Here is a 72,089-nt window from a genome sequence, read left to right as displayed (position 1 = left end):
CCAGTCTCTGTCCACCGATCAACCCCCTTCTCCGGGCCCGCACGCCACACAAAACATGGGTGGTAATACTCGAGTATACCGTTTGGTCGAGGAGATAACACTCCACTCGCCATTACTAGTTATCCAGGGTTTGTTATCTAATCGACCAGACCCTTGCCGGCTCGACTCGACTAACTAGCCACAGGGTTTCTGGAATTCAAGGCAGGATATAACTCATGTACATGTATAGCAAGTCAAGTGTAATCAATTACAAGAATAAGTCATATTAGGGCAAGTGCGGTAAAGTACACCCTTGCCCTATCATTCATTCACCATGTAATCGTGTAAGTCAAGTAAGAAACATATGTATCAAGTGCAATCGGATATTCGGAAGCACTCACCAAAATGTAAGGCTTGAAGTATTCACGTTCATTTATACTCCAGGTTTGGAGTCCAGATCTGCGGTAAAAATTCAGTTTGAGAACTTTGAAACATGTCTAAGATTCGAAACTTAAACGTTTCGTTCAACAGGAATCAACTAATTGAAATTCATTTGGGAGACGTTCATGAACCACTTGCTCGCTTTTCAAACCGTAAGTTTTGTAGCAATTATACTTGGAATAACATGTGAGTCGAAAGTGCAAGGAAAACGAGTTTACATCGGTCATGATGTCTTTTCCTCAAGGGTACAAGTTTGGCTAGATTTTTAACGTATAACCCTCGAACCAAGATAGCCAAAGTCCTAGATGGCTCAAGTGATATTCATATCAACTCTACCCAAGTCGCAAGTGTATTTCTATAGTCTTTGAGCGTAAATTTGGGCAGCATGTCCTTTGCATTTTCCTAATTTCCAGCCATTTAGGCTTCATTTTCTTACTCAATCCAACCCAAAGTTATTCATAACTCAAAGTCAGTTCAATAGCCATTCCATAGGCTTAAAACAATACAAGAACAAAAATTAAGCTAATATCAAGTGCGGAAACAAAGCTTATAGAAGACAGATTTGATTGGTTTTTACGGAACAGGCACATCCAAGGCTACGCTTATCGGATTGAAGTGCAACTTATACCAATTCGAAGCTAAGACGACGGCCTACAATTTTCATGAAGAGCACTTAGTCTAATTTTCAGTGTAACCTAATCCAATTCCCAATTCATATAACCTAGTTCCAACTATTCGGCTAATCAACTGTACTGCATTCAAATGACCATATCTCAGTCTACCGAGGTCCGTTTAAGACGTTCTTTATGGCGTTGAAAAGCTAAGATAGGGTGCTAAAAATTTCATGTTTTGGAAAATGGCTAAATCCAAACGGATTATAGTGAATAATGTAAGAATCGAAGACAACCTAAGAGGGGGGGTGAATTAGGTTTTAAAAACTAGCTGAGATATAGGCCACCTTTTTCACACAGTTTACCTCTCTTTTTCTCAAAGACCGTCCACTGACCCAGGTAACAAGAGAACACAGAAATTTGTAAGATGAAGTGAATAACAGTTTATGTATAAAAGCAGTAAATGAAAGCAGGAAAAACCAAACCAGGGTTCAAACACAACTGAGGTTTGAACAACACTTTTATAAACCAAGTTACTTCAAGTTGAACAAACTAGCAACCAATGTGTAGATATCACTTCCTTCTTGCCCAAAACCGCACTTGGTCAAGCAAGGAAGTTTTACAAATACTCGAATAACCCTCACTGATCTACACTATTGAAGAAGCTGTATCACACTTGAATAACTACCAGAAAATTGCACAATCTAAGAGTACACGTGTTCTTTTTGAGTATTCTAACCCTTGAATCACTCACTATCTGATGCAGACTTGATGTGCAAAGTTGTCCTGAGATGGTTGACTTTGTTCATTTTATAGGAGACAAGAAAATTCTTCAATTAATGCTGTCAACGGGTAGAAGGCAACTGAAGAGTCAACTAGCCGTTGGTGCTGTCGGACGTCCGATGCTTAGTTTTCATGCGTCCGAACGAGATTAATGAGTTCTGGAAATTTTCTTGAATCCCTTAGGACGTCCGATCGTGCGTCCGAGGGTAGAATGTAAACTGAGACTTTCTTCTTCAATTCCTTCGGACGGCCGATGCGTTCAGAATGTTGCGTCCGAAAACCAGCAACACTTGTCGGACGTCCGATACTCAGGTGTTGAGCGTCCGATCAGGATCAGTTAATCATAAAAGCCCTGGCTTGTCTTCTTCGGACGTCCGAGTCTGAGTTCTTCACACGTCCGAAGATGCTCAAAGGATGTCGGACGTCCGATACTCTCTTTTTGTGCGTCCGACATCATCCTCACTACTCTTCATCCTTTTTGACCTTCTTTATCTGCTTTGAATCCACAGACCTGTTTGGTGTCATTTCTGAAAAGTATCTCTACAGAAAGTATTAGTAACATCCAAATGTTTTGTAATCATCAAAAGATACGAATTGAGATAAACAATCTCCCCCTTTTTGATGATGACAAAACATTTGGATAGAGAAACAAATATAACAGCTCCCCCTACCAAAGTGCATGAGTAGCTCCTCCTAACAAATTTCAGGAAGAAACGTATCAACATCAAATGTGTTTAATCCAACTCAGCTCCCCCTGAAACTGACTCCCCCTGACTAGTTTTCCTACACCATCAGTCCAAATCCATTTCTCCCCCTTTTTGTCATCTCAAACATTCATTTGCAGTGTACATCACAGTCTAGAACCAATCATTTAGCAAATATCAACCAGAAACATTCATTCATTGGGCAGATATCAAAAACACATAATCAATCTAAACACCCATTCAAAAGCATTCATAACACACACTTAATTATAACATGGTAAACAGTAGAAAATATCCAGTTGAACAGACCAGTAGTACAAAAGTTCAATGCAAAAGATGAAATATAATCCTAGATTAAGGTGCAGTGACCTAGTAGTGCCTAGATAGTTATTTTAGATGATCCGGGTCTTCTCCTGGCCAGACGATACTGTGCAGGATCCTCTTCTTCCTCGGTTTCTTCATCACCCTCTTCATCTGATTCCTCAGTAGCTGGAGCCTTGCCTTTATCCTTGGGCTGAGAACTGGAAGCTGGTGTTGTCTCAGTGCCAGTGGTTGGTCTTGTGGGCACAGATCTTGGCTCATTTATATTGCTCTCAGGTACTGGGGGAACAAGAAGGTTTCTTTTTTCAACAAAAGAGGATTTTTGGTCAGAGGTCATGGTCATCATGAGACCTTCTTCAATAAGCAAGACATGCTGTTTGAGGTCTTCGAGCAAGGAAATGACTTCAGAATTTGATGCAAAGGACTTGCTAGCAGACTTTCTAGGATGAATGGTGAAAGGAGAGACAAAGTCTGATTGATCACAAGGAGCCCTAGGAGTAACAGGTGTTTCATGAAAATTTTTCCTTCTAGACTCAGCCACAGTCTCCTTATAACACCAATGGCCTTCAAAAAATTTTAAGTTCTTTCGTTCAAAATAAGGTTTTGAGAAAACAGATGAGGCACTGTCTTTGGGAGATTTTCCAGAGAAAGGAATTTCAAAATGGGCAAAGATAGGGGTTAAAAATCTGCCATAGGAAAGCTTCCTACGAGTATCAGTGCCAATTTTGAGCAGAAACTTGCACATTATAAATCCAAAGTCAATGCGGATTTTTTCAACAAAGCAATAGAACAGATAGAGTTCCATTTTATTTGCATCTGTTCTGTGGCCATCAGTTGGCACCAACAGGTTTGAAATGATGGTGAAAATAATCAGATTCTGAGGACTAAGGTCATCTAGTCTTGCCTCAGCAGGAGTATTGAATGTGGTTTGAAAATATGTCATGAGTTTAGCATTGTGAAAATGATGATAGGCAGAAGGAAATTCCTCATACGAAAAGAAATTTGCAATTTTTCCTTTGAAACTAGTTTCTATACTAGTTTTTAGAATAGAATTCACAATGTCAGGAGTTAACATGATGTCTACAGAGTTGACCCTAGAGATGAGTTCAGTGTGTGATTTACCCTTTCTAAGATTAGCAAAAAATTGATAAAGCATGTCAGGGTAAAAGACATTAGGAATGGTCAGAAGATGAGTCCATTTCTGGAATTCAAACAGTTTGATGACAGGTTCAAGATCAAGCTTACGAAATTCAAATGGAATGATGAGCCTTTGGGTGATGAACCCTTTTTGAGAGATTAACTCAAATCTGTCTCTGGCTTCATCATCGATAAACTTTGGAAGAGGAGTGGGTTCTTCTACTGGTTGAGACACAGGATCCTTTCCAGAACGTTTCCTGTTTGAAGTTTGTGTTGCAGATGCCTCTACATTTTGAACTTCAGTTCTTGTCCTTGGAGACTTCCTGGTAGAAGGTTCAGGAGTTTTCTGACTTCCAGTAATGTTTCCCTCATTCTGTGAATCATCAGAGGGATCAGCAGACTGCTTTCTCTTGGATTGGGGAGTGCTCTTCCTCTTTGCAGTCCTCTTTCGTTTAGCAGAGGACCTGGTGACATCTTTATCACCCTGGATAGCCTGATCTAGTTCCTCATCTCTACCAACAATGTTCTCTTCAGAGTTTTGCCCTTCCAACTGCTCATCAGATGATTCAGCAGTTGGAATGTCCAGTTTTCTTTGGGCAGTTTCCTTTATCTTACCACTCCGAGTTACAGTCTTCTTTTTGGGTGCCACAGGAGGTGGTTCCACAATCTCAATATCTTCATCCCTAATCCTAAAGGAGCGTCCGACACTAGTAGATCCTCCCCTGATTCTTACCATGATGCAATGTGGTTGTGATTTTTGATACGGAAACTGGTGTGCAGAAGAAGAATAAAGTAAGATCTAACTAGGATGTACTTGAGAAGCCGCAAGGAGGGATTTAAGTGGGGTTAGGGTTTTGTAATTGAATTGGGAGTTTTGGGGTAGTTGGGGGTTAGGAGTGATTTTTATGAGTGATTAAAGGGCAGTAGAGGTGTAATTGAGTTGGTTGGTTCAATTTCTCGGAACTTGGTATGAGGAGAGATGTATTTGAATTTCAAATATTGGAGGAAACTGAAAGGTTGCGTCCGAGACGTTTGGAAAAAATGAACTGAGAAGAATGAGTAACTGTCTTATAGGACTCAGTTTTTGAGTGTCAGACGTCCGAACGAAGTGAGGTGTCTGACACATCCGTCCGAACCAGGGTTTTTCTGAAACTTGAATGAAGAACACTGTCGGACGTCCTTTCCAATTCATCGGACGTCCGATAAAGATTGACTAAGAATAAAACTTAGTATATTTTTTCTGAAACACCCAATTTTGTTCTCAAGAATACAAATTGATCTAACGGAAGAGCTTTTGTGAGGATATCAGCAATTTGATCTTTAGAATAAACGAACTCAACACAAATTATCCCCTTGGAGACAAGATCGCGAATGAAATGATGCTTTATATCAATGTGCTTAGTCCTAGAGTGTTGAATGAGATTTTTTGTCAGATTAATTGCACTAGTGTTGTCACAGTACATAGGTACACATTCATATACTAAACCAAAATCATTCAATGTGTTTTTCATCCATAACAATTGTGCACAACAGGCACCAGCAGCAACATATTCAGCTTCAGTAGTGGACAATGAAATAGCATTCTGTTTCTTACTGAACCAAGATACTAAACAATTTCCAAGAAAATTGCATATACCAGTAGTACTTTTCCTATCTATTTTACAGCCACCAAAATCAGCATCAGAGAATCCATATAAAGGAAGTTCATGACATTTTGGATACCATAAACCAAAGTTTAAGGTTCCTTTAAGATATCTAAGGATTCTTTTTACTGCATTGAAGTGTGATTCTTTTGGACAGGATTGAAATCGAGCACATAAACATACAGCAAACATGATGTCAGGCCTACTGGCAGTTAAATAAAGTAAACTTCCAATCATACCTCTGTACTTCTTTTCCTCAACTTTTGTACCTTCCTCATCCTTGTCAAGTTTGGTAGAGGTGCACATAGGTGTTCCAACAGGTTTTGAATCCTCCATTCCAAATCTTTTCAGCAGCTCCTTGGTGTATTTTGTTTGATTAATAAATGTTCCATCTTGGGTTTGAACCACTTGGAGTCCAAGGAAGAAGTTCAGTTCTCCCATCATGCTCATTTCAAATTCTTTTTGCATGATGATGGAAAAGTCCTTGCACAAGCTCTCATTAGTAGCACCAAATATGATATCATCCACATATATTTGCACAATTAAAAGATCTTGTGAGCTTTATTTTGTGAAAAGTGTAGTGTCTACAATTCCCCTTTTAAAGCCATTTTCAATCAGAAATCCACTCAGACGTTCATACCATGCTCTAGGAGCTTGCTTTAATCCGTATAAAGCTTTTGAGAGTTTATAAACATGATCTGGATAAGATTTATTTTCGAAACCAGGAGGTTGGTCAACATAGACTTCTTAATCAATGAAACCATTTAAGAAAGCACTCTTAACATCCATTTGAAATAATTTAAAATTTTTGAAGCAAGCAAATGCTAAAAACATTCTTATGGACTCCAGCCTGGCTACAGGTGCAAAAGACTCATCAAAGTCTATTCCCTCTTCTTGAGTGTATCCCTTAGCTACCAGCCTGGCCTTATTTCTAACAACCTCCCCTTTATCATTCATTTTGTTTCTAAAAACCCACTTTGTGCCAATGATAGGATGGTCTTGTGGTCTAGCAACCAGGGTACACACCTTGTTTCTTTCAAATTGATTTAACTCTTCATCCATAGCTAAGATCCAGTGCTCATCATTTAGTGCATCACAAACATTTTTAGGTTCAATGTATGATACTAAAGCAAGGTTGTCCATTAATTGCCTAGAAGAACGAGTTCTGACCTTTTCAGATGGATCACCAATTATAAGCTCCCTAGGATGGTTATGAACGAATTTCCAGGTTCTTGGAAGATCATTAGGAGTAGTGGTATTTCTGTCATCCTCTTCTCCGGCTGGATTATCCTGAGCATCAGCATCCTTTAAGTCAGTTTCTGGTGAAGCAGAGTCACGATCATTGATTGCTAACTTCTTTAGTTCTTCATGGACACCTGTATCATCATCTTCACCACAGCTCATAGAAATGTTATCATTAGATTCATCAAACGTAATGTGTATTGCCTCCTCTATAACCAGTGTTCTACGATTATAAACTCTGAAGCCTCTTTTGTTCTCACAATATCCCAAGAAGATTCCCTCATCAGATTTCTTGTCAAACTTCCCAAGATGTTCCTTGATATTTAAGATGAAACATTTACAACCAAATACTTTGAAGTAACCAACAACAGGCTTTTTGTCAAACATGAGCTCATAGGAGGTTTTGTTCAAAATTGGTCTTAGGAGAACTCTGTTCATGGTATAACAGGCTGTGTTTATGGCTTCAGCCCAAAAATATTTTGGTAAATTGCACTCACTAAGCATGGTTCTAGCAGCCTCTTGGAGAGTTCTATTTTTTCTTTCTACAACTCCATTTTGTTGGGGAACTCTAGCAATAGAGAATTCATGAGTAATGCCATTATGATCACAAAATTCTGGAAAACCACAGAACTTGAATTCTGTCCCATTATCACTTCTAATCCTGACGATTTTCAAGCCAAGCAGATTTTGTACTTTAGCAAATAATGAAGTAAAGTTCTTAAAAGCATCATCTTTATGAGCAAGGAACATTACCCAAGTATATCTAGAATAATCATCAACAATCACAAAACAGTATCTCTTACCACCAAGGCTTGTAGTTTGCGTAGGACCAAACAGGTCAAGATGTAAAAGTTCAAGTGGTTTTGAAGTAGAAACACATTTTTTAGATTTAAAAGATGTTTTAACTTGTTTTCCAAATTGGCAAGCATCACAAATCCGGTCCTTTTCAAATCTGATTTTTGGGAGACCTCTCACAAGTTCCCTTTTTGAAATTTCTTTTAGCAAATCCATATTGAAGTGACACAACCTTCTATGCCATAACCATGGGTCCTCATTTGCTACTTTAAGACATTTGATAAAGGAGGAATCAATTTTATCAAGAACAACAACATAAACATCATTTACTCTTTTTCCTTTAAAAACAATGTTGAATTTAGAGTCAAATATGAGACATTCAAGCTTTTTGAACAATACAAATAAATTCCTATCACACAATTGGCTAACACTTAACAAATTATAACCCAAATTATCAACGAGAAGAACATTGTGGATGAAGGTTTGACCATTCTTACCAACATTACCAATGCCAACAGTTTTGGCTTTGTTATCATCTCCAAATGTTATCTTTCCACTTGCTTTTTGCTTGAGTTTAATGAATTGAGATGCATCACCAGTCATATGTCTTGAGCATCCACTATCAATGAACCATTTTGATTCTTTAGTAATGTTATCCTGATTCACCTACACACAAACCCACAAGATAACATTTGGTACCCTTTACATGTTGGGTCCTTGAGAGTTAGTCTTATGTCTGACTACCCACATGCATCTCATGCCACTCCTCATGTTTTCTTAACATAACAGTTGCTATTCATGTGACCATATTGACAACAAAAGTTGCATACAGATATTGGATCAATCAAATGAACAGGTTTAATCAATCTGACTTGCCTTCTCCTGTGAATAGCAAACTCATTTGCGCTCTGATTCAGCCTTATATGATGAGTATTAACATAAGGTACAGTGTCATTCTTTTGAAGGCAGTTCTGTTTCAAATGGTGTAGCAGTTTACATAAATCATCCATCCTCCTTTTTAGACTGCATTGCTCACTTTTGAGTATGTTACAGAGTTTTTCCCTTTTGTTAAGGTCAGTAAGCACCTCAGTTTCAATCATTTTCAGATTCTCATTTTCATGCTTAAGACACTTGTTTTGTTGAAAGAGGTTTGCATTGTCTTGTATTAGAAAGGTAATTTTCTACTTTAGTTCCTTGTTTTTAACATAGGATTCTTTCAAGCTATTATGCATTTTTTCTAGAAAAGAATTAACATCAGTATCAGATTCACTATCACTATCAGTTTGAGAGTTGCATTGTATTACCTCTTCATCTCCAATGGCCATGAAAGCTATTTGAGCAGATTCTTCTTCTTCTTCAACTTCGCCTTCTGAGTTGCAATCATTCCAGGTAATCTGGAAATTGTTGAACTTTGGTTTCCGTTCAACCTTATTCTCCTTCTTTTTCTTCAATGGACACTCATTTGCATAGTGTCCTGATTGGCCACATTCGAAACATTTATCAGTCAGCTTCTTGTTGAACTCCAGTTTTCCTCTGTTTCTGAAGTCATTAGACTGATTTGGGAAGGAATTGCTGGATCCGCCTTTCCTGAATCTTCTCTTGTTGAGAAACCTTTTGAAGCCTCTTGTGATGAGTGCAATATCACTCTCATCACCTTCCAAATCATTTTCATCCTGTAAGGCAGTTTCATCTTCATCTTGTGAAGCTTTTAGAGCAATGCTCTTTCTCACCTTGGTGTCTTCTTCATCCTGCATCTTAGATTTAAGTTTCAGTTCGTAAGAAGTCAGAGAGTTAATCAGAGATTCAATGGATAAAGTATTTAGATCCTTGACTTCCTCTATAGCAGTCACTTTGCTTTCCCAGTCCTTTGATAGAGCATTCAGAATTTTTCTGTTCTTTTCACCTAGAGAGTACTCCTTTTCAAGCACCTCTAAATCCTTGATCAGATCATTGAATCTGCAATACATTTTGTCAATGTTTTCATGAGGCTCCATCTTAAAAGATTCATACTTAGTGACCAGAATGGATTTCTTTTGCTCTCTCACATTCTCGCTTCCCTCATGGATCTCTCTAAGTTTATCCCAAATTTCTTTAGCAGATCTGCAGCCTTTAACTCTAATAGACTCATTTGAATCTAATGCACTGTAGAGAACATTCATAGCCTTAGCATTTAGAGTGAGATAAGTTCTGTCTTCAGCAGTTAGCTCACTTCTAGTTTTTTGTCTCGGCCTATGAGTAACATCATCAACAGTAGTTGCGTCAAATGGACCTTCACTGACAATAAACCATAATTCAATATCAATAGATTGCAGGAATATAATAATCCTTTCCTTCCAACTCACATAGTTTGATCCATTGAACATAGGGGGTCTAGTGACAGATTGTCCCTCAAAGAACATGGCATTGTTGGTTGTCATTTTAACTCCCAAGCCGATTGAGCTTAATCTCTAAGAGACCAAGCTCTGATACCAATTGTAAGGATCGAAGACAACCTAAGAGGGGGGTGAATTAGGTTTTAAAAACTAGCTGAGATATAGGCCACCTTTTTCACACAGTTTACCTCTCTTTTTCTCAAAGACCGTCCACTGACCCAGGTAACAAGAGAACACAGAAATTTGTAAGATGAAGTGAATAACAGTTTATGTATAAAAGCAGTAAATGAAAGCAGGAAAAACCAAACCAGGGTTCAAACACAACTGAGGTTTGAACAACACTTTTATAAACCAAGTTACTTCAAGTTGAACAAGCTAGCAACCAATGTCTTGTGTATAAGAAAGGGATCACTTCCTTCTTGCCCCAAACCGCACTTGGTCAAGTAAGGAAGTTTTACAAACACTCGAATAACCCTCACTGATCTACACTATTGAAGAAGCTGTATCACACTTGAATAACTACCAGAAAATTGCACAATCTAAGAGTACACGTGTTCTTTTTGAGTATTCTAACCCTTGAATCACTCACTATCTGATGCAGACTTGATGTGCAAAGTTGTCCTGAGATGGTTGACTTTGTTCATTTTATAGGAGACAAGAAAATTCTTCAATTAATGCTGTCAACGGGTAGAAGGCAACTGAAGAGTCAACTAGCCGTTGGTGCTGTCGGACGTCCGATGCTTAGTTTTCATGCGTCCGAACGAGATTAATGAGTTCTGGAAATTTTCATGAATCCCTTAGGACGTCCGATCGTGCATCCGAGGGTAGAATGTAAACTGAGACTTTTTTCTTCAATTCCTTCGGACGGCCGATGCGTTCAAAATATTGCGTCCGAAAACCAGCAACACTTGTCGGACGTCCGATACTCAGGTGTTGAGCGTCCGATCAGGATCAGTTAATCATAGAAGCCCTGGCTTGTCTTCTTCGGACGTCCGAGTCTGAGTTCTTCACACGTCCGAAGATGCTCAAAGGATGTCGGACGTCCGATACTCTCTTTTTGTGCGTCCGACATCATCCTCACTACTCTTCATCCTTTTTGACCTTCTTTATCTGCTTTGAATCCACAGACCTGTTTGGTGTCATTTCTGAAAAGTATCTCTACAGAAAGTATTAGTAACATCCAAATGTTTTGTAATCATCAAAAGATACGAATTGAGATAAACAAATAAACACAACCAAAAAGACTAAACTGTCCAAACGGAACTCTGCAATGTAACCTAGAATAGCGAGGGTATTTTGGTCTCTTCACTGGCTACGTTACTCCGATTGAGCTGAACTTTTGTAGGCAACTATAAAATACCATTCTCTACAACTTTCATGTTTTAACCTAAGGCTAATTCGGCCTCTAACATGATGCAATAAAACCGGACAGAAAGAGGGGAAATTTTTCCTGAAATCTGGAATTTTTGTTTTCAATGCAACCTTTCTTGATTTCTTGCTCTAATCATCACTAAAACCACTTATATAAGCTTAGATACCACATATCTCATCCATATAGCAAGTATAGGCAGCAAGTACCTCAACCCTAACTCACATATATCACCTTTAAATCATCATAACAACTTGTTTCACTACTAATCCAACCACAATCATGCATGATGCAACAGCTTAAACCACAATAAAAGAACCAAAGCCATGGTTTAGCCTTATACCTCAACAATTGAAGCTTGCAAGAGTAATACTTCACCTCCTCTTGGAATTCTTGTTTCCCCTAACTTCTCAAGCCCACAACTAACACTTTAATCGGTTTAGAAGTTTAATTCCTCACTTGGATGGCTAAAATCAAGAAGAAGGAAGTTGTTTCTTGCTCTCTCTTTCTCTCCTCTCTTGTTCAGCCAAGCAGCAGAAATAATGAAGGAAAAGGAGTAAAAATTGGGGATAAGAAGGAAGACCATCTCTTGGTCAAGAAACCCTTAGGTGGCGACAAGTGTCGCCACCACCACCTTTCATTTTTCTCTTTCTTTTCCTTGCTATTTTTAACCCTAAGTTTCGGTCAAACTAGCTGGCAAATGAGAAGATATTTTGCTCAAGTATTAATGAGCTTGTATGGTAAGAAAGTGGTGGTCAAGTGGTGCGTTCAATCGGTAGTGCACGGTACCCGTCGGTTTGCACCCTTTTTCTTAAAAACACATGTACTAGGGTTTTTTCTTCCTATTCACTAACCTTATATCATTGCCCCTAATCACATATTATTTCTCACCTAAAAGTCACTTTTAATCACCAAATTTGATCCTTGCTCCATACTGAAAATTCATCCGGCGAAAAATCGCGATAACCCTAATTTTGCTCCAATCTTGAAAACGAAGAGTGAAACCCTACTTTCTAGGTTTATCCGCACTTATTGTGGAACGATGGGGTAGTAGGGCTTAATAAATAATACTTTCCAAATAAAAGGCATTTTTGAGAGAAAAAAAATATAAGAAATTTGCGAGTCCTCACACTCTCTCCCCCTTAAAAGAATTTCGACCTCGAAAATCATACCTTTCGTCTTGAACAGGTCGGAATATCTTTCTTGCATGTCCTTTTCTAGCTCCCAAGTTACTTCTTCCATTTCATGATGCTTCCATAGAACCTTTACTAAAGGAATCTGCTTGTTTCTCAGGTCCTTCACTTTCCGATCCAATATTTGAATAGGTCGTTCTTCATAGGTTAAGGACTCGTCGAGTTCAATTTCTTCGGGTGGCAAAATGTGAGTCGGATCCGGATGGTATTTCTTAAGCAAAGAAACATGGAAAACGTTATGGATTCTAGACAAACTAGCTGGTAGCTCAAGTCGATTGAAAGGTCCTATATATCGTGGTTGCAACTTTTTCCCTTTTCCAGCTCTAATATTTCCCTTCAATGGGGTAATCCGAAGAAACACTTTATCCCCTATCTCAAACTCCAAATCCTTCCTCCGATGGTCGGCATAACTTTTCTATCGGCTTTGGGTTGTTTGAAGTCTCTGGCGGATCACCTTTACCCTTTCATAGGCTTCCTCAACCCATGGTATTATGGTCGGATTTATAATTTTTCTCTCTCCTACTTCATCCCAATGGATTGGGGATCGACATCGTCGTCCATACAAGACTTCATATGGGGCCATTTGAATAGAGGAATGATAATTATTGTTATATGCAAATTCAACTAAGGTCAAATATTGACTCCAACCTCCTCCAAAGTCCACAATACAGGCTCTCAGCATATCCTTAAGAGTTTGAATAGTTCTCTCAGATTGTCCATCCGTTTTTGGGTGATACGCTGTGCTATAACTCAATTTAGTTCCTAGAGCCTCTTGCAATTTCTGCCAGAATCGGGATACAAATCTAGGGTCTCTATCAGATACAATGCTCACTGATACCCCGTGTAGCCTCACCACTTCATCCATATAAAGTTTAGCAAGTTTTTCCAATGAATATTTCATATTTACGGGTAGGAAATGTGCAGTCTTAGTTAATCGATCTACTATTACCCAAATTACATCATGCCCCTTTTGTGTTCGTGGCAACCCTGATACAAAATCCATCGTTATGTGCTCCCATTTCCATTCAGGGATCTCTTAAGGCTGTAACAGACCTGACGGCTTTTGATGCTCAGCTTTTACTTGTTGGCACGTAAGACACTTTTGCACAAACTGGGCAATCTCCGCCTTCATATTCTCCCACCAATACAGACTTTTAAGATCTCGGTACATCTTATTATTCCCTGGGTGCACCGTATACCTAGAGCGGTGTGATTCCTCCAAAATCTCCCTCTTTAACTTCTCATCCCTAGGTACAACGACACGATTTCGGAACTTCAAGATTCCCTCAGGGCCTAAGTTAAAGTTAGGTAACTCTCTTTTTTTCACCTTTTCCATCCACTTTTACACTATTGGATCCTTCACTTGGCCCTCTTTGATCCGTTCCATCAATGCCGACTTCACCTCAATATTTCCAAAAATCACCTTCTTTGGTTCCAAACGAGATCTCCACTCACATACCTCTTCTAACAGGCTCCACTCTCTCACCATAGAACTTGCTAGTTGAGCCTTTCGGCTTAAAGCATCTGCTACAACGTTGGCTTTTCCAGGATGGTAGTTAATTGTACAGTCATAATCCTCTAAGAACTCTACCCACCGACGTTGTTTTAGATTTAACTCCTTCTGAGAAAACAGATACTTAAGACTCTTATGATCCGTATAAACCTCGAAAGTTACACCATAGAGATAATGTCGCCATTTTTTCAAAGCGAACACTACAGCTGCAAGCTCCAAGTCATGGGTCGGATAATTCTGCTAATGAGATTTTAACTTCCGATATGCGTAGGCAATCACATTCCTATTTTGCATCAACACGCACCCTAACCCCTCTCTTGAAGCATCGGTATAAACCGTATAGCTATCGTGCCCACTGGGCAAAGCTAAAACTGGAGCCATAGTCAATTGTTTCTTAAGCTCTTGGAAACTACTCTCGCACTTAATATCCCAAATATACTTTCCTTGTTTCTTGGTCAAGTTAGTCAAGGGTCCCGCAATTCTCGAGAAATTCTTTATAAATCGGCGGTAGTATCCTGCTAGACCTAGAAAATTTCGCACCTCTGTGGGATTTTCTGGCCGCTTCCATTTGGCCACAGCTTCCACTTTCGCCGGGTCTACAGTAAGGCCATCTTTTGAAATTACGTGACCTATAAATGCCACTTTTTCCAACCAAAATTCACACTTACTGAACTTAGCGAACAATTGATGCTCTCTTAGGGTTTGCAGCACTGTCCGCAAATATTGTTCATGCTCCTCCCTTGACTTCGAATACACTAAGATATCATCAATAAACACCACTACAAATCTATCCAAGTAAGGTTTGAACACTCGATGCATCAGATCCATGAATGCCGCTGGGGCATTAGTTAAACCAAAAGGCATTACCGCGAACTCAAAATGCCCATATCGAGTGTTAAATGCCGTTTTTGGCACATCCTCCTTTCTAATTTTCAACTGATAGTACCCTTGTCGCAGGTCCAACTTAGAAAACACTACAGCCCCTTGTAACTGATCAAACAACTCATCGATGTGGGGCAAAGGATATTTATTCTTAATAGTTACTGCATTCAGCCCTCGATAGTCAATGCATAACCTTAAACTTCCGTCCTTCTTTTTAACAAATAACACTGGAGCTTCCCACGGCGACTCGCTCTCATGTATGAACCCCCGTTCTAGCAAGTCTTGCAATTGCACCTTTAACTCCTTAAGGTCAGCAGGTGCCATACGATAAGGGGTTTTCGAAATAGGAGTAGTTCCGGGTACTAGGTCAACTTTAAATTCAATCTCCCTTTCAGGTGGCAGAGACTCCAACTCCTCCGGAAATACGTCCGGATATTCACTGATTACTGGCATGTCTTCTAACTTAATCTTTTCTCCCGGAGTGTTAATCAGGAAAGCTAAGTAGCCGCGTGCCCCACGACTAAGCAATTTCCTAGCCCTTATTCCCGAAATAAGCGCAGAAGAGGCTATCATACCCCTCACGTCTAACTTTAGAGTTGCCTCCCCCGGTATACAAAATTCAACCACTTTCATCCTACAGTCTACTCGAGCATGATAATGAGCTAGCCAATCCATACCTAGAATAACATCGTACCCCTTAATGGCTAGACTAATGAGGTCAACTACCAATTTCCGCTCACCAACCCAAATGTCACAATTCCTATACATCTCATTCGCAAGTAAAATTTGATTATCCGTAGGTGTTCTTACCTCTAAATCATAAGGTAACCTTTCAACTTTCAAGTCAATTCCAAACATAAATGCAGGATTAACAAAAGAGTGAGTAGCACCAGGGTCGATCAAAATTCTGGCTAACCAGTGAAAAACAGGGATTGTGCCTTCTATCACCTTCGTTGGTTCAGGCACGGTTGGTTGATCCAGCGAATATACTCTGGCCGGTACCCTCGACCTGGCCCCTCCAGCGGTGGTCGGTTTTGGATTTGACCTGGCAGTCGACTGGGTGTCACTGATCAGCGGACAGTTGACTATCTGGTGATCCACACCTCCGTACCTCAGGCACTTTCGAGCCTTTCTCCAGCACTCATTTTTAGTGTGGTTCGGTTTCCCACAATACCCACACGTTACCCGGGGAGTGGAGATTTGGCCTCCCTGGGGAAAACCTCTACCTTGGCCCCTACCACTTTGGCCTCCCCTCTGGGCACTTCCTCTTGGAGCACTTCCCCTAGATGTGCTCGAAAACCGTCCACCTCCAGCCCCACGACCGGATTTAGTAGGTGGCATGCTCTGATCACCTCGTACTGACCCTTAGGCTCCAATAGATGCCCCTCTCCGCTTAGCATGGAAATTTCTCACTTGCGCCCTAGCAGTCTCTATCCTTAGGGCCTTCTCCAGAACCTCCGTGAATGTATTAATGTGGGTCGCCGCTAAGGCTTCTTCTAACTCCACATTTAGCCCTTGCACAAACCTCCGTACTTTTCTTTGCTCCGTAGCTATCAAATTTGGACAACTTTGTAAACTGAGTCTCATACTCAGTTACACTCAACATTCCCTGACGGAGTTTAATGAAATCATCCTCTCGCTTCTCCTGAACGATGGGTGGAAGGTATTTTTCGTTAAACTCCCGTACGAAGTTTAACCAGGTCCATGCAGTCGCCTTTCTCTCCCACTTGGCCCTCACTACGTTCCACCAAGCCCTAGCTGGCCCCTCAAACTGGAAAACAGCGAATTGGACTTGCCTCTCCTCTGTGTAATTTAGGGCAGTAAAAATATTAACCATGGCCTCCAGCCATTTCTCGGCCCCATCCGGGTCTGGTCCTCCTAAGAACTTGGGTGGAGAGAACTTATGGAATCTCTCTAAGGCCCTATCTTGCCCATTATCAGGGTCCCTAGGTTGATTTACAGGGGTTTGCCCCTGTTGTTCCACTAAACGAGCCAGAATGTTAGCCATCTGATGGATGGCAGTTGCCACTTGATCTCCCCCTGCAGCCTGGGATTCAGGTTGTGGCTCAACCATTGCCTCCCTTTCCTCTCTCGGTTCTGGCACCGGTTCCTGTGCTTGTTCACCCCCACGGCCTCGACTAGGACCGCGTTCTCGGTTAGCTCTCCGGGTTTGACTTCTTCTATCCTCCATGTTTTGAGAGTTGAACAACTATAAACATATAAACAGGGTAAGGTATGGCTCATATATCACGTAGTAAACGGATAAATAGAGGCAAATAAACACGTAATAAACAAACACTTTATATACATAGCAAACGAGTCATATATATACATGCCAACCTAGGCAAGTCAGAGGCTATACTAGCCCAGGAACATAGAACAAAAGAAGCCTTATTTACATCCACCATGACACGTCAAAGTCAAAAACAAAAGGGAACGTGTCGTCCTACTATGTTCCTAACTATCCCACAAAAGAAACCCTCTCAACTCTAACAGGTCGTTCGGCTAGACGCCGACCCAACAGACTCTGAGGATGCACTCGGCTCCTCCTCCGGGTCCTCCTCAGGATCCTCCCCAGGAGCACCAGGAACTACAGGCGCTTGGCCTCCTCTGGCCAAGTCCTGGAGCACATCGTCCACTAGGGCCTCGCACTCGGTCAGGATGTGTCCAGTCCGGTCTCTAATATCTGCAACCACTCGCACAAGGCGTCCAGAAGTCGCCTGAGCCTGCTCGCGGAAAGCATCCGTCCGCTGCTGCTCCTCCAATACCGAGGCCTCCAGCTCTCGGATCCTAGCCCCCTGATCTCGGAGAGTAGCCCGGAGACGCTCAATCTCCGTCTGGCACCTACGATTAGCGCTAGCCAATCGTTTCCGCTCGTCGTCCACAGCGAGCACTACCCGATCGGGGTAGGAGTAGGTCTTCCAGCAGTCGCAGCGCCGGATCTTGCGCGCTGGGGACCATCACTGCACTGGCCCACCGGGGCCCTCCTGGTATGTAATCACGCGGCAAACAGGCCCCTCCAAATGTGGCTCGTCGATAGGAGCATCCGTAGGCGTGTCAGTAGGTACCTCAATCGGTGCGTCAATAGGCACAGGCTGAGACGGCCCAGCACTCCCAGAGGCGTCAGTACCCGCCATAACCTAGGTTTACAAGTAACATGGCAAAAGTAAGTACACATCACGTAGAAAACAAGGCTAAAGGCTAAGCTCAAGAATAAAACCCTAGCCTATCATATCAAGCACTCAATCTGCCTAGATCAATTTACAACCTAGGCTCTGATACCACCTGTGACGACCCCACCTCCTTCTAAGGTGTACCAAAGGGTTCGGCGGACCGCCTGCCCAGCTCTCGCCAGGACTCACTCACTCGCTCACTCGAATCACGTACACACATCCATGAATCATAAATAACATCCACAATTCAAGCTTATAATTTACATTGATAGAAGTCAAGGTACAGAGTCTCAAAATACCCAAACTAGTTCAAATCGTATACAATCCAAATACAAAATATTCTGTTCGAGGAATAGCGCGAGTACAAGACAAAAAGTCAAAGTCAAACAACTAGACTACGCTAGTCTTTACACGTCTCACGCCTCGCTCGTACCCCTGTAAGGAAAACAAAACTAACGGGGTGAGCCAAAACTCAGTGAAGTTCTAAATATCAAATTGGCCAACAACCAAGTGATAGCAGAGTAATAGTGAAATAGCGAGCAAACAAGTCATATCCGAGAAATAGCATTTTAGCTAGTCTAGCAACTTCAAGTTCACATTCACATGTAAGGATACAGCAAATCAGGTCTTGGCTCCGTTCCAGCTCGATTGATTGGTAGTTGACACTCCGTCAACTTTCAAGTAATAGCCAGTCCAAATAAAACCCCACTACACGCCAGTCTCCGTCCACCGATCAACCCCCTTCTCCGGGCCCGCACGCCACACGAAACACGGGTGGTAATACTCGAGTATACCGTTTGGTCGAGGAGATAACACTCCACTCGCCATTACTAGTTACCCAGGGTTTGTTATCTAATCGACCAGACCCTTGCCGGCTCGACTCGACTAACTAGCCACAGGGTTTCTGGAATTCCAGGCAGGATATAACTCATGTACATGTATAGCAAGTCAAGTGTAATCAATTACAAGAACAAGTCATATTAGGGCAAGTACGGTAAAGTACACCTTTGCCCTATCATTCATTCACCATGTAATCATGTAAGTCAAGTAAGAAACACATGTATCAAGTGCAATCGGATATTCGGAAGCACTCACCAAAATATAAGGCTTCAAGTATTCACGTTCAGTTATACTCCAGGTTTGGAGTCCAGATCTGCGGTAAAAATTCAGTTTGAAAACTTTGAAACATGTCTAAGATTCGAAACTTAAACGTTTCGTTCAACAAGAATCAACTAATTGAAATTCATTTGGGAGACGTTCATGAACCACTTGCTCGCTTTTCAAACCGTAAGTTTTGTAGCAATTATACTTGGAATAACATGTGAGTCGAAAGTGCAAGGAAAACGAGTTTACATCGGTCATTATGTCTTTTCCTCAAGGGTACAAGTTCGGCTAGGTTTTTAACGTATAACCCTTGAACCAAGATAGCCAAAGTCCTAGATGGCTCAAGTGATATTCATATCAACTCTACCCAAGTCGCAAGTGTATTTCTATAGTCCTTGAGCGTAAATTTGGGCAACATGCCCTTTGCATTTTCCTAATTTCCAGCCATTTAGGCTTCATTTTCTTACTCAATCCAACCCAAAGTTATTCATAACTCAAAGTCAGTTCAATAGCCATTCCATAGGCTTAAAACAATACAAGAACAAAAATTAAGCTAATATCAAGTGCGGAAACAAAGCTTATAGAAGACAGATTTGACGGGTTTTTACGGAATAGGCACATCTAAGGCTACGCTTATCAGATTGAAGTGAAACTTATACCAATTCGAAGCTAAGACGAAGGCCTACAATTTTCATGAAGAGCACTTAGTCTAATTGTCAGTGTAACCTAATCAAATTCCCAATTCATATAACCTAGTTCCAACTATTCGGCTAATCAACCGTACTGCATTCAAATGACCATATCTCAGTCTACCGAGGTTCGTTTAAGACGTTCTTTGTGGCGTTGAAAAGCTAAAACAGGGTACTAAAATTTTCATGTTTTGGAAAATGGCTAAATCCAAACGGATTATAGTGAATAAACACAACCAAAAAGACTAAACTGTCCACGTGGAACTCTGGAATGTAACCTAGAATAGCGAGGGTATTTTGGTCTTTTCACAGGTTACATTCCTCCGATTGAGTTGAAATTTTGTAGACAACTATAAAATACCATTCTCTACAACTTTTATGTTTTAACCTAAGGCTAATTCGGCCTCTAACATGATGCAATAAAACCGGACAGAAAGAGGGGAAATTTTTCCAGAAATCTGGAATTTTTGTTTTCAATGCAACCTTTCTTGATTTCTTGCTCTAATCATCACTAAAACCACTTATATAAGCTTAGATACCACATATCTCATCCATATAGCAAGTATAGGCAGCAAGTACCTCAACCCTAACTCACATATATCACCTTTAAATCATCATAACAACTTGTTTCACTACTAATCCAACCACAATCATGCATGATGCAACAACTTAAACCACAATAAAAGAACCAAAGCCATGGTTTAGCCTTATACCTCAACAATTGAAGCTTGCAAGAGTAATATTTCACCTCCTCTTGGAATTCTTGTTTCCCCTAGCTTCTCAAGCCCACAACTAACACTTTAATCGGTTTAGAAGTTTAATTCCTCACTTGGATGGCTAAAATCAAGAAGAAGGAAGTTGTTTCTTGCTCTCTCTTTCTCTCCTCTCTTGTTCAGCCAAGCAGCAGAAATAATGAAGGAAAAGGACCAAAAATTGGGATAAGAAGGAAGACCATCTCTTGGTCAAGAAACCCTTAGGTGGCGACAAGTGTCGCCACCACCACCTTTCATTTTTCTCTTTCTTTTCCTTGCTATTTTTAACCCTAAGTTTCGGTCAAACTAGCTGGCAAATGAGAAGATATTTTGCTCAAGTATTAATGAGCTTGTATGGTAAGAAAGTGGTGGTCAAGTGGTGCGTTCAATCGGTAGTGCACGGTACCCGTCGGTTCGCACCATTTTTCTTAAAAACACATGTACTAGGGTTTTTTCTTCCTATTCACTAACCTTATATCATTGCCCCTAATCACATATTATTTCTCACCTAAAAGTCACTTTTAATCACCAAATTTGATCCTTGCTCCATACTGAAAATTCATCCGGCGAAAAATCGCGAAAACCCTAATTTTGCTCCAATCTTGAAAACGAAGAGTGAAACCCTACTTTCTAGGTTTATCCGCACTTATTGTGGAACGATGGGGTAGTAAGGCTTAATAAATAATACTTTCCAAATAAAAGGCATTTTTGAGAGAAAAAAAATATAAGAAATTTGCGAGTCCTCACATATAATCTTGTATAGGAAGTTGAAGTAGTGGTTCAAGCTAGAAATGTGAAGTTTACACCTTGAATGCATTAAATTCCATATTTAAGGATTTCAAATGCTCTGTTCTGACTAGTTCTATTCGTGCATGATGGAGGCCGAATTGGGCTTAAATTAAAACATGAAAGTTAGAAAATGATGTTTTATAGTTGTCTGTAAAATTTCAGTACAATCCGAGCACTGTATCACGTGAAATGACAAAAATACCCATGACTGCCATAGGTATAGTTTTGCGGCCAGTTTTGACATTTCATCATTCTGGCTGCATTTTTTAATCTTGATCCGTATCAAATTAGCCTTTAGCCAAAACATAAAACTTTTAGCCCTATGTTTCAGCTTTCCAATGCATTTGAAAACACCTCAAACGGAATTGTATAGCCTGAGTTGTTGTCATTTGAATATAGTACTGACAACCATACTGATAAGGACCTTCTGGTTTTGTAATATGTACTTTTGACCTAGATCAATTGTGAACTGGATTGAGTGGTCTTTATAAAAGTTTTAGCCCTTTGTCTTATCTTTTAAACGGTATAAAATTCACACCAATCTGATAAATATAACTCTAATTGTGACCAAAATGTTATAAGATGTCGAATCTGCCATTTAGCCTTTTGCCTTCAAAACTTGATTTCCGATCGGATTATTATACTTGTGTTGTACTTGGATGGTTTTGAGCCATTGAACGGCTATTGTGATGAGATTGACATTTGCTATTTGAAGTGTTATTACTCACTTTCATGAACTTGTTATGCTTGCTATTTTGCTACGTGATATTTATACTTTTAAATAATGGTCAACTTGCTATTTGAAACCTCACTGGCCTTTTAGCCATTCCACGCCATTTGTTTTTCTTACAGGGGGTACGAGTGAGGCGTAAGATTTGTACAGACTAGCGTAGTCTAGTTTTTGGATTTTGCAATTATACTCGCGCTAACACCCGACTAGAATTGATTTTACTTGGGTTGTAAATACTTTAAACTGAAGTGTCAAATGGTCAAGCTGAAGTGTCAAATAGGGAGATCAAGTTAATCTTGGAGAAAATGGTGCGTCCTGATAGAAAGAATTGGTGCTTGAAATTGGAAGATGCCCTATGGGCTTACAGCATCGCGTATAAGATGCAGATTGGGATGTCCCCGTATAGACTAGTTTTCGGTAAGGCTTGCCATCTTCTAGTGGAGTTCGAGCATAGGGCATTATGGGCAGTGAAACAATGCAATATGAATCTTAAGGAAGTGGGGGTCCATAAAAAATTGTAGCTACAGGAGCTGGAAGAGATTAGGAATGAGGCATACAAGAATGCAATGATTTACATGGAGAAGAACAAAATTTTTAATGATCAACAAGTCTCAAGAAAATCATTTGTAGTGGGACAAAAAGTCCTATAGTATCACTCGAGACTTAAACTTTTCCCGGTAAGTTGCGTTCTCGTTGGATTAGTCTATTTATCATTTCTAATGTTTTTCATTATGGTGTAGTGGAGATTCAAAGTTTGAAGATGGAGAAGAAGTTCGTGGTGAATGGTTATCATCTCAAACCTTACTATGAAGGGTTCCCCATTGAGGAAGTCAAATTCATACAACTAGAGGATCCAATTTATCCCGCTTGAGAGTTTCGACCAAGTCTAGCCAAGTACGTTAAACAAAGGTGCTGCTTGGGAGGCAATCCAAGGCTATTTGTTATAGTTTTTTTATGTTTCTCGAATTTTTGTTAATTGTTAGTTGCATTTAGTGAGTTTTTGTTTTTGTGGTAGGAAGTTGGCAGTTAGATGTGCCCACGCTAAGTGGTCATGCCTAAGAAAGTTTTAATTAAGCAGACAGAAGACTACCTAATAGTTAGACATGCCCACGCTAAGTGGTCATGCTTAAGGAAGGCAATTCACGTCTGCGAGCAGAAAACTCTCCATGAGTTAAGCGTGCCCACGCCAGGTTGTCACACTTAAGAAACTCAATTTCTGAAGATTAGTCAGAAAACTCTCTAGTAGTTAAGCGTGACCACCTGGTGATTGGTCAGAAGACTCGTAGGCAGTTAGGCGTGCCCAGCCTAACACAAGGGTTCTTTTAAAAAAAAAGGGTGAAAAGATGGAATTGCCCTCACTTATGTTCCAAAAAAAAAAGAAAAAAAAAAGAGAAGAAAACCCGTTGCCCTTCTTTCTTCTTTCTTCTCTTTCTTTTTTCTTTCTTCTTTCTTTTCCTTCTTCTTTTTCTTTATTTTTCTTCCTTTTCTTCTTCTTCCCCTCTCCCCGCCGTCGCACGTCCGCCTCGCCTTCCTCCAGCGCGCGTCCAGCTCCAACCAGCGGCGGCAACCGCGATCGCGACCAACCCTCTTGTCCGCCAGCGCGCGCCGCACGTGCCTCTTCTCTGCCATCGCACATAGACAATGCGCAGTTAGGCGCTCCAGCGCATGCCCAAGCGCAATCAGCGCGCTCCAACGCATCCAGGCTTGCCAACACCAACCACGCACGCTGCCCAGCGAGCCTCAGCGCACCTGGTCGCGCGCCTGCCCGCTGTCAAAGCGCGTGTCTCCCACGCGTGGCACCGTCTCCACCTCCATTGCCATCGCCGCTGCTTCACCGTCTTCTCCACTGCCTGGTCTTACCTCAAGCCCCTTCTTTCTCTAATTTTCTGTTACTTTTAGCTGAGAATAGATTTTTAATTTTTAGATGATGATAGTTAATTTGTGCTTATTTGGGGTGCTGTGATTTTGTCTTTGACCACGTCTGACTATTTGTTTAATCTTGCATTAAAATCGTTGTTTTTGGGGAGTTTTGTTGTGTTTTTTTTCTGTTTAATTAGTCTTTGTATGTTTCCTGTGTGTGGGGGTAGTATCGTTAAATGTTGTGTTTTCTGGTTTGTCTATTTCTTTAGTTGTCGGTATTTGGAGCTGTGATTGGGGACCCTTTGTTTAATTGGCGGCCAGTTGACTTATTTTTAGTGTTTGTACGTAGCTCTGGTCCTGTTTACTGGTGTCAAATGGTTAAAACAAAAGATAAAAGTAGGAATAGACCATCTACCTCCACCCCCAACCCACTGTCCCTTTGAGTTGACCTTCCCAAAGCGACTGTTTCAGAAGGCCTTTGGACCCGCCTTGGGAGGAATATGGAGGTTCACCTCTCTTCTCTGGTCCACTTCGGTGGACATTTGTCCTTCACCGGGGCTGCTGATAAGGAACAGTATGCCACTGCTTGTATAAGAAAAATTATTCTTTGTAAATTCATCTACGGCCCCACACTCGATCTTTTAAACATTAGGGATGAAGTCACTAGGAAGTTAACCGCCATAGGTTGGACAAATTATGCTTCTATTGTTTTACCTGCTTTCATTGAGTTAATTTGGGAATTCTATGCCACTTTCTAGTTCAATGTTCCTGATGAATTCTCTGTTACGATTTCTGAGGTGGTTCGGTTTAGATTGATGGGTAGGGAGTTCAAACAGTCCATCACTGAATTTAATTTGGCTCTTGGTTTTATTGACATTCCTTATTCCCAAACTGATGAATATATGGCAAGTGCCTGCGAATACACTGAGCTCTTTTTCTCCCATAACACTGGCTATTGGAAAGACTTGTCCGTTGACACTCAATCTTATGATCCTAGCCAGTCTAAAGTCTCTTTTCTTAGGAACCCCATTTTTCGCTATTTACACCATTTTATGGCTTATAGCTTCTCAAGTAGGAAAGATAGTTCGGGTACTTTGACCAAACCCGAGTTTTTTTTATTTGGTGTACAGTTGCTGAGATTAAGGTCAATTTGGGTTGTTGGTTTGCTTCTCACCTCCGAACTATCTTAAGCAAGAAAAATAAGTCGTTAATTCTAGGTTCTTTTATCACTCAATTGGCTATAAATCTTGAGGTTTTGGATTTGACTAATCATAATCTGCATTTGGCTTGTACTATGGAATCTCTTGATTTAGTTTGTTTGGAAAAGATGGGTCTAGTGCAACAGGTCAATGGTGTCTTCCAGTTCATTCCCCCGGGGCCGATCCAGATTTCCTCCTAGGCGCAAAGCTTCCAAATCTGCCATTTCTGAGACTGGCGGTCCTTCCACTGACACCCCTGGGCCTTCCTCTTCTGCTGACTGACAGTCTTCTGACCTCTGCTTCCAGCTACATCACATGGATTCTAGATTGGAGCGGATCGAGCGCCAGGTGTCTGGAATGGCGCAGAACTTGGCTTAGTACTTCACCCACGTGGGTTTCCGCCCACCCTTTCCTCCCGAATCTTAGTCCTTTTCTACCCTCGTCTGTGTATAGGGAAGTGTTGTTGCCCCATTACCTCTATTTTTTATCTTTATTTGCTTACATTGAGGGCAATGTAACGTTTAGGTGTAGGGAAGGATTAGTTATGCTTTTAGTTGTTTGATTTGCATTTTCTTTTCCTTAGTAGTTCTTTGATTTAAACACTGATGAATGTAATTGAGATACGAGTATGAGTAGTAAGTTTATGCCATGGGGTCTTTTACTTTTCTCGATGATGAGTTAATTGATGAATATGTTGAACTTGACATAATTTTGACCACTTGTGAGATTTTTGGGCTTATTTTTTTCGTTTGTTGAGTGGTTATTGCACATGGTTTGTCATTCTAGAACTTGCTCGGTTATGCATGTTATGACCATATTTAATTGAATTTGATGCATTAAAATGATGAGGGCACCTAGGATTGAACCATTTTTTACTTGCTCACAAACCTACTTTTATCTTATCTACCTTTAGTAAGCCAAGTTGAGCCTTTAACCCCTTTTCTTCGTTTGATACCTTAATTGTTAGCTGAAAAACCTTCTTTTTAGGCTTTCTCTTTATACCTTGAGTTGAAAAAATGCTTTGATTCCATTGCATGGGAGTTGGATATTATTTGAAAGGCAGTGAATCAGAAATGCAAGTATGACAAGTGAAGTTGATTTCTATGGTGTTGGTATTCAAAGAAAAAAAAGAGAAAAAAGCAAAAAGCAACAAAAGAAAAAAAAAGAAAGAAAATAAATATATAAAAAAAAAGAAGTTGAAATCAAAGTATTTGTGACAAGTGCCGACTATTACTTCATTTGTTGGGTTGTTGAGATGCCTTGGAGGTACAAATTCGCAAGAACCTGTGCAATGAATTTTCGGGCATTTTTTTGACATTTTTACACCCTTAAAATCCTTTTTATCCTACCCCTTCACCCGAGCCTCACTACAACCTTGTGAACTCCCTTTGATTTGTGCATTTAATTCATAGTTAAGTGGTGGAGATGTGATATATGAGCAAACTTATGGAAATGTCATTCTGTTGTGTTGATTTGACAGCCATCCTATTATATACTTTGGAGTGAATGAGTGCATATTAAATGTGAGAATTGTCAGTTTGGTATATTCTGATTTTGATGAAGTTATTGGGGAATTTTGAATACCGTTATTGGTATGAACTACTGTGAATTGTCTGGTATCTTAATTTCACTTTGAAGTTAATTATGCTTGAAGACAAGCATAGTTTAGGTATGGAGGAGATTGATAGGGTGTATTTTAGTGGGTTATTTCACTAATATTAATAGTTGTTTGGACTAAATGTCGCTCTATTTGGTGGATTCTACTCAGATTTTGTGTTTGGTGTTAATTGCAGGAAGTGGTGAAAAAAAGGTGCTGAAAATCAATATTTCAGAAGACTTCCGGACAGTTAGGCGTGCCCACGCCTAACTCCAACCTTCAAGGCTGGATTCTCGGGATTATTCGCACGTGAGAAGCTTCAAAAAAATGAGTTAAGTAGCTGGCTACAAATTGGGAAATCAGTGGGGTCACTCCAAAAGAAAGCAAACGCTGAAGAAGCTAAATTGTAAAAGGATTGTTGTTTAGGAAGTAATTGGTATTTGGATACCAATTAATTAGGAGAAAAAGTAGGAAAGGTGAGAGATTTTAGGCACCGTTTCTTTTGGAGGCTAAAAAAGCAGAGAAGTATTTTGTACATTATTCTTGTCTTTGATTTTTGAGGCTTCTTGGCAAAACTTGGAGAAAAACAAATGAAAAAGCCACAATTGTTGACTTGTTCTATTTCTTCTTTTTGACTGAATTGGAGAGACATCAGACTCTCTTTATGCTTTTGCTAGAGACAAAAGAAGGCAACGATATTTCTTGTTCTTTCTTGCTGTATTGACCGATTTCGAGAGACAAGAATTGACGGCGTTTCTCAATTGTTTTGTGTGGCTTGTTCTCCATTAATGGAGAACTAACTTCCTATTTCTAGTCAAGGGGATAACTAAAGATTTGGTTCAATAATAACTGTGAGATCTAAATTATTTTAACTATTTCCTTCATTTATTGGTATTTGTATGTTTTCTGCTTTTAATTGTTATAACTATTGTGTATGATTGAATAGTTGTGCAGTATTTAATTATTCACGTAGTCTATTTGCAATTGGGGGTAGTTGAATCCGTAATTATTCGATTACTTTCGTCCCGGTAGCAACTGACATAATTGAATTTATGTCAGGAAAACATACGATCTAACTTAAACAAACCCTCGTAGCATGTTTGTTAGTTAGCGTTGGGCTTTTCTAATTCGTAATGCAATCTAAAAAATAAATTCTATGGTCGTACCTAGGGTTATTTCTTGGTTAGAGAAATAGTTAACGGTCGTACCTTGACTATCGAAAAAATAAGGAAAATCTGGTTGTTTATCGCGTGTATGATAGCTATAACCAACATATTAATAAATATTGGAATTATATGTGAATCGATGATCAGTTGCCTGAACCATTTCTAAAGTGTACCCTTGGCTAGAGTTTTTCCAATTATTTTTCTCAATTAATTAATTTTCACAGTTAATTTATTTAGTTAGCAATTCATTAGCATTTAATTCTCAAAACCCCCGTTTGTCTTAGTTTAAGAAGAAACGAATTTTTCCCTAGTCCCTAAGGAAACGACCCTGCTTGCTACTGTCTACTAGTTAGTAAAGTTTGTCACTTAATTAATTCAGATATATCAGATTAAGCAAACTCTTCGGAACCAGGGTGAATCAAGTAACCCATTGTACATCTAGAGTCCCTACTCTAGTACCTGAATTGATTATTGACTGCTTTTAGAGGTAGTTAGGTTTTTATTATTATTGCACAGACTCGACATTTGTCAGGTATTAGGCATCGATTCCACAAGGAAGATTGCAACAACCGGTGGTTTTCGAACTCCTTTATTATCTAAACTACCATAAACATAAAATTAATGAAAATAACACTAGAAAACTCCTAAAGATATGGAATTCCTTACTACAGGTTAAGTGATCTTGACTAGTTATGACGTAATTTTCTAATATATGTGAAACCTTCTCTCGTAGTGAATCAACTATACTTGTCGATAAACCATACTTATTCTCATGGTTATGAATTAACTACAAAGTCATTTCTTCTATGAAATTACATGAAGCAAGCCACTAAAGCCATATAGGTGCACCTCTACTCTCGTGAGTGTACTTCCTATGTTTATCATTTTCTTGAACTAGTGTTAAATTTCAATTTTCATTGCAAACTTAACACCTTTAAATTATCACAATTAATGCCCGATTAACCATGATTAGAAAAACAAAAGTGATAAATAACTTGCTCAACATAATATCATCAAATAACCAAGTAAACATCATAAACTAGATATAGTAAGTTCAACCATAATTCTAGGCATAAACTTTAACTAAACATGAAGAAAATGAATGAAAGATCCATATTTGTATTATAACTAAACATAAGATACAATACAAGAAATAAAGTGATAAGAGAAATATCACCCATGTCACTTGAACTCCATGCTCTCCATCTTCATCCTCAACTTCATCTAAGTTTAGCTACAAATACAAGAAGGAAACACTACACTACCTACACTATACTACTCTAACTAATGAACTAAGAGAACTCTAGTGAAGGTCTAAATTTTGGTGAAGTTTCTCTAGCCTTCCAAAGTTTTTGAAATGTTCTCCAAAGGCCTCTATTTATAGAGGAATTCAAGAGTCAAATGAGTTGTTAAAGTTGTCATTTTTTACTCTTGAATCTTCCATGAGTTGTCTTTCCAACTTTCCAACCTTTTCTTGATCAGATACAGCTGAGATTGAGTTGGAAAAGTTGTATGAAAGTAGAGCAAGTTGATGAGCAAGTTGCAACAATCAGGTGAGAATACACGAATTGAGAATACGCGACTACAAGCCATGTATTCATGAAGTCGTGTTTTCAGTTTTGTATATTTGGCATCGATTCAACTGCTTTTTTCTTGATGATGAAAGCTGAACTATCTCTTGTGCAAACTATAAAAGTTGTAGTCCTTTCCATGCCTCAAGAATCATCCCATTTGGAGCTCTTTGGACTGAGATATGATCAAAATACCATCAACTGATCAGAGATCTGTTTCATCTTGTGACAACAGAGTTGCACTTCTGTATTTTGACATTTTGACAAGGAAAACGACTGAACTAGACTTCAATGTCTTCATACCAAATGTATATCTATCTCTTAGCTTCAAAATAGTTCAAGAATCATTTCAATCCAATACTTGTAACTCAAGATATAGCTGGAATACCATAATGTGTCGAAGCTGTGAAACTTGCTTCCTTCGTTCTAGATTGCATTTCCTCTTTTGCACTTCATATCTTCTTTTTATCACTTTAAACCATCATCGATCATCCAATTATCTTGTCAAATCATGCCATTTGATGATTGAATTCTTAAACCTACAAAAACATGAAGTTTTTACCATTAAAATCCATAAAAATGCAATTTTTACACTCCAAACTATAAAATGCATATTTTCACTATAAACCTAGTTCATTAGCTATAAAACTAAATAAAACACACCAAAAACTAATTAATAAACCACATTAAAAACACATAAAATAGACACTTATCAAATACCCCACACTTGAACCATTGCTTGTCCTCAAGCAATAAGAAATACAAACCAACAATGATTCAAAATTTTGAAAATAAACATATGTGCACCATTCAATTTCATTTCCTCAAAAACAAGGTAAATAACAATTATGCAATCACTCAATTAAGTTCAAGTACTCATAATATCAAGTAAAGGAGAGCCAATTATACCACATTATAACAAGTTCAAGTCAATTTCTCATCCTTACAGAATTTCACAAACAAGTAACTCATATGGTCAATAAAATGCTATAGAATCCGATGATCATCTTCTTATTCAACTTAGAGAGGAATTTATTCATATAATATAGTCAACTTAGATCAATATTTTTAGATAAAGATCGCCGGTTACTCAACACTTCATATCCTCAAGTTTCCTTGCCTACTCTTAATTCAAGTATCGTTTTACACGAAAGTCGACATTTTTAGATGAAGACTCCCGGTTACTAAACACAAGAAACATTGGAGTAGAACAAATTTTGTTCTTTTCTTTTTTCAAAGCAAAGATAATAACATTCCCACAAAAGAATAATCATGAGAAGAGTATTGTACTTATTGACCATATTAATCACTTAACTTATAAAATCAAGTAAAGAGAAGAAATTTTATCAAACATGCAAAATGTAGGCATAATTTTCTCCACTTTACAAAATAAAATTTCCTATAAATATATAAATTATAATCACATAATAGCCATTCCTAAGTTAAATAAGAAAAGAAGTTTCCAAACCACATATATTTATCTCAAAACCAGAAGGAATTTGAATTACTAAAGGTATGGAACTTGTTGCACCTTCAATCATAGCCATTCATTGTATTGGGTTGAGTAAATCTCAACCGTCCAATCATTGGACAAAAGTGAAAAAATTTGAAACTTTTTGGGGCATTTTGCAATTTTGGACAAGATTTTGAAAAAATTTTGGCAGAGTTTTTCCTTATAAATGGACTAAATTCCCTGCCAACAACCTCAAGATTGAACAAATTGAAGCACAAGAAATATTCCTAATATCAAGTCCAAATCATTTCAAACACAAGTCAATCACAACCGATGCATATCATCTCAATTCTCCCCCCCCACACTTAACATGCACATTGTGCTCAATGTGTAAAAAGGGAAACCAAGATAAAGAAAGTAATACTTCCCTATTGTTGCAATTGAAGTGTCAAAGCATGAAGTGCATGAGCCATTGTCCACTTCTCTCCACAACTTCATGAGTTCCATTTGTATCCATTAGTAATAGAAACCTAAACTACAAAATGGCAAATAAACTAAGTAAGGTTGTGACGGCCCCACCTCCCCCTGAGGCGAACCAGAGGGTTCGGCGGGCCGCCTGCCCAGCTCTCGCCGGGACTCAGTCGTTCACTACAATCCTCAAATATATTACAAGAATAAACATCAAATATTACAATGTAAATCTCCAATATTTACATATAAACAAAACGAAGCGGAAACTAATTCCAAGCGTGGAACGTATGTATACATCCGATCGATTCCAAACATTCATTACAATCCCTAATAATAACTATTACACAAAAGGAAATCCAAATTCAAACCATACACGAGATAATCCATCCATTCACATGAATAAGCACAACAAGTCCTGCCTTCGCCTTGAGCCCTGTGGAGGGGAATAAAATATTTTTGGGGTGAGCTAGAAGCTCAGCGAGTAACCAAATAAAACCAGTAATCAAATATCTTTCACAATAATTCATTTCGATGATGTCATGATGTCATGATTCAAGTATCAAATGCACGTATTTTTGCTCTCGTGAGCCAGTGAAATCATTGAAACTAAACACCCAACGCTCAAACAGATCATGAAACCATAAACATTAAAGGGGAGCAGCATCGGTGCTCCAGATCATATCACAAACTCACGAAAGTGGTGGAGACGTTGGTGTCCAGCACAAGACTCCTCAAGAACTCATTAAAGCCAAACCATGTCAAGAACTCGTATGCGCGCACACATGATATGCAAACCAAAGAAACAATGCAAGGAACATTTCAAAAGTAACTTTGGAAACAGTTTAGGGTCACTCACCTCCACGGCTCAGAAACCATCCATCATGTATCATTGCCTTGCTCAACTCCAAGCCTTAGATCACAAACCCAATGCAAACAAGTCCCTTCAAAGTTCGGACAGCACTTCCCCTACATTTGCTAACTTTTCCAGCCATCATGGCTTCATTATTACTCCAGCCAGTCCCAAAGTCACACAAATAAGTTCATCTAATATCCATTCAGCAAGCTCCAAGTAGTACAAAGACAAGTCAAGCTAGGGAAAAGTCCGGAAATGAAGGTTAAGCTCAAAACCAGAAAAATAGTTTTGACGTCATAATGCGGTAATGGCACAACTCTCACTACAATTATCGGTTGGGGGTGTAAGACCCACCGTTTCGAAGCTATGAAACAGGGCTACAACAATGTAGAAGGTCACTCAATCCAGTTCCTAGCTTAACTAGGTCGAAAATGCCAAACACTAAACCAGAATCAACAAAACAGGTTTGCAAAACACAGAAAACTGTAATCGGTATATCGCAGTCCATACAAGTCCAAATGCCGAAATTCCAAAGGCATAAGTTAGCTAAGACATCCAGCTACATTTCATCAGAAGACACCAACTCCAAAATCCAAACCAATTCCAGTCAAAATGTCCAATTACTATCGCAGTTTTCGCATTCTGATCAAAGCAGAACAGCTACAGTAAAAACGGCATAACTCACTCTACACTCATCCAAATGACCTGAAATTTTACAGGCACCTCAAACACATCAATACCTACAACTTTCATGTTTTGAGCAAAGTCTAATTCGGCCTCTAACCCAGTGATCTAAAACCGGACAGAATTGGGGTTCAAGAACCCTAACTTTTCAAATTTCACACCAAATCCAAAATTGATTGTATTTAACCACATTTCACATCCACTAGAGCCATTTTAGTCCATTGCAAATCATCATACAAGACCCCAACATCAAGATCATATTAAACCAGAAAAAATCCCAATAAAATAAAAACTTCACCAAAACTCTTCAAATCAAGAAATAAATCACATTTTCACACACTCATGCCACTTCTAAGCATCATATAACCATCATTAAAGGTATTAGGGTGTTTCAAGCTTCACTTACCAAGAAACAAGAGAGAGAGAGATGTTGGCCACCTTAGACCTTCAAACAAACTTCACTACACAACTTGCTAGCACTAGAAGGAAAGTTTCTATGGAGTGAAATCTTGTTTATGGCCTTGATTGAGATGATTTGCTAGTAGAAACTTGAAGATTGGAGAAGTTTTCCTTCTTGCAAGAGTGAGAGAGAGAGCCGGCCAAACAAGAGAGAAAAATGGTGATTTTTTGGTGAATTTTGGATATTTAATCCCTTGGTCAAATAAGTCAAGACAATGAATAGTAATTCTTAAAAGTTCAACCAATAAGAAAATGACACGTGGCACCTTATTAAATGCATTCCTATCCTTCTTTTCTCTCTCACATCAATCACTTCACACACTCTACTTATCCCTTAACACCCGATAAATTTTACACAGTATCCGGAATTTAACCTAACTGGCCGAATTTTTCCGAACTTTTCGCACTAGTGGGTCCCACGTCCAATATATATTCTTAATTTCTCAAAAACTAACCGATACTAGAAAAATCATTTTAAAACTATCTTTGCTCATAAACTTTATCTGGGGAATTTTTCTAATCAAGAAAATGTAGAAAAGGAGGGCGATTAAATAAATAAACCCTAGAAAATTAGAAAATTTTCGGGTTCTCAAACTCATTTTTTTCCGGGGCGTCACAATCTCCCCTCCTTAAAAGAATGTCGTCCTCGACATTCCCTCTTGTACCAATCAAGTCGAGATATCCCGCAAGAATCACTAATATTGCAACCCAAACCCACAGTCCGGCATCCTAAACTTCAAGCCTAGGATACACTACAGAGATCTGAAGCCTAAGCTCTGATACCAACTGTGACGGCCCCACCTCCCCCTGAGGCGAACCAGAGGGTTCGGCGGGCCGCCTGCCCAGCTCTCGCCGGGACTCAGTCGTTCACTACAATCCTCAAATATATTACAAGAATAAACCTCAAATATTACAATGTAAATCTCCAATATTTACATATAAACAAAACGAAGCGGAAACTAATTCCAAGCGTGGAACGTATGTATACATCCGATCGATTCCAAACATTCATTACAATCCCTAATAATAACTATTACACAAAAGGAAATCCAAATTCAAACCATACACGAGATAATCCATCCATTCACATGAATAAGCACAACAAGTCCTGTCTTCGCCTTGAGCCCTGTGGAGGGGAATAAAATATTTTTGGGGTGAGCTAGAAGCTCAGCGAGTAACCAAATAAAACCAGTAATCAAATATCTTTCACAATAATTCATTTCGATGATGTCATGATGTCATGATTCAAGTATCAAATGCACGTATTTTTGCTCTCGTGAGCCAGTGAAATCATTGAAACTAAACACCCAACGCTCAAACAGATCATGAAACCATAAACATTAAAGGGGAGCAGCATCGGTGCTCCAGATCATATCACAAACTCACGAAAGTGGTGGAGACGTTGGTGTCCAGCACAAGACTCCTCAAGAACTCATTAAAGCCAAACCATGTCAAGAACTCGTATGCGCGCACACATGATATGCAAACCAAAGAAACAATGCAAGGAACATTTCAAAAGTAACTTTGGAAACAGTTTAGGGTCACTCACCTCCACGGCTCAGAAACCATCCATCATGTATCATTGCCTTGCTCAACTCCAAGCCTTAGATCACAAACCCAATGCAAACAAGTCCCTTCAAAGTTCGGACAGCACTTCCCCTACATTTGCTAACTTTTCCAGCCATCATGGCTTCATTATTACTCCAGCCAGTCCCAAAGTCACACAAATAAGTTCATCTAATATCCATTCAGCAAGCTCCAAGTAGTACAAAGACAAGTCAAGCTAGGGAAAAGTCCGGAAATGAAGGTTAAGCTCAAAACCAGAAAAACAGTTTTGACGTCATAATGCGGTAATGGCACAACTCTCACTACAATTATCGGTTGGGGGTGTAAGACCCACCGTTTCGAAGCTATGAAACAGGGCTACAACAATGTAGAAGGTCACTCAATCCAGTTCCTAGCTTAACTAGGTCGAAAATGCCAAACACTAAACCAGAATCACCAAAACAGGTTTGCAAAACACAGAAAACTGTAATCGGTATATCGCAGTCCATACAAGTCCAAATGCCGAAATTCCAAAGGCATAAGTTAGCTAAGACATCCAGCTACATTTCATCAGAAGACACCAACTCCAAAATCCAAACCAATTCCAGTCAAAATGTCCAATTACTATCGCAGTTTTCGCATTCTGATCAAAGCAGAACAGCTACAGTAAAAACGGCATAACTCACTCTACACTCATCCAAATGACCTGAAATTTTACAGGCACCTCAAACACATCAATACCTACAACTTTCATGTTTTGATCAAAGTCTAATTCGGCCTCTAACCCAGTGATCTAAAACCGGACAGAATTGGGGTTCAAGAACCCTAACTTTTCAAATTTCACACCAAATCCAAAATTGATTGTATTTAACCACATTTCACATCCACTAGAGCCATTTTAGTCCATTGCAAATCATCATACAAGACCCCAACATCAAGATCATATTAAACCAGAAAAAATCCCAATAAAATAAAAACTTCACCAAAACTCTTCAAATCAAGAAATAAATCACATTTTCACACACTCATGCCACTTCTAAGCATCATATAACCATCATTAAAGGTAGTAGGGTGTTTCAAGCTTCACTTACCAAGAAACAAGAGAGAGAGAGATGTTGGCCACCTTAGACCTACAAACAAACTTCACTACACAACTTGCTAGCACTAGAAGGAAAGTTTCTATGGAGTGAAATCTTGTTTATGGCCTTGATTGAGATGATTTGCTAGTAGAAACTTGAAGATTGGAGAAGTTTTCCTTCTTGCAAGAGTGAGAGAGAGAGCCGGCCAAACAAGAGAGAAAAATGGTGATTTTTTGGTGAATTTTGGATATTTAATCCCTTGGTCAAATAAGTCAAGACAATGAATAGTAATTCTTAAAAGTTCAACCAATAAGAAAATGACACGTGGCACCTTATTAAATGCATTCCTATCCTTCTTTTCTCTCTCACATCAATCACTTCACACACTCTACTTATCCCTTAACACCCGATAAATTTTACACAGTATCCGGAATTTAACCTAACTGGCCGAATTTTTCCGAACTTTTCGCACTAGTGGGTCCCACGTCCAATATATATTCTTAATTTCTCAAAAACTAACCGATACTAGAAAAATCATTTTAAAACTATCTTTGCTCATAAACTTTATCTGGGGAATTTTTCTAATCAAGAAAATGTAGAAAAGGAGGGCGATTAAATAAATAAACCCTAGAAAATTAGAAAATTTTCGGGTTCTCAAACTCATTTTTTTCCGGGGCGTCACAAAGGTCAAGAATGCAAAAAACGACAAAGGTATGAAGAATATTTTGCAGATAACTCTGTGCCAAAGTCTCTCACATTAGCACACCACATTTTCCAAACTCCTTAAGCATTTAGCACTATCATCACATTTATTACCTAGAATATGAAGTATAAGCATGTTTCCTTCTCTAGGTAATTATATCATCACCATATAATAACAAGATTAGGAGTAAAATACAATCTAAGAACATACATTATGCACATGTTCAATTTTACCCCTAAAATGTCACCAAAATTGCTACATTCTTCACATATTCAAAATTTATCATCCAATCATGCCCTATATGAAGAATAAGCAATCAAATTGGCTAAAATGTCACCATATAATGAATGTGTACATGTAAGCACCATAAACAAGTCATATTTGAGCAATTGAAAACGTCCAATTATGCTTAACAACATTCCAAGAGCAAATACTATATTGATCATAAAGTAAGAATGTGCATTAAGTGAAATATTGCATAGATCATCACATTCCCGCATTTGATCATCTAAACATGCTAAGAGATGTTAAATAAGCATAATGAAACTTATATACATCAACCAATAACATCACCTATTCACCATCCAAAGTGTATCAATATACTCATAAGATATGCAAATGGTGAATTTGAAGTACCAAATTAAGTTGAAGAAAGTTACCGCAAATTGGTAGAGTGATGTTTGGTGATGCAAATGGTGCAAAAACCCTATGAAAGTCACCCCAATTGACCTCCAATAGATTTGGATAGAAACTATGAGCCCTAGCCTTAATCCAATTTTTGAGATGTTTTATGCGAATTCTAATCGGTTATAAAAGCTCTATGAAGGTCAAATGATGTTTATTAGATGATTTCTTGCAAGAAAATGGTGTATAAGAGGAGATTGATGAAATGTCTGTGAGTGTATGTGAGGTGAAAAGGAAGAAGAAAAAGGAGATGAACCTGCGTTTTCATTTTAAAAGAGAAATCCTAAAAACGCGACTTCAAAATGCGAGCTAAAAGTCGCGTTTTGGAACTTCGCGTTTTCAATTGAAAAAACTCAAGATCGAATACGCGGCTTATGAAAACACGACTTGGAGTCTCATTTTGGTAGCCGCGTTTTCTTCTTTGTTTTCACAGAATTGAATATGCGACTTCAAGTCACATATTGCTGAGCTCCCGTTTTCTTCATGCTGCAATTTTTCTGCAGAAATTTATTAACTTTTCAAAAATTGTGCTTTTACTCTAATTACTTAAAATGAATTTTAGATCATTCGTTTGCCAAAATATTCAATACACGCACATGTAAAACAATCAAAACATGCATTTTACCCCCTTCTAATGAATCAAAAACAACATTTACTCAAATTGAGAGGTTGAGTTCCTTGATCGAATTTCGCCTTTTCCACCTCATTTGATCACTTTTGCCTCTATTTCCAATACCTACAAAAGAAAAACAACAAAATAACTCAAACTCATAATTTAAACATAAAATCACACCAAAATAACATAAATTTAAACAAACTTTGGGTTGCCTCCCAACAAGCGCTTTTGTTTATAGTCGTTGGCTCGACTATTTTGCCTCATTTTTCAAGGAGGCTTTGTTAATGAATAATCCACCATTTTAGGTTATGGTGGATCATTAAAAGGTGGCTTTATAGCAAAAGCCACATGTTCTGAAGATATGAGAGGTGGAAGAAGCTTACCTATATCAAGTGATTCATAGACATTACCTTGAATGTGTATCACTTGAGAACTCACCAAAGGAACGTCCGCTTGGCTTTCTTGGAGAATAATATCTTTAAAACCTGTACTCTCAATACATTGCTCAAGAGGGGTGAAAAATGAGTCTTTAATACTCATCTCTTGAGGTTCAAAGGTAGTTTCAAAGATATTATCTTGTAAAATGGACATGTCATCATTGAAACTCAAATTGGATTCATCGTTTTGATCAAAATATAATCCATTTTCACATACAACATTCCCATCATTCATGTTAGAGTCATTTTGCATATCATTAGAAGAAATAACTTCACACAAAACATATAATTGGTCTTGTATTCTACCAAAGTGAGAAATTAATTCATCTAATCTTTCCTCAACCCTATCAAAACGGTCAGAGGTTACATTTGCTAGCATATCTATAACTAATTCCGAAGATGGCTTAGAATGGTTAGCTAATGGTCCACTTTCTAATTCCAAAGGTGAATGTGGATTAACTAACCTTTCTATTGCCAATTCTCAAGATGGTTTATGTTCATATTGGACACATTCCGGTGGATAATCATAAAAACATGGAGAATCACTATAAATACATTGATTATCCAAACCATAAGCATAAAAATTGCCCCGATTAGGACCATATTGATCAAAACAAGAATTGTAATGCCCAAATTCACCATAATAATCCACATTTTGTGTTTGTCTACATGTATGAATAGTATGATAACCTCCACACAAGTCACAAATCAAATAATAAGAATTAAAAGCATTAATATTCCTCTTTTGCTCAAGCATATTCATAATGGTGTCCATTTGAATTTTAACATTATAACATCAAATTTAAACTTTAAACACCTTAAACCATCTTCAAAAGACATACTATTAGTAATTTCTTGATTATCTCTATTCAAGGAGTTTTGCACGTGATAACCATCCAGTATCGATCTTCCATCTCTCATGCATTGTCTCCTCAAGTTTTCTACTCTCCTTGAATCTCTAAACATGTCTTTAAAGTAACTTAAAAACAAGTTTAGTCAAAGAGAATAGTTGACTCGACACATATAAAAAACATACAAATAAAGACTCAACAACACACAAAATACAACTAAGAAGATACTAGACACAACAAAAACAAGAAAAATAAATAAAAATGTCTAAATTAATAAAGTTGCTCTTAGCACCGATATTGACAAATCTTCCCCGGCAACGGCGCCAAAAACTTGACGTGCGCGGGGTATACATATACAATTTGTTCATTCACAATCAAATTTTATGTTTATAAATCCTAAATACCCCACACACGATTTTTTCGCAAGTATACGAATGGTTTATTGAGCACAAGGGTATTAGGTATTGATCCTACAGGGAAGATTGCAACTACCGGTGGTTTTCGAACTCCTTTATTATCTAGACAACCATAACTATAAAATTAATGAAGATAACACTAGAAAACTCTTAGAGATATGAAATTCCTTACTACTTTTGCAAGTGGCATTACCGGTTAAGTGAATGCTATTATCTTGGCTAGTTATGGCATAATTTCCTGATATATGTGAAACCTACTCTCGTAGTGAATCAACTATACTTGTAGATAAATCATACCTACTCTCGTGGTTATGAATTAACTACAAAGTCATTTCTTCTATGAAATTACATGAAACAAGTCATTAAACCATATAGGTGTACCTCTACTTTTGTGAATGTACTCCCTAGGTTTATCACTTCCTTGAACTTGTGTTTAATTTCAATTTTTATTGCAAACTTAACACCTTTAGATTATCACAATTAATGGCCGGTTAATCATGATTAGAAAAGCAAAAGTGATAAATAACTTGTTCAATATAATATCATCAAATAACCAAGTCAACATCATAAATTAGATATAGTAAGTTCAACCATAACTATAGGCATAAACTTTAACTAAACATGAAGAAAATGAAAGAAAGATCCATATTTGTATTATAACTAAACATAAGATGCAATACAAGAAATAAAGTGATAGGAGAAATGTCACTCATGTCACTTGAACTCCATGCTCTCCATCTTCATCCTCAACTTCATCTAAGTTTAGCTACAAATACAAGAAGGAAACACTACACTACCTACACTATACTACTCTAACTAATGAACTAAGGAAACTCTCGTGAAAGTCTATATTTTGTTGGAGTTTCTCTAGCCTTCTAAAGTTTTTAAAATGTTTCCAAAGGCCTCTATTTATAGAGGAATTCAAGAATCAAATGAGTTGTTAAAGTTGTCATTTTTTACTCTTGAATCTTTCCATGAGTTGTCTCACAAACTTTCCAACCTTTTCTTGATCAGATACACCCGAGATTGATAGATGGAATTGAGGTAGAAAATTTGTATGAAAACAGAGCAAGTTGATGAGCAAGTTGCAACAATCAGGTGAGAATACGCGACTACAAGCCACGTATTCATGAAGTCGTGTTTTCACTTCTGTATATTTGGCATCGATTCAACTGTTTTTTCTTGATGATGAAGGCTGAACTAGCTCTTGTGCAAAACATAAAAGTTGAGCCCTTTGAGTTAGCTTTCCAATGCCTCAAGAATCATCAATTTGGAGCTCTTTGGACCGAGATATGATCAAAATACCATCAACTGATCAGATCTCTATTTTAGCTTGTGATAATAGAGTTGCACTTCTGTATTTTGACATTTTGACAAGGAAAACGACTGAACTGGATTTCGATGTCTTCATACCAAATGTATATCTATCTCTTAGCTTCAAAATGGTTCAAGAATCACCTCAATCCAATTCTTGTATTTCGAGATATAGCCAGAACACCATAATGTGTCAAAGCTGTGAAACTTGCTTCCTTCATTCTTGATTGCATTTCCTCTTTTGCACTTCATAACTTCTTTTTATCTCTTTAAACCATCATCAATCATCGAATTATCTTGTCAAATCATGTCATTTGATGATTGAATTCTTAAACCTACAAAAACATGAAATTTTCACCATTAAAATCCATAGATATGCAAATTTTACACTCCAAACCATAAAATGCATATTTTCACTATAAAGCTAGTGCATTAGCTATAAAATTAGATAAAACACACCAAAACTAATTAATAAAACACAGTAAAAACACGTAAAATATATACTTATCAATCGCATCGCGCAATTTATTTTCCACTTGTGAAATAATCCATGCTTCTGGATAGGATGTTTTCGTCGCCTAATTTGATATCAACTTATTGACAATTCACTTTATGATTTTCATAACCGCAATTCAACTAATAGAATTTTTCTTGAATCCTTATCTTCACAGCCACAATCAATTTGACAAATCTTGCAGACAAATCTTATGATCCAATCCTCACAAGCTAGACATTTCATGACCATCCTTCTTGTCTAACTTGATCAACAAATTTCTTCGCTACAATTTTTATGCTCTAACTCTGACAACGAAAAACAACTATAATTTTTATACTAACTCTGACAGTGAAAAATATCCACTATAAATCTTGTAATCGGGACAAATGTTAAATGTTCAAAGGCACCCTAAGTTCAATTTCTTGAATCTAGAACTCTGATACCAGAAGTAGAACTCAAAAAATTTCATTCAAAAATTTCAGCAATGTACAGAAGGCAGTGGATGTTGTTCCTGATTTAAACCCAACTTGGACACTTATCATAATTGATTCAGGCACGTACAGGGAGAAAGTGACGGTTAGTGTAAATAAGAAAAACTTATTAATACAAGGTCAGGGCTATTTATAGACAATGATTGCTTAGAATGACACTGCTAATTCGACTGGAGGAACTCCATTCAGCTATACAACTGCCATTATATCTACCAATTTAGTAACTTATAATATTAGCTTTCAGAACACAGCTCCTCCTCCATCCCCTGGTGCAGTCGGAGCACAGACTGTGGCACTGAGAATTTTCGGTGACAAAGCTGCATTTTATGAGTGTGGATTCTATGGGGCAAAAGATATCCTTTATGACGATAGTGGAAGGCACTATTTCGAAATTTGTTCGTCTAAGGATCCATCGATTTCATAATTGGAAATGGAATATCATTTTACAAGAATTACGTGATAAATTTAGTAGCAAAAGAAGTTTCAAGTGGTATTAGTGGAGCCATCACAATGTAGGCGCGGAATTCAATAAGCGAGAATTCAGGCTTCTCTTTCATGAATTGCAGCGTTAAAGGCGGTAGTAAAATATGGCAGGGATGAGTTTCAAGGTCTCATGCTACAGTGATTTTCTCAATGTCATCTTTTTGATGTACAACCCAAAAAATTTACCAAAAAACATATAACAGATATATTTCATAAAATCAATATATATGAGAAGGCAATTTACATACATACAAGTATGTGTAGGGGGAGATATGTATCACAAAATCAATATATATGAAGAGACAATTTACAAACACGCAAGTATGTGTGGGAGATGAGGAATAATTGTTAACAATCTATTATTAATCACACATAACGACAAAACTCTTAAATTTTAGTCTTCTCAACTAAATACAATAATATGATACCCTATTTATATACTAGATGGTTTGATAAACAAGTTTTACACCCATAAGAAATTTCTTAATAAAATACTAATTTCTAAACAATAAAACTACCATAATTTAATTCCAATACAATTATTAAAACACTAACTTGACTAAAACACTACTAAATAATAATATGAAAATTTCTAAAACACTACTAACATAATATTGGTTCAAGAATTGTATTGTTGAGATATTAAGAGAAAAGTAGGTCGGTTGCTTCTGTAAGGATCGAAGACAACCTAAGAGGGGGTGAATTAGGTTTTCAAAAAATCAGCTGAAATATAGGTCACTCTTTTTTCAAGCCTACCCTGCTTTTCTCAAAGACCACTCAATGGATCAGATTATAAGAAAATACAGATGTTCGTGAGATGAGAATGTGAGCAGATTATATAGTAAAGCTGTAAATGAAAGTAGAAAAACAAACCAGACTTCAAACTCCACTTGAGTTTGAACAAAACTTTATATAATCAGCTACTTCAAGTTGAACAGTCTTGCAACCAATTTCTTGTGTACAAAGGAAGGATCACTTCCTTCTTGCCCCAAACCACACTTGGTCAAGCAAGGAAGTTTTACACACTCTGAAAACCCTCACAATGCTACACTATTGAAGAAGCTGAGTCACACTTGAAAAGCTACAAGAAAATTGCACAAGCAAAGAGTACAAATGTTCCTTTGGAGTATTCTAACACTTGAATCACTCACTATCTGATGTAGACTTGATGTGCAAAGTTATTCTGAGGTGGTTGACTTTGTTCTTTCTATAGGAGACCAGAAAATTCTTCAATTAATGCTGTCAACGGGTAGAAGGCGACTGAAGAGTCAACTAGCCGTTGGTGCTGTCGGACGTCCGATAGTCAGTTTTTATGCGTCCGAATGAGATCAATGAGTTCTGGAAGTTTTCTTGAATCTCTTAGGACGTCCGATCCCCTATCACCATGCGTCCGAGAGTAAGATGCACACTTGGAATTTCCTCTTCAATTCCTTCGGACGGCCGATGGGTTCAATGTGTTGCGTCCGAAGTGCAGCAACGCTTGTCGGACGTCCGATACTCAGGTGTTGAGCGTCCGATCGTGATCAGTGGTTGTAGAAGCCTCAGCTTGTCTTCTTCGGACGTCCGAGTCTGAGCTCTTCACACGTCCGAAGATACTCAACGGATGTCGGACGTCCGATACTCTCCTTTTGTGCGTCCGGCAACTTACTCAGCACTTTTCATCCTTTTTGATCTTCCTTTTTGCTTTAAGTCCACAGACCTGTTTAGTGTCATTTCTGAAAAGGGTTTCTTCAAAAAGTATTAGTAATATCCATTTGTTTTGTAATCATCAAAATATTGAGATAAACAATCTCCCCGTTTTTTATGATGACAAAACACTTGGATAGAGCAAAAAATAACAATAACAGCTCCCCCTAACGAAGTGCATGAGTATACAGAAAAAAACGCAATCTACACCATCAGTACCATTAGTAACTCCCCCTGAAACTGACTCCCCCTAACTAGTTGCTTTATGCCATCAGTGCTAAACCAATTCTCCCCCTTTTTGTCATCACAAAAGTGAGTGGCAGTTTTGATACCAACAGTTTTGAGTATCAGATAACATCAGTATGATCCAACAGAAACATTAACAATAGCACGCATTTGGATATCACAGATAATCAGATAATATCAGCAAAATCCATTCATGTTCAGCACAATCTGAAATCATTCATAACAAACACATTCATTCAGTAAATTCCAAAACAAACAACTATCCATAACAGACATTCATAACAGTAGATAATATCCAGTTGTACAAACCGGTGTACAACACTTAGTACATAACGTACGGAAAGTTTTGCAGTGCAAAAGATGAACTATAGTCCTAGATTATGGTGCAGTGACCTAGTAGTGCCTAGATGGTGATTTTAGATGATCCAGGCCTCCTCCTGGTCAGACGAAACTGTTCAGGGTCCTCTTCTTCCTCAGTTTCTTCATCATCATCTTCATATGCTTCCTCAGTTACTGGAGCCTTGCCTTTATCCTTGGGCTGAGAGCTGGAAGCTGGTGTGGTCTCAGTACCAGTAGTTGGCCTTGTAGGCTCAGGTCTTGGTTCTTTCTGATGAGCAGTCTCATTGGTCTCAGGTATAGGGGGCACAAGAAGGTTCCTTTTTTCAAGGAAAGAGGATTGTTGGTCAGAGGTCATGGTCATCATGAGACCATCTTCAAGAAGCATAACATGCTGTTTGAGGTCTTCAAGCAAGGAGATGACCTCAGAGTTGGAAGAGAAGGACTTACTGGCAGACTTCCTAGGATGAATGGTGAAAGGAGAAACATAGCCTGACTGATCACGGGGAGTTCTAGGAGTGACAGGGGTTTCATGCAAGTTTTTTCTTCTAGACTCGGCCACAGTTTCCTTATAGCACCAATGACCATCAAAAAATTTTAGGTTCTTTCTTTCAAAATAAGCTATTGAAAAAACTGATGAAGCTCTGTCTTTGGGAGATTTGCCAGAAAAAGGTATTTCAAAATGGGCAAAAATAGGGGTCAGAAATCTGCCATAGGAAAGCTTCCTACGACTGTCAGTGCTAATTTTGAGCATAAACTTGCACATTATAAATCCAAAGTCAATGCGGATTTTTTCAACAAAGCAGTAGAAAAGATAGAGTTCCATTTTGTTTGCATCTGTTCTGTGGCCATCAGTTGGCACCAACAGATTCGAAATGATGGTAAAGATGATCAGATTCTGAGGACTGAGATCATCCAATCTTGCCTCAGTAGGAGTGTTGAATTTGGTTTGAAAGTAAGTCATGAGTTTAGCATTGTAAAAATGATGATATGCAGAAGGAAATTCCTCATACGAAAGGAAATTTGCAATTTTTCCATTGAAGCCAAGTTCAATACTAGTTTTCAGAATGGAATTCACTATGTCAAGAGTTAACATGATGTCTACAGAGTTGACCATAGAGATGAGTTCAGTGTGTGATTTACCCTTTCTAAGATTAGCAAAAAATTGATAAAGCATGTCAGGGTAAAAGACATTAGGAATGGTCAGAAGATGAGTCCATTTCTGGAATTCAAACAGTTTAATGACAGGTTCAAGATCAAGCTTACGAAATTCAAAGGGAATGATGAGCCTTTGGGTGATGAACCCTTTTTGAGAGACTAACTCAAATCTGTCTCTGGCCTCATCATCAATGAACTTTGGTAGAGGAATGGGTTCAGGAACGGGCTGAGGTACTGGATCCTTCCCAGAACGTGTCCCTTTTGAGGTTTGTGTGGCAGATGCCCCAACATTTTGAGTCTCAGTCCTTGTCCTTGGAGACTTCTTGATGGAGGGTTCAGGTGTTGGCTGACTTTCAGTAATGTTTCCTTCATTCTGCTGATCAACAGAGGGATCAGCAGATTATTTTTTCTTGGATTGGGGAGTTCTCTTCTTCTTTGCAGTCCTTTTTCTTTTACTAGAAGACCTTGTGACAGTTTCATCACCCTGGGTAGCCTGCTCTGGTTCCTCATTTCCACCAGCAATGTTCCCTTCAGAGATCTGCCCTTCCATTTGCTCATCAGATGATTCAGCAGTTGGAGTAGCCAATTTTCTTTGGGCAGTTTGCTTCACTTTGCCACCACGGGTCACAATCTTCTTTTTAGGTGCCACAGGAGGTGGATCAACAATTTCAATGTCTTCATCCCTAAGCCTAAAGGACCGTCCGACACTAGTAGATCCTCCCCTAATTCTAACCATGATGCAATGTGGATATGATTTTTTTATGCAGAATGTTGTGTATAGAAGAAAAAACAGTAAGAGCCAACAAGAGTGCACTAAAATGCCGCAAGAAGAGGGTTATGTGGAGTTAGGGTTTCGTATGTAAATTGGGAATTTTGGGGTAGTTGGGGGTTAGGAGTGATTTTTATGAGTGGTTAATGAGCAACAGAGGAGTAATAGAGTTGGTTGAGTCAATTTCTTGGAACTTGGTTTAAGGAGAGAAAAATTTGAATTTCAAATATGAGAGGAAACTGAAAGGTTGCGTCCGAGACTTATGGAAGAAAATGAACTGAGACAGATGGGTAACTGCCTTATAGAGCTCAATTTTAGAGTGTCGGATGTCCGAACGAAGTGAAGCGTCCGACACAACCGTTCGAACCAGGGTTTTTCTGAAACTGGACGAAGAACACTGTCGGACGTCCGTTCCAATTCATTGGACGTCCGATAAAGATTGACTAGAAACAGAACTTAGAGTATTTTTTCTGAAATGCCCAATTTTGTTCTCAAGAATACAAATTGATCCAGTGGAAGAGCTTTTGTGAGGATATCAGCGATCTGCTCTTTAGAACACACAAACTCAACACGGATTATCCCCTTTGAGACAAGATCGCGAATGAAATGATACTTTATATCAATGTGCTTAGTCCTAGAGTGTTGAATGGGATTTTTTGTTAGATTGATTGCACTAGTGTTGTCACAGTACATGGGTATACATTCGTATACTAAACCAAAATCATTCAATGTGTTTTTCATCCATAACAATTGAGCACAGCAAGCACCAGCAGCAACATATTCAGCTTCAGTAGTAGACAGTGAGATGGCATTTTTTTTTTTACTAAACCAAGATACCAAGCAGTTTCCAAGAAAGTTGCATATACCAGTAGTACTTTTTCTATCTATCTTACAACCTCCAAAGTCAGCATCAGAAAATCCACATAAAGGAAGTTCATGACATTTTGGATACCACAGGCCAAAATTTAAGGTTCCTTTAAGATATCTCAAAATTTTTTTTACCGCATTCAAGTGTGATTCCTTTGGACAGGATTGAAATCGAGCACATAAGCATACAGCAAACATGATGTCAGGCCTACTAGCAGTTAAATAAAGTAAACTTCCAATCATACCTCTATACTTCTTTTCCTCAACTTTTGTACCTTCTTCATCTTTGTCAAGTTTGGTAGATGTGCACATAGGTGTTCCAACAGGCTTTGAGTCCTCCATTCCAAATCTTTTCAGCAATTCCTTGGTGTATTTTGTTTGATTTATAAAAGTTCCATCTTGGGTTTGAATCACTTGGAGTCCAAGGAAGAAGTTCAGTTCTCCCATCATGCTCATTTCAAATTCTTTTTGCATGATAATGGAAAAATCCTTGCACAAGCTCTCATTAGTAGCACCAAATATGATATCATCCACATATATTTGCACAATTAAGAGATCTTGTGAGCTTTGTTTTGTGAAAAGTGTAGTGTCTACAATCCCCTTTTTAAAACCATTTTCAATCAGAAATCCACTCAAACGTTCATACCATGCTCTAGGAGCTTGCTTTAATCCGTATAAAGCTTTTGAGAGTTTAAAAACATGATCTGGATAAGATTCATTTTCACAACCAGGAGGTTGGTCAACATAGACTTCTTGATCTATAAAGCCATTTAAGAAGGCACTTTTGACATCCATTTGAAACAGTTTAAAATTCTTGAAACATGCAAATGCTAGAAACATTCTAATGGACTCCAGCCTAGCTACAGGTGCAAAGGACTCATCAAAGTCTATTCCTTCTTCCTGAGTGTATCCCTTAGCCACCAGTCTGGCCTTATTTCTAACAACCTCCCCTTTATCATTCATTTTGTTTCTAAACACCCACTTTGTACCAATGATAGGATGGTCTTTTGGTCTAGCAACCAGGGTCCAAACCTTGTTTCTTTCAAATTGGATTAACTCTTCTTCCATGGATAAAAACCAGTGCTCATCACTCAATGCATCAACAACATTTTTAGGCTCAAAATGTGATACCAAAGCAAGATTATCTACTAGGTGTCTAGAGGAGCGAGTTCTGACCTTTTCAGATGGATCACCAATTATAAGCTCCCTGGGATGGTTATGAACAAATTTCCAGGTTCTTGGAAGATCATTAGGAGTAGTAGTATCTCTGTCATTCACTTCTTCAGCTGGACTGACCTGAGTATCAGCATCCTTTAAATCAGTTTCTGGTGAAGCAGAGTCATGATCATTGATTGCTAACTTCTTTAGTTCTTCTTGAACATTTGTATCATCATCTTCACCACCACTCATAGAAATGTCACCATTAGATTCATCAAAAGTAATATGTATCGCCTCTTCTATAATCAATGTTCTACGATTATAAACTCTGAAGCCTCTTTTGTTTTCACAATATCTCAAGAAAATTTCCTCATCAGATTTCTTATCAAATTTTGCAAGATGTTCCTTAATATTCAAAATGAAACATTTACAACCAAATACTTTGAAGTAACCAACAACAGGCTTTTTGTCAAACATGAGCTCGTATGAAGTTTTGTTCAACATTGGTCTTAGGAGAACTCTGTTCATGGTATAACATGCTGTGTTTATGGTTTCAGCCCAAAAATATTTTGGTAAATTGCATTCACTAAGCATGGTTCGAGCAGCCTCTTGGAGAGTTCTATTTTTTCTTTCTACAATAGAAAATTCATGAGTAATGCCATTATGATCACAAAATTCTGGAAAGCCACAGAACTTGAATTCTTTCCCATTATCGCTTCTAATCCTGACAATTTTCAATCCAAGCAGATTTTGTACTTTAGCAAATAATGAAGTAAAATTCTTAAAGGCATCATCTTTATGAGCAAGGAATATCACCCAAGTATATCTAGAATAATCATCAACAATCACAAAACAATATCTCTTACCACCAAGGCTTGTAGTTTGTGTAGGACCAAACAGGCCAAGATGTAAAAGTTCAAGAGGTTTTGAAGTAGAAACACATTTCTTGGGTTTAAAGGATACCCTGATTTGTTTTCCAAATTGACAAGCATCACATATCCGGTCCTTTTCAAATCTGATTTTTGGAAGACCTCTAACTATTCCTTTTTAGAGATTTCTTTTAGCAAATCCATATTGAAGTGACACAGCCTTCTATGCCATAACCATGGGTCCTCATTTGTTACTTTAAGACATTTAAGATAGGAGGAATCAATTTTTTCAAGAACAACTACATAAACATCATTAACTCTTTTTTCTTTGAAAACAATGTTGAACTTTGAGTCAAAAATGAGACATTCAAGCTTTTTGAACAATACAAACAGATTTCTATCACACAATTGGCTAACACTTAATAAATTGTAGCTCAGATTGTCAACGAGAAGAACATTATGAATAAAGGTTTGACCATTCTTACCAACATCACCAATGCCAACAGTTTTGGCTTTGTTATCATCTCCAAACGTTACCTTTCCACTTGCTTTTTGCTTGAGTTTAACGAAATGTGATGCCTCACCAGTCATATGTCTAGAACATCCACTATCAATGAACCATTTTGATTCTTTAGCAATGTTATCCTGGTTCACCTACACACAAATCCACAAGATAATACTTGGTACCCTTTACATGTTGGGTCCTTGAGAGTTAGTCTTATGTCTAACTACCCACATGCATCTCATGCCATTCCTCATGTTTTTCTTAACATAACAATTGCTACTCATGTGACCAAATTGACAACAAAAGTTGCACACAGACAATGGATCAATCAAATGAACAGGTTTAATGAATCTGACTTGCCTTCTCCTGTGGATAGCAAACTCATTTGCATTTTGATTCAGCCTTATTTGATGAGTATTAACATAAGGTACAGTGTCATTCTTTTGAAGACGGTTCTGTTTCAAATGGTGTAATAATTGACATAAATCATCCATCCTTTTTCTTAACCTACATTGCTCACTTCTGAGTATGTCACAAAAATTTTTCTTTTTGTAAAGTTCAGCAAGCACATCAGTTTCAGTTCTTTTCAGGTTTTCATTTTCATGCTTAAGACACTGGTTTTGTCGAAAAAGATTTGCATTGTCTTGTATTAGAAAGCTAATTTTCTGCTTTAGTTCCTTGTTTCCAACATAGGATTCTTTCAAGCTGTTATGCATTTTTTCTAGAAAAGAATTAATATCAGTATCAGATTCACTATCACTATCGGTTTGAGTGTTGCATTGTATTACCTCTTCATCTCCAATGGCCATGAAAGCCACTTGAGCAGATTCCTCTTCTTCTTCAACTTCGTCTTCTGAGTTGCAATCATTCCAGGTAATCTGGAAATTGTTGAACTTTGATTTTCGTTCAATCTTGCTCTCCTTCTTTTTCTTCATTGGACACTCATTCGCATAATGTCCTGATTGGCCACATTCGAAACACTTATCAATAAGCTTCTTGTTGAACTCCAGTTTCCCTCTGTTTCTTAAGTCATTAGACTGATATGGGAAGGAATTGCTGGATCCGCCTTTCCTGAATCTTCTCTTGTTGAGAAACCTTTTGAAGCCTCTTGTGATGAGTGCAATATCACTTTCATCACCTTCCAAATCATTTTCATCCTGTGAGGCAGTTTCATCTTCATCTTGTGAAGCTTTTAGAGCAATGCTCTTTCTCATCTTGGTGTCTTCTTCATCCTGCATCTTAGATTTAAGTTTCAGTTCGTAAGATGTTAGAGAGTTAATCAGAGATTCAATGGATAAGGTGTTTAGATCCTTGGCTTCCTCTATGGCAGTCACTTTGCTTTCCCAGTCCTTTGATAAAGCATTCAGAATTTTTCTATTCTTTTCACCTAGAGAGTACTCCTTCTCAAGCACCTCTAAATCCTTGATCAGATCATTGAATCTACAATACATTTTGTCAATATTTTCATGAGGTTCCATCTTAAAAGATTCATACTTAGTGACCAGAATGGATTTCTTCTGCTCTCTCACATTTTCGCTTCCCTCATGGATCTCTCTAAGTTTATCCCAAATTTCTTTTGCAGATCTGCAGCCTTTGACTCTAATAGACTCATTTGAATCTAATGCACTGTATAGAACATTCATAGTTTTGGCATTTAGAGTGAGATGAGTTCTATTTTCAGCAGTCAGTTCACTTCTGATTTTTTGTCTCGGCCTATGAGTAGCTTCATCAATAATAGTTACATCATATGGACCTTCACTGACAATAAACCACAACTCAATATCAATAGATTGCAAGAATATAATCATCATTTCCTTCCAACTCACATAGTTTGATCCATTGAACATTGGAGGTCTAGTGACAGATTGTTCCTCAAAGAACATGGCATTGTTGGTTGTCATGTTTACTCCCAAGCCGATTGAGCTTAATCTCTAGGAGACCAATCTCTGATACCAATTGTAAGGATCGAAGACAACCTAAGAGGGGGTGTGAATTAGATTTTCAAAAAACCAGCTGAGATATAGGTCACTCTTTTTTCAAGCCTACCCTGCTTTTCTCAAAGACCACTCAATGGATCAGATTATAAGAAAATACAGATGTTCGTGAGATGAGAATGTGAGCAGATTATATAGTAAAGCTGTAAATGAAAGTAGAAAAATAAACCAGACTTCAAACTCCACTTGAGTTTGAACAAAACTTTATATAATCAGCTACTTCAAGTTGAACAGTCTTGCAACCAATTTCTTGTGTACAAAGGAAGGATCACTTCCTTCTTGCCCCAAACCACATTTGGTCAAGCAAGGAAGTTTTACACACTCTGAAAACCCTCACAATGCTACACTATTGAAGAAGCCGAGTCACACTTGAAAAGCTACAAAAAAATTGCACAAGCAAAGAGTACAAATGTTCCTTTGGAGTATTCTAACACTTGAATCACTCACTATCTGATGTAGACTTGATGTGCAAAGTTATTCTGAGGTGGTTGACTTTGTTCTTTTTATAGGAGACCAGAAAATTCTTCAATTAATGCTGTCAACGGGTAGAAGGCGACTGAAGAGTCAACTAGTCGTTGGTGATGTCGGACGTCCGATAGTCAGTTTTTATGCGTCCGAATGAGATCAATGAGTTCTGGAAGTTTTCTTGAATCTCTTAGGACGTCCGATCCCCTATCACCATGCGTCCGAGAGTAAGATGCACACTTGGAATTTCCTCTTCAATTCCTTCGGACGGCCGATGCGTTCAATGTGTTGCGTCCGAAGTGCAGCAACGCTTGTCGGACGTCTGATACTCAGGTGTTGAGCGTCCGATCGTGATCAGTGGTTGTAGAAGCCTCAGCTTGTCTTCTTCGGACGTCCGAGTCTGAGCTCTTCACACGTCCGAAGATACTCAATGGATGTCGGACGTCCGATACTCTCCTTTTGTGCGTCCGACAACTTCCTCAGCACTTTTCATCCTTTTTGATCTTCCTTTTTGCTTTAAGTCCACAGACCTGTTTAGTGTCATTTCTGAAAAGGGTTTCTTCAAAAAGTATTAGTAATATCCATTTGTTTTGTAATCATCAAAATATTGAGATAAATAGCTTCCCATGACCGTCCCTTATATCTTTGTGCCTTACCAGCCGTCGCAAGTAACTAAAGCATGACTACTAGAACAACCACCTTATTGTGGCTAGCCTCCTGTCTTGTTCTACTAGTTTCCATCATTGTTTCTCCCTATTCTGCCCAGTACTCTCCAATTGACACAACCACTTCATTCAACGATGATACTAGTAGATGAAAACTTACTTTTGCATGAAAGAAGATCAAGAAAAGTGGGTTTGAGAAATTTATCGACATTATCCAAGAATTTGCACGTAGAATGTCCAGACATCATTAGAGTTACAAGAGGATGAAGAAAAGTAAGAAATATTGTGATGATTCAACATGGAAGTCTGAGCTCATTACTAGTTATAGGGTTTCACTTGTCCTCAAGTAGATTAAGTAGGATGTGCGAATTTCAGTAGTGTACAAAAAGCAGTGGTAGTTGTTCCCGATTTAATCCCTGCTAAGACATTTATTATAGTTGATTCAGGCATGTACAGGGAGCAAGTGATGGTTAGTGCAAATAAGACAAAATAATATAAGGTCAGGGTTATTTGAACATGATGATTGTTTGGAATAACACAGCTAATTCGACTGGAGGAACTCCATTCAGCTATACAATTGCCATTTTATCTACCAATTTTATAGCTTATAATATTAGCTTTCAGAACACGACTCCTTCTCGATCCCCTGCTACAGTCGGAGTACAGGCTGTGGTACTGTGGATTTCCAGTAAAAAAATCTCCATTTTATGGGTGTAATTTCATGTGGCAAAAGATACCCTTTGTGACGATAATCAGAGGCATTATTTCAAAGAATGCTTCATCCAAGGATCCATCGATTTCATTTTTGGAAGTGGAAGACCATTTTAGCAGCAAAAGAAGTTTCAAGTGGTATTAGTGGAGCCGTCACAGCGCAGGCGAGGAACTCAACAAGCAAGAATTCGAGTTTCTCTTTTGTGAATTGAAGTGTTAAAGATAGTGGTAAAGTGTGGTTGGGACGAATTTGAGGGTCATATGCTACAGTGATTTTCTCAATGACAACAATGTCGGATGTCGTCTCTTCAATGTAGAACCCAAAAAATTCAACAAAAAATATACAGGAGATATATTTCATAAAATCAATATACATGGGGATGCAATTTACACACATACAAATATATGTGGGAGAAGAGGAATAAATATTAACGATATATCATTATTCACATATAATAGCAAAACTCTCAGATTTCACTTTTTTCAACTAAATACAATAATATGACACCCTATTTATAGATTAGATAACTTGATAAACAAGTCTTATAATCATACGAAATTTTCAAATAAGATACTAATTTCCAAACAAAAAAACTATCATAACTTAACTCTAATAGAATTACTAAAACTCTAACTTGACTAAAACAGTATTATATAATAATATGGAAATTTTTAATTTTGTATCTTGATTTAATATGCCGACATTTCCTTTTTTAAATCAAGCTCTCTCTTGGATCAGATTCACTACTATCATGATCAATAATCTCCCTTAATTTTTGCTGCTACAATATTCCGCGTACTACGATAGATTTATCTCTTCGCTCAATTTATTTTTTACTTGTGAAAATAATCCATACTTCCGAATAGACTGTTTTCGTCGCCCAATTTGATGTCAACTTATTGACAATTTACTTTGTGATTTTCATAATCACAATTCAACTGATAGGATTATTCTCCGATCATTCTTTTCACAACCACAATCAATTTGACAATTCTTGCGAACGAATCTTATTGTCCAATCCTCACAAACTAGACATTTCACGATCATCCTTGTTGTCTAAGTTGATCAACTAATTTTTTCGTAGCAATTTTTATCCTCTAACTCCTATAGCAAAAACATCCACAATTTTTATACTTTAACTCTGATAGCGAAAAATATTCACTACAAATCTTGTAATCGGGGTAATTTTTCAATGTTCACAGGTACCTCAAAATCAATTTCTTAAATCTAGGGATCTGATACCATAAGTAAAGTCAAAACATTTCAATCAAAAAGTAATATGAGAAATATTTCATAAAATCAATATAAATGTGTGGCCAATTTACAAACATACAAATATGTGTGGGAGAAAAGGAATAAATATCAATAATTTATTACTAATCAAACATAATAACAAGACTCTCAAATTTCACTTTTTTCAACTAAATACAATAATATGACTCCCTATTTATAGACTGGATGACTTGATAAACACGTCTTACGACCATACGAAATTTCTTAATAAGACTAATTTCTAAATGATAAAGCTGCCATAACTTGACTTCGAACAAATTACTAAAATCCTAACTTGACTAAAATACTAATAAATAATAATATGGAAATTCTGAAACACTACTAACGTAAGATTGGTTCGAGAATTGTATTGTTGAGATATTAAGAGAAAAGTAGGTTAGTTGCTTTCCAAGGCCGTCCCCAATATCTTTGTGTTTCGCCAACCGTCGCAAGTAACTAAAGCATGACTGCTAGAACACCTACCTTATTGTGGCTAGCCTCCTTTCTTGTTCTACTAGTGTCCGTCATTGTTTCACTCTATCCCGCTGATCACTCTCCAAATAACATTGTCACTTCTTTCAACGATGATACTAGTAGATCAAAACTTACTTTTGCACGAAGGATGATCAAGAAAAGCGGATTTGAGGAGTTCATAGATATTATCTAAGAACTTGAACGTAGAATGTCCAGACATCATTAGCGTCATAGGAGGATGAAGAAAAGTAAGAAATATTGTGATGATTTAGCATGGAAGTCAAGTTCATTATTACTTATGGGGTTTCACTTGTCCTCACAGTAGATTTAAATAGATGTGCGAATTTCAGTAGCGTACAAAAGGCAGTGGATGCTGTTCCTGATTTAAGTCCTGCTAGGACACTTTTTTTTTTTTTTAATCATAGTTGATTCAAGCATGTACAGGAAGAAAGTGACAATTAGTGCAAATAAGACAAACTTAATAATACAAGGTCAGGGTTATTTGAACACGACGAATGCTTGGAATGACACTGCTAATTCGACTTGAGAAACTCCATTCAGCTATACAATTGCCATTTTATCTACCAATTTTGTAGCTTATACTATTACGTTTCAGAACAAGGCTTCTCCTCCATCCCCTGCTGTAGTCAGAGCACAGGCTGTGGCACCAAGAATTTCCCGTGACAAAGCTGCATTTTATGCGTATGGATTTTATGGGGCACAAGATACCCTTTATGACAATAGTCAGAGGCATTATTTCAAAGAATGCTTCATCCAAGGATACATTTATTTCATTTTTGGAAATGAAAGACCACTTTAGTAGAAAAATAAGTTTCAAGTGGTCACAGCGTAGGCGAGGAACTCAACAAGCAAGAATTTGAGATTCTCTTTCATGAATTGCAATGTTAAACGTAGTAGTAAAGTGTGGCTAGGACAAACTTGAGGGTCGTATGCTATAGTGATTTTCTCAACGACAACCATGTTGAATATCATCTTTTCGATGTAGAACCCAAAAAAATTATCAAAAAATATACAGGAGATATATTTCATAAAATCAATATATATAGAGAGGTAATTTACACACAAACAAATATGTGTGGGAGGAGATATATTTTATAAAATCAATATATATGTGGAGGCAATTTACACTCATACAAATATGTGTGGAGATGTGGAATAAATATTAATAATATGTCATTAATGAGATGTGGAATAAATATCAACAACATGTCATTCATCACACATAATAACAAAACTCTCAAATTTCACTCTTCTCAACTAAAAACAATAATATGACACCTTATTTATAGACTAGATGACTTGATAAGCAAGTCTTATAATCATACGAAATTTTCAAATAAGATACTAATTTCTAAACCAAAAAAACTATCATAACTTGACTCCAATGGAAATACTAAAACCCTAACTTGACTAAAACACTACTATATAATAATATGGAAATTTTTAATTTTGAATCTTGATTTAATATGCCAACATTTCCTTTTTTAAATCAAGCTCGCTCTTGGATCAAATTCATTACTTTCATGATCAATAATCTCCCTTAATTTTTGCTGCTGCAATATTTCGCGTACTAGGACAGATTTATCTCGTCGCTCAATTTATTTTTTACTTGTGAAAATAATCCATGCTTCTGAATAGACTGTTTTCGTCGCCCAATTTGATGTCAACTTATTGACAATTTACTTTGTGATTTTCATAATTACAATTCAACTGATAGGATTATTCTCCGATCATTCTCTTCACAACCACAATCAATTTGACAATTCTTGTGGACGAATCTTATTGTCCAATCCTCACAAACTAGGCATTCCACGATCATCCTTGTTGTCTAAGTTGATCAACTAATTTTTTCGTAGCAATTTTTATCCTCTAACTCCTATAGCAAAAACATCCACAATTTTTATACTCTAACTCTGATGGTGAAAAATATTCACTACAAATCTTGTAATCGGGGTAATTTTTCAATGTTCACAAGTACCCCAAAATCAATTTCTTGAATTTAGGGCTTTGATACTGGATGTAAAAGTCAAAAAATTTCAATCAAAAAGATATAGGAGATATATTTCACAAAATTAAGCAATTTACATACATATAAGTATGTGTGGGAGAAGAGTAATAAATATCAATAATACATAATTAAGCACATAAAAACAAGTCTCTCAAATTTCACTCTTCTTAACTAAATACAATAATATGACTACCTATTTATAGACTAAATGACTTGATAAACAAGTCTTACAACCATGACAAATTTTCTAATAAGATACTGATTCCTAAATAATAAAACTACCATAATTTGACTCCAATAGAATTACTAAAATCTTAACTTGACTAAAACACTACTAAATAATAATATGAAAATTTTTTAAAGCACTACTAACGTAAGATTGGTTCGAGAATTGTATTGTTAATATATTAAGAGAAAAGTAGTTCAATTGCTTCCCAAGGCTGTCCCCTATATCTCTGTGTCTCGCCAGCCAACGCAAGTAACTAAAGCATGACTGCTAAAACAACCATCTTATTGTGGATAGCGTCCTTTCCCGTTCTACTAGTTCCAACATTGTTTCTCTCTATCTAGCCTATCACTCTCCAATTAACACTATCACTTCTTTCAACGATGATACTAGTAGGTCAAACTTACTTTTGCACGGAGGGTGATCAAGAAAAGCGGGTTTGAGGACTTCATCAACATTATCCAAGAACTTGCACGTAGAATATCTAGACACCATCAGAGTCACAGGAGGATGAAGAAAAGTAAGAAGTATTGTGATGAATCAACATGGAAGTCTAAGCTCATTACTAGTTATGGGGTTTCACTTGTCCTCACAGTAAATCTAAAGGGATGTGAGAATTTCAACAGTGTACAGAAGGTAGTGGATGTTGTTCCTGATTTAAACCTTATTAGGACACTTAGTATAGTTGATTCAGGCACTTCCAAGGAGAAAGTGACGGTTAGTGCAAATAAGACAAAGTTAATAATACAAGGACAGAGTTATTTGAACACGACGATTGCTTAGAATGACACTGCTAATTCGACTTGAGGAACTCAATTCAGCTATACAATTGCCATTTTATCTACCAATTTTGTAGCTTATAATATTAGCTTTCAGAACACGACTCCTTCTCCATCCCCTGCTGCAGTCGGAGCACAGGCTGTGGCACTGAGGATTTCTGGTGACAAAGCTGCATTTTATGGGTGTGGATTTTATGGGGCACAAGATACCTTTTATGACGATAGTCAGAGGCATTATTTCAAAGAACGCTTCATCCAAGGATCTATCGATTTCATTTTTGGAAATGGAAGATCACTTTACAAGGATTGCATGATAAATTCAGTAGCAAAAGAAGTTTCAAGTGGTATTAGTGGAGCCATTACAGCGCAGGCGAGGAAATCAACAAGCGGGAATTCGAGCTTTTCTTTTATGAATTACAGTGTTAAAAGTAGTGGTAAAGTATGGCTGGGACGAACTTGGGGGTAGTATGCTACAGTGGTTTTCTCAATGACAACCATGTCGAATGTCGTCTCTTTGATGTAGAACCCAAAAAATTTACCAAAAAATATACATGAGATACATTTCATAAAATCAATATGGGGAAGTAATTTACACACATACCAGTATGTATGAGAGAAGAGAAATAAATATCAACAATAAATCATTAACCACACATATTAACAAGACTCTCAAATTTCACTTTTATCAACTAAACATAATAATATGACTTCCTATTTATAGACTAGATGACTTAATAAACAAGTCTTATAACCATAAGAAATTTTCTAATAAGATAATAATTCATAAATAATAAACTACCATAACTTGATTCCAATAGAATTATTAAACTGTTGACTAAAACACTACAAAATAATAATATGAAAATTTCTAATTTTGAGTCTTGATTTAATATACTAATAGCTCCTCATTCTAGATGATAAATACTAATTCATAGAGATAACTTTTATTTATAATATGCTTTACCAAGACAAAACACATGGAGAAAACATGAAATGAAGACTACAAGAATACCAGAAAAGGGATTGATTACCTCACTTGACTTGCATTTGCAATATCTGATATTACATATCCATCTTGGTGTAGATGAGGGTGGGTTTAATGGTCCGAAAGCAGGAAAGAGCAACAAAATTGAAAACATGAAATTTTGAAATTGGGCCAATTTATGATTTTAAAAGATCATGGCGAACCAGTACTTTTTATAAATAAAAGAGAAAGGAAAGTTTATGTGGAAAATAATTAATAGTTATTATCACTTTATCCCCTTAACGATTGGTACCACTATCAATTTCTTCCTTAACGTAAATTTTTAATCACTTTGCCCTTAAGACTAAAGATCAAAATTAACGAAGTTTGTTAATTTAAATGAAAAGACATGTTTAGCTCTTACATTTATTATTACTTTACCTGCATAAACTATAGCCTTATTATCAATTTATCTCCAAAGTTATTTTTTAGGCAATTGATCCCACCATTAAACTAATTTGGCAAGTTAAAAAACTTAAAAAGAAAGTACCATACTCTTTGTATAATAAAAACAATAAAGAATTTAGAGTGGTCCTTCTCTTTTTTAGTATTAAAAAAAGTTAGAACATTAATCTCTTTCTTCCTGACAATCTTATTAATATTGAAAAAAATAGAAAGGTAGGGAGGGAGGAAGAGAGAGAGAGAGAGAGCTTAATTCTTTTTTTTTTTTGTAATTTTAAAAACACAAATAAGAAAGAATTCAATATTTTTATTATTTTAAAATTACTTTACTTTTCTATTTACCACCAATTCCAATTCTAATTTTGACAACATTGAAATAATATGATGATAAGATTCTTTTTTTTTTTTTCCTTTTTTGCAAAATCTAATTTTTTGTCTCTTTCTCTCCTATCTCTATTTCTTTTCCCGGTATTACTAAGTGTGAAAAAATAAATTTGAGAAAATTCTTTTATTTTTATGTTTTTGGAACTTTTAGAGTGAAAAAAGGAAGAATAACCACTCCAACTTTTTCTATTTTTAATTATATATTTAAAAAGGTTAAATACATTAAAAAATTTTTGAACATACTAGTTAGATTAAGAATAAAACGGAAGTCTTTTGAAATCAAGTACCGGAGTATTGAGGGTCACATATTGTAAGCCTAGGTTGGAAACCCTTGTGGCTAGGTTTTTTTGGTCATCCTGATGGTGGCCGTTGCGGCGAAGCCGCCGGATGGTGGCGGCCAGATGCATGTTGCCCCTTCGTTTGCGGCAGTAGTTGGCCGTTCCAATGACGAGAATGGGGTAACGCTGGGTGTTGTCTCAACATTCAGAGGTGAGCCCTCTCTTCGTATCTCACGCCAGAAGATTGAGAGATTGGCTGCTCCCTTCCACCAGGCTCTGGTAGGGAGGTTCAGTGCGGGCAGACCCTCCATGGAGGCCATACGAAAATTCTTCGTGACTCTGGGGCTCAAAGGGCATTGATCAGTTGGCCTCCTGGACGAGAAGCACGTCCTGATTAGACCCTTGGTGGACGATGATTATACTCGCTTGTTTGCTCGCAGGGTCTGGTTCATAGGCAAGTCACCAATGTCGCTTTCGAAGTGGAGCATCGACTTCAGGTCTGGTCAAGAGCTTGCAATTGCTCCAGTTTGGGTAAGTTTCCCAGGTCTGCCTATCCCCTTTTTCCAAAGGAATCAGTTGATGCAGTTAGCCTCAACGTTGGGGCATCCCCTCAAGCTGGATGCGGCAACCGGTGATCTTCGCCGGCCCTCTGTTGCGCGAGTGTTGGTAGAGGTAGATATCTCTATGCCCCTTGCCAAACGCGTATGGATAGGGGATGAGGAATATGGATTTTGGCAGCCGGTGGACTTTGAAAACATCCCTCCTTATTGCTCTTTCTGTTCCAAATTCGGTCATCAGCAGGAGAGTTGCTATCGGAGGGATCCTTCCCTGCGGCCTGTGAAGGTGGGGCGGAATTCCTCGAAACTTCAAGAGGCTACTGCGCCTGTCACGAGTTTGGACAAGGGTAAAGCTAAGGAGGGGGAGTTGCGGTCTACGCCTGGAATGACAACAGCGACGTCAGGTATCGCTGGGGCAGAGACTGCTGTGCTGTCGGCACCAGTCCAGAAGCAGTTGTTGCTCCAGGGACATGGGGTGGCAACTTCCTGCGCGATGACTTCCAGGGAGGTGGCGGCAATGAAGGTGCTGGTGGCAGCAGTGCCTGGGCAGCAGGTTGGGGAGGCCGAAGTGGAGGTTGGTACTGCCTCTGACCCTTTGGAGGATTTGGAGGATGAGGGGATGGAGCAGGAGATGGGGCATGCGGCCGCCGTTGTGGATAGTGCGCATCAAGATGTCAGTTGCGGAGGAGTGCAGGACGTGGGGCTGCAGCAGGAGCAGCAGGGTGATGTAGAATTGGGTGGTAGGTTGGAGATTATCTTCCCGCGTGCTATTGTCGCTGATGTGCGAGGGGATGGTGTGGAGAGGAGCAAACCAGATGGTGTTGAGGCACGGTCTATTGCACTTGTGGGAGCTCAGAGGGTGGAGTCCAGCAGTGACGAGGAGGCCCTTTCAGTGGGTTCCCTATCCCCACGATTTGCTACGGAGCTGGTGCGAGTCCAGGATGAAACTATAGTGCCAACAGCTGGAGTTCTTGACAGTTCGGTGGCGGCTTTGAGGAACAAACAAAAAGGTATTCGTGCACATTTTCCTTCTGACAGGCAATTACGTTCTAAATTGATAAATTTGCAGAATTCTCTTCCTGCTTTGTCCCATGATTAAGGGTTTATTTTGGAATGTTCGGGGCATTTCTAAAGCCCCGAAATTGAGAAGGATTAAAAATTGATTCAAATGAACAATCTCTAATTCTTGGCTTTTTGTGAACCTTGGTTGGAGGTTGATAAAGCTGAACGGTATAGACACAAATTAGGTTTTCATGGAGTGGTGCATAACTTGGTGGGCTCGATCTGGGTGTTCTTCCAAGAGCCTTTTTCAGGCTTGGTGGTTGGAGAGAACCCCCAGCATGTGTCAGTGCGACTTTCTCACGATCATGTGCCAAGCTCCCACCTTGTTGTCTCCTTTGTGCATGCGCGGTGTACTCCTGTGGAGAGGTGTGAGCTATGGGAGGGTTTAATGTGGGATAACCCAGGTTCCGCTGCATGGCTTGTGGGTGGGGATTTCAATGTAATTTTAGATGCTGAGGAGAAGAAAGGGGGTCGGGCTTTTAATCCTGGTGAAGCTATGGAGTTCAGACAGTTTATCAATGAGGCAAATCTCACGGATGTCGGTTTTTCTGGGGCTCGGTTTACCTGGTGTAACAATAGACATGGCAGGGCAAGAATTTGGAAAAGATTGGATCGGATTTTGGTGAATGAGGGTTATATTGACACGGGAATGTCATTGGCAGTGTCGCACTTAGCCCGGGAGTCATCAGACCATGCTCCGCTCCTTCTTTCAGTATCAACCAGACTGGACACTAAACCGCGGTCGTTCATGTTCCTTAATGTCTGGACGAGGCACGAGGACTTCTTGCCTATGGTTCAGGATTCTTGGGGGCAGCCGTGCGCTGGCTCCCCTTTGCAAGTTTTCTGTTGCAAATTAAAACAGCTGAGGGGTACTATACGGGATTGGAGTAGGAGGGTTTTTGGGGATATCTTTCAGACAGTTAGGCAAAAGGAAGAGGAGGTGCGGCTGGTGGAGGTCCGTGTAGAAAGCGATGATTCAGATGCTGCTAGGGTGCATTTACATCTTGCCAAAGGTCAGTTGCGGGCGGCCTTGAGAGTGGAGGAGTTGTTTTGGAAGCAGAAGGCTCGGGTTAGGTGGCTTCAGGAGGGAGACCGAAATACAAGGTTCTTTCATTCTGTCGTCAAAAATAGAAGGGTACGTTCAATCATTCACAGGATTAGAAATGGCCAAGGGGAGTAGGTGGAATTAGACGAGAGGATTGGAGCAGAGGCGGTACGGTACTTCGAGGGGTTGTTTACGGATCAGCGTCCAACATCTTCCTCTGATTTGCTTCAGCATATTCCAACAATTTTGACTGATGAGGAGAATGATTTGCTGGAGCAGTTTCTCTCTGAGGTGGAGATTCGAAGTGCGGTGTTCGCGATGGATGGGGAGAGTGCACCGGGGCCGGATGGATATACGGGTAAATTCTTTACGGTAGCATGGTCAGTTGTCGGTGCGGATGTGGTTAGCGCAGTGTGTAGTTTTTTCTGCGGGGCTGAGTTGCCTCGTGCTGTTACAGCGACCTCCATTGCACTCATTCCTAAGGTTGGGCACCCACAGGATTTTTCACAATTCCGGCCGATTAGCTTGTGTAACTTTGTTAACAAGTTAATTTCGCGAGTTTTGGCGGATCGCTTGGCCCAAGTCCTTCCAAGGATCATATCCCCACAGCAGAGTGGATTTGTTCGGGGGCGGCTTATATCGGATAATTTCTTGCTTGCACAAGAGTTGCTCTCTAATATGGGGAGGACCTCCAGAAATGCCGATGTTGCTCTGAAATTAGATATGTCAAAGGCTTATGACCGTGTTTCCTGGATTTTTTTGACAATGGTTTTGAGAAGATTTGGATTTAGGGAGCAATGGATTGATAGGATTTGGAGATTGGTCTTGAATGTATGGTTTTCGGTTCTAATCAACGGGGCCAGTGTGGGTTTCTTTAAGTCTATGCGAGGGCTTCGTCAAGGGGACCCATTATCCCCAGGATTGTTTATTATTGGTGCGGAGGTGCTGTCCCGTTCTTTAAACAAGTTAGTGGAGCATCGAGAGTTCAAGTGCTTTTCAGTTCCGCGGGGCTGTCCTAAGATCACTCATCTCAGTTACGCAGATGACGTCCTGGTTTTTTCGGGTGCTTCATCCTCTTCGCTGAGATGTGTTATGCAGACAATTGAGAACTATGAAGCAGTTTCGGGACAGGAGATTAATGTTCAGAAGTGCGGGTTCATGGTGCATGCTAAACTGCCTAGTCAATGTGTGGCAAGGGTTCGACGGGTAACTGGGTTTGGTCTTAAGTCGTTTCCCGTGCGTTACTTGGGATGTCCGCTTTTTGTGAGGCGCCGGAAGTGCCTATATTTCATGGAGTTGGTACAGTCAGTCATTTCTAAAGTTTCATCATGGAGGTCCAGATTTTTATCCAATTGGGGTCGGATTGTACTTATCAAACACGTACTGTCAGCAATCCCAACTCATTTATTGGCAGCTTCATGTCCTCCGAAGGGAGTCCTAGCCTTAGTTGAACGGGCTATGGCAAATTTTCTCTGGGGGGAGCGGGAAGGTGGCCTCCGACGTCATTGGATCAAGTGGGCAGACCTGTGTGCCGACTCGTCTCAGGGGAGGGTTGGTGTTCGGTCGTTATTGGATGTTCATATAGCATTCTCGCTCAAATTGTAGTGGCGCTTCCGTACGGGTGAGTGTTTATGGGCGACATTTATGAGATCCAAGTATTGTCGGCAGAGTCATCCATGCATGGTAGGGGCGGTTCAAGGCAGTTCATATATGTGGAGGCGCTTGCTTCAAATTCGTGAGGTGGCGGAGCAAAACCTTTGGTGGGAGATGCGGTCGGGACAGTGTAATTTCTGGTTTGACAATTGGATGGGTTCTGGTCCTCTGTGTCAACGGTTACAAAGTGTTTTTGATCACTTAGTTAGGGATTTCGTATTGAATGGAAGGTGGAATCAACAGTTGCTGCGGCTTTGGGTTCCTGATGACATAGTCTCAGAGATAGTTACTAAAGTTGCCCCAGTGGGGTCCGCGGACGATCGTGCGGTGTGGGCCTTGACGGAGTCAGGGGATTTCTCTATTGCTTCCACATACGTGCTGCTTGGTAGCCAGACCCCCTCATCTTTCATGTTTGATAGGGTTTGGCACCCTGTAATCCCAATCAAGATATCATTCTTCATGGTAAGGCTGCTACGGGATCGGTTACCGATGGCGTCGTCACTAGGAAGATTGCAAGTGTATGGCCCATCCAAGTGTTTTTGCTGCTTGGCCTCGCAATCTGAATCGTTGGAGCATGTCTTTGCGGAAGGTGAGTTAGCTCAATTTTTGTGGACCTTTTTTGGGAATGGCGCTGGAGTGAGTTATAGAGGAATAGGGGTGCGGTCGCGTTTGGCGGCTTGGTGGTGCCAACCGGTTCGGCACTCTCGTATGGAGTCATTACACTCGGTTTTGCCTTGCATTATTTGCTGGCATATTTGGTTGGTACGAAATCTTGCAATTTTTGAAGGGCAGCTCCTGCGTCGACAGACCATTTGTGATCGTATCCTGGCGGATGTTGTAGGGCTATTTTCCAGGAAGTTTGCAGGTGAGTTTACTGGGGTTGGCTCCTGGCCGGCGGTCTACTCCAATATCTCTGGGTGGAGGCCTCGGTATTCCCATAGAGTGGTTTGTTGGGAATTTCCAGCCCAGGGGGTCTTCAAGTTAAATACGGATGGGTGCTCGCTTGGCAACCCGGGCGTTAGTGGCGGGGGTGGTGTGCTTAGGGACTCGTCTGGTGCTTTGTTGTTTGGCTGACATGTCTTCAAGCGGAGATAAAGGCTTTGGTGTTTGGGATGCAACAATGCTGTCTTCGGGGATTCTTGCGGATTCGGGTGGAGGTGGACTCTCTTGTGTTAGTCAACCTACTGGTAAGACAATTGAGGTGTCCGTGGTTAGTTCGGTCGGATCTGGATGCGTTACTGGCAATCCAGGGTTTGGAGTGGACGGTGGGGCATTGTTATCGGGAGATGAATCAAGTGGCGGATGCCTTAGCCAAGGTTGGGGCACAGTCTGAGGGTATTATTTTGTATACGTCACAGTCTGAGTTGCCAAGATTGGCAAGGGGGGCCTTAGGTTTAGATAGGTCACAGACTCCTGCTATTCGTACTCGAGCTATTTCTCACTGAAGCCTGTGTACTTTGGTTTTCTTGCCTTTAATAAAACCATAGTTCTGATAAAAAAAAAATAGTTAGATTAACAATGGGGTTAAACACCTAGAAAAAATAATGTTAGAAAGTAAAGTGATTGAATCACTATAATTGAAAGGGTAAAGTGATAATAACAATGCAGTAATACTATAAAATAAAAGGATATTTTTGTTCAAAATTTATTAATATGCTGAGTTACATCAAGAACTCCTCTCCAAACTTAACATCAAAATAGCCATCATGAGCAGTAAAACCTCAGTCTCCTTTCTTTTCTTCGTTTGCTTCGTGGGTTTGCTCATTAGTGGTATAGCCATAGACTCTGATGCTAAACAAACTGCAGCATTTTATAGCAATTACTTAGCCGCCTATCAAAAGTACGCAGAGAATGTTGCAAGCAAGATGAACAACAATGGCATCCATGACAATGACATCCATTTCGAACTCCTATTTTTTCCTCCCCCAATCTTTTTCCCATTTCCATGGCATTTTCCTCCACTTCCAATTATATCGCCTTTTCCTCCACTCCCTGGCATCGGTGGTTTTCCATTTCCTCAGCAACCTCCACCACCATCTGGTGGTGATGGCAGCAAGAGCCCTCCAAGTCCTCCACAAGGTTTTCCACATCTTCCGTTTCCATGGCCTTTTCCTCATACACCTGCCGCTGGCACTCCTCCTCCATCCGGTGGCAAAGCCCCTCCAAGTCCTCCACAAGGTTTTCCATTTCCTCATCTTCCATTTCCTCATCTTCCGTTTCCATGGCCTTTTCCTCATCCACCGCCACTGGCACTCCATCCGCTCCATCCGGCGACAAAGCCCCCTCCAAGTCCTCCAGCCAAATGTCCTCCTGGGCCTCTAACCAATAAACCTCCGGCTGGCCAGAATTAGAGTTTGATGTGGCTGTTTATTTTAGACTAATAATATAAATGTCTCAATGTTTTAGACTTTAAAATAGAATATTAGTATAGATTAAATAAAAGGTCGTATTAGTATCTATTCTTTTTTTAATAAAAGTTCTTGATTTGTAGAGAAGGCCGTATTAGTATTTGTTCTTTTATTAGTCTACATCAATAAAAGTTATTGATTCGTTTGTGTTGAAAAAAAAAATTAATATGCTGAGTTGAATTACCTATAAGGGTAAAGTGACTAAAAGATAACGTTAGGAGGTAACTTGATAGTAGTGACATAGTTTTAAGAGGATAAAGTGATAATAATCCAATAATTAATGAACAAATAACTCACCATCATATCCTTTCAGGAAAAAAGAAAAAACAAATAGCAATAAAGGAAATATCACTAATAATTATTGCCCCGTAATATTATCAAAATTGTTCCATTTCTTTTGTGCTCCACTTAATACTATCTATATAAACTAGCACTCCATTTTGTTTTTAACGCTTTCAATTGGACAAGAATGAGATTGAGATATTGCTTCAAAAGTATTAAGTGTTGCAAAAATTACATACTTATAAATATTGATCGAGGATATTAAGCTATTCAAAATTCACTTGCTTGCTCGATTTGTAAAAAATTGACAAAATTATAGATCCTTCTTATGTACCAATATGAGCTATAATATTGTAGTTTTGGTGACATGTGCTAGACACCAACATAGTCATAGCCAAATTAAGCTTTAATCTTTTGATATTATCTTACAAAAAAAGGAATTTCAATTTGGCAAAAATCATGAAATTTGAGTGGTATGTCATAATTCACATCTTATTAGTTGAGTGGAAAATAAAATTTTCTTAATAGCTAAAGTGCTAATAGGTTTATATAGAGAGAGATAAATAAACATTTAAAACATTTTGAGATAGAGTATAAATTTTTGGCTTTGCTTTCTTCCTAACTTTTATCTCTTTGTAAACTGAACTTCTTTCTCCTTAGCTTTCCTCCCATGAATTATTTTGTTCTTTATTATTGTACTAGAGTCTTTCTTGTGGTTTCCTAATGAGAGTTTGCTTCTCTTCTAAGAATTCCTAAATAATTAAATAACTTAGTACATTAGATACTAAAAAAGTTAAACAAATATATTAATAAAATATATGAAACAACCTATACAAAAATAATTGATTATAAATAGTACCCTTTTTTCAAAATTAAATGAATTAAAACTTTCATATTTATAGTACTCTAAACTAGATATACAAACAATTTCCAAAAATAAAAAGATAATCAACAAAAAAATTTTGGAACAATAATGAAATTGGAAACCTGGTTTGGTACTAATAATTAACTAGGGTCCAAATGCTTTGTAGTTGTCGAATAAGAACTCCTCTCTCTCTTTTTTTTTTTTGTTTTCTTGTTAATTTCATGTGTTATCAGAGAACGAAAAGTTAAGTGAAGAAGAAGGAAAATGTTAGGTTTTGTTTTCGTCTATTGCAGACAAAAGGAAGACAAAAAGATTACTTTGAGGCACAGGATAGGTATATTTGTTAAAAATCAGGTATAAAAATTTTTTTGGTTCCATTAAGTTTAACGGATTCGGTTATCTTTATAATTTAGTTCAAAGTATGAAGTGTCGTGTTGTACATTTTGAAACCATGGGGAGCTTCTCTGTGTATTAGATTTACCACCGAGGACTTTTTTGTTTTTTACCCTTTTGCCAATAATGAAATATAAATGATCCACCACGTAAAGTTTTTTGAACTTGTAAATTCTAACAATTGAAATTTCATAGATAGAGATAGTTGGGATTTGTCTATTTTCCTTTTCTTGTATTCATATTTTTTAGCACAATCCAATGCAAAGCAAAAACAAGAAGTCTATTTTTTTCAGGCAAAGCAACAAGTCTTTTTTTCACCCAATCCAATGTAGCTGGAAACCTGGAACAATTCAGATATGCACGCAAAGCATCTTAACCAAATAGAGCTACGAATTGTTAGAGAAAAGTCATCAACCATATCTTTCCCAGAAAATGAGACGAATCAATTATATTCTTCTCTGAATGCTGCCATTATATTCACCCTCCTCCCTCTCTTCTCCTTAAACAAAAGAAACAAATTAAGACTAATATAGGTTTGCAGGAGAGGGAAAGTTTGCTTCCATCTAATTGCAATCAATTGGGTGCATTTAAGTAAAGACTTATCCGTATGAAATTTCCATTGGTGCTATCATAACAAGTCTGGCAATGAACAAAGATAACAAACTTGGGGATGAGAGACTTGCTAGCTTAACGGTACCAAAAGAATTTATGAAGGAAATAGTCTGCTTTTAATCATATAACAAAGAAAGTAAATTTTGTAGTCTTGTTTATGAAGGAAACGCTGCTCTATCTCTAATTCTCGTTTGTTTTTCCAAACACGTCTTTCAAGTTATAGACATTCCGTAGGAAAAACTCAATTTTCTTTTCATATAAAAGAAAGAGAAGAGTAAATGAAGGTTAAGAAATTTGAATACTGGACGCAATATTCAATAATCCCCAGGGACCAGAGAATTTGAATCCGGATTTGAAGGCATAGAGTGACCAATAAGTTTCTTAGTTAGGTTACCATACCAAAGAAAATGTTCCTTAACAAATTCCCGTGTACTCTGTTGCTAACCCTAAGATTGAGTCCCCTTAATTCAATTGAAGATTGTTTTTCAACTAATGGGTTTGTGGGTTAAATAAGTTAATTAGGCTGAGCGGAATTTAAAAGAAAAGCAAGAAATCAACTTTGGGAGCCCCATGAACTCATGTCTACTTACTATTGGACTTGAAATCTTATTATTATTATTATTATTATTATTATTATTATTATTATTATTATTATTATTATTGTTATTGTTAGTGTTTTTAACTTTTTCTGATTGCGATGCTGAGAATCTCTCCATAAAAAGATAAACTATTGTTGGAAATGAATTAATTGTTCGATATCTCACTTGTGGATTCGTGACAAATGGATTTATCACAAGATATTTTGTAATCAATTCTTTCCAAATGAGGTTGTTTTCCAATTTACAAGGTGGTTATTACGTGAAATTTGAAAGATGTCAAAGAATAGATATATGGAAAGTAGTGTTTTTAACTTTTTCTGATTGCGATGTTGAGAATCTCTCCATAAAAAGATAAACTATTGTTGGAAATGAATTAATTGTTCGATATCTCACTTGTGGATTCGTGACAAATGGATTTATCACAAGATATTTTGTAATCAATTCTTTCCAAATGAGGTTGTTTTCCAATTTACAAGGTGGTTATTACGTGAAATTTGAAAGATGTCAAAGAATAGATATATGGAAAGTAGTGTTTTTAACTTTTTCTGATTGCGATGTTGAGAATCTCTCCATAAAAAGATAAACTATTGTTGGAAATGAATTAATTGTTCGATATCTCACTTGTGGATTCGTGACAAATGGATTTATCACAAGATATTTTGTAATCAATTCTTTCCAAATGAGGTTGTTTTCCAATTTACAAGTTGGTTATTTCGTGAAATTTGAAAGATGTCAAAAAATAGATATATGGAAAGTAGTTAACTGCATTACAATCATGGTGATTTAATCTTAAATCTTTGCTATCTTTTTATTTATTTATTTTTTTCTAAATGTGTATATTCGGAATGATACATGCATGTGTGCAGCCAGTTGATAGTACATATATACTTACATAAACTCGTATACCTCAAATGGTACACAACAAGGAAGAGAACTTCAGTGCTTCTCCAGATTTTGCTTAGCCAAGTTACTTAGTACTCGTTATATAACCGTAAACTATATGTTCATATGTATAACTCAAAATTTTTTTATTTCATACATTTAGAAAATATGAATTATTTTCACATAACTTTTATAAATACAGGTAACAAATTTTTGGCATATTATACTTATCAAATAATGCTTCATTTTTTGAAATATTTAAAAAGTTTTATAACATAATGACTTAGCTTCCTAGTTTTTTTTTTATTCATAAAATAGCACCTATGAATATGGTTAACGTTTATGAATTTTACGCATAGGCATAATGAGTTGATAAATATTTAATAATTTTTCTTTTTCTGGGGCGCGTGATAAGAGTTTATTTTACGTATTTTTTGTGTGTTTTATTAGTTAATTTTGGTTTGATTATTTAGTTTAATAACTAAAATAACTAAGGTTTTGGTAAAAAAACTACATTTTATGTTAAAATGGCTAAACATTGCATTTTATGGATTTTTATGGTAAAAACTTCATATTTTGTAGGTTTAATGATTCAATCATCAAATGAAGTGCATTGAGAAGATATTTGGATGATTGAAGATGGATTAAAGTGGTGAAAATAAAATATGAAGTGTAAAAAGGAAAAATGCAATTTGAATCAAGAAAAGTCAGGTTTTGACAACTCTGACACGTTTTGGTATTTTGACTATATCTGGAGCTACACAGATCGGATCAAGGTGATCT

General features: G+C 38.1%; 1 protein-coding gene and 4 pseudogenes across 1 annotated transcript; 4 read left to right on the top strand and 1 right to left on the bottom strand.

Moving 5' to 3' along the window:
* Positions 1-13,932: 13,932 nt before the first annotated feature.
* On the bottom strand, positions 13,933-16,326 carry LOC140021185 (uncharacterized). The gene is made up of 3 exons (XM_072071955.1): positions 15,726-16,326; positions 15,148-15,662; positions 13,933-14,340 (listed from the first exon to the last, which is right to left on the bottom strand). Exons 1-3 carry the CDS (start codon positions 16,324-16,326, stop codon positions 13,933-13,935), a joined length of 1,524 nt encoding a protein of 507 aa, XP_071928056.1.
* An 8,256-nt stretch (positions 16,327-24,582) lies between these two features.
* On the top strand, positions 24,583-42,815 carry LOC140021184 (probable pectinesterase 15; annotated as a pseudogene).
* An 11,019-nt stretch (positions 42,816-53,834) lies between these two features.
* On the top strand, positions 53,835-54,396 carry LOC140021183 (probable pectinesterase 15; annotated as a pseudogene).
* A 1,703-nt stretch (positions 54,397-56,099) lies between these two features.
* LOC140021182 (probable pectinesterase 15) lies at positions 56,100-56,832 on the top strand (annotated as a pseudogene).
* A 1,512-nt stretch (positions 56,833-58,344) lies between these two features.
* LOC140021181 (probable pectinesterase 15) lies at positions 58,345-59,383 on the top strand (annotated as a pseudogene).
* Positions 59,384-72,089: the final 12,706 nt, after the last annotated feature.

This window comes from Coffea arabica, chromosome 11e (assembly GCF_036785885.1).
Source record: "Coffea arabica cultivar ET-39 chromosome 11e, Coffea Arabica ET-39 HiFi, whole genome shotgun sequence".
Classification (NCBI taxonomy): domain Eukaryota; kingdom Viridiplantae; phylum Streptophyta; class Magnoliopsida; order Gentianales; family Rubiaceae; genus Coffea; species Coffea arabica.
The sequence above is the reverse complement of the archived record's forward strand: the minus strand, read 5'-3'. Positions and strand labels throughout refer to the sequence as shown.

Bases quoted from the DNA above. Each gene is read 5' to 3' on its own strand.
- LOC140021185 (XM_072071955.1), bottom strand. From the start codon at position 16,326: ATGCCACCTACTAAATCCGGTCGTGGGGCTGGAGGTGGACGGTTTTCG. The intron at 15,663-15,725 runs GTGAGCGGAAAT...ATGTTATTCTAG, and splicing joins GAATTGTGACATTTGGGTTG to GTATGGATTGGCTAGCTCAT. The intron at 14,341-15,147 runs GTAACTATTAAG...TCTCATTAGCAG, and splicing joins ACTATCGAGGGCTGAATGCA to AATTATCCGACCCATGACTT.